At 39.9% G+C, this 72089-nt stretch overlaps 2 non-coding genes and 1 pseudogene across 2 annotated transcripts; all 3 read right to left on the bottom strand.

The window, feature by feature from the left end:
* Positions 1-9397: 9397 nt before the first annotated feature.
* LOC145590276 (small nucleolar RNA R71) lies at positions 9398-9502 on the bottom strand. The gene has a single exon (XR_014101912.1). It is a non-coding gene; the product is annotated as a small nucleolar RNA R71 (small nucleolar RNA).
* Positions 9503-38533: 29031 nt separating this feature from the next.
* Positions 38534-38638, bottom strand: LOC145590286 (small nucleolar RNA R71). The gene has a single exon (XR_014101921.1). It is a non-coding gene; the product is annotated as a small nucleolar RNA R71 (small nucleolar RNA).
* A 17366-nt stretch (positions 38639-56004) lies between these two features.
* Positions 56005-56103, bottom strand: LOC145590326 (small nucleolar RNA R71; annotated as a pseudogene).
* Between the last annotated feature and the right edge of the window lie 15986 nt (positions 56104-72089).

The raw sequence follows: 72089 nt of genomic DNA, 5'->3' as shown, positions 1-72089 counted from the left end.
CTCTGAGCAAAAGAGCTTGAATAGGATGCTCACGCGTATCTGAGCAAAAGAGCTTGAATAGGATGCTCACGCGTCCCTGAGCAAAAGAGCTTTGATAGGAGGGATGTTCACTCGTCTCTGAACAAAAGAGCTTGAAAAGAAATGTCCACGCATCTCTGAACAAAGAGCTTGAAAAGAAATGTCCACGCATCTCTGAACAAAGAGCTTGAAAAGAAATTTCCACGCGTCTCCGAACAAAAGAGTTTGAAAAGAAATGTCCACGCGTCTCTACACAAAGAGCTTTGATAGGATGCCCACGCGTCTCTGAGCAAAAGAGCTTGAAAAGAAATGTCCACGCGTCTCTGAACAAAAGAGCTTTGAATGATATGCCCACGCGTCTCTGAGCAAAAGAGCTTTTGAATAATATGCCCACGCGTCTCTGAACAAAGAGCTTTGATACTTGAATGTTTGTTGCGATCGTTCGGTTGGCTGCGAACAGGAGCTTTGCTGAATGGTTGTATCCTGTAAAAATCAAAAGATTTCCAAAAGACTTTGCTGGTGTTTTTCTTAGGGTTGACCTAAGGTGATTGACTGACTTGAGGTTGACTCAATGTGTTTTAACACGTGTGTGACTCTTGTGCGACTTAATGTGTTTTGACACATGTGTTAGACTCAATTCGAGGTGACATGACTCAACGTACATGATTCGTGTGTGCATTATAATGTTAATGTGTGATTCGAAAAATGCAAAAAAGCAAAAATTTTCCGTCATTTTTTATGGAGGGTACCGACTTTCTCCCGAAAAAGAAAGACGCGAAAAATAATCGAAGTGAAGTTTTTTGAAGGTGCATGTTGATTGAGCTTAATCCGTTAATGTTGTCTCTCACAGTACAAGGATTGTAACATCTTAGACTATCCTAGTTGACTTGATAATGAAAGTATTTAGGTAGCTTGAGCGCGGAGGCTAAGTACTTCATACTTTGTGATGCAATGATGATTGATCTTGATTTTGACATGACAAGGCGTGCTTCAGCGTTGTGTTAAGATTTCATGACAAAGGGTTCCTAAGGGAAGTATATTTGGTCATGTATCTGTGATGTGTGTGAAAGTAGCACTAAAGTTAGGTTGCAAAGGCTAAGTGTTTGGAAAAAGTATTTTGAGAAGAGTCAAATGATGATGACTCTTAGGCTAGGTAAGCTAATAATGTAGGGATCAAGCCCCCAAGTCTAGCTCTAAATGAATAGGGATGAGCATAGGAGATCCCTTAATATGATTAATTATGCTGTGAGTGTGTGAATGTGAAAATGAATGCATGTTTATTACGGCCGCACCCCAATGTGAGGTTGCCTACGTATCCGTTAGGAATCAGGTCGAACGTAGCTCTAGCCGAACCTCGCACAAGTGTGTGTATACCTCAAAGAGGTCTTTTGAGGGTTGTAACGTGGTTAGGCTAAAGGTTAAAAGAAGAAGGGGATAGAGGCTCAAGACCCTAGATAAGCCCCCAAGGTGTGCAACCTTGCTTTTGAATCTTTGTTTTTGTATGCTTGAGGTTTCTCACTTTTGAGCTCTTTTCTTTTATATTTTTTGCTCTCTTTTTTTTTTTGCTTTATCATTTTTTTTTTCAAATGGGTAAGTGTGGGCAATCCTGATCATGCGGTCTATCATTCATTTGGCATTCATGTTTCTCAGGCACGGTACCGAGCACTCGATAAGAGACGCAATCTGAGACGTGTTCATATCAAAGACATTTTTCATATCAAAGACATTGGAACACTTGCCCTTTCGCCACTTGTATTGTTTTTGCTATTTTAATTTTTTGATTCACTCAAGCTTTTGAATTTGCATAAGTTACACACCATCTCGTCCCAAGGTTAAGTAGATGTGGGTTGAAGAATGGAAGGTCTATCAGTAGACGAGGCTCAAAGTGGCTTGTCAAGAAAGGATTTATATTTTTTAAAGGGTGAAAGGTGATATGATGTGGCTACAAGGGGTGCCTCAAATCATTGGTATACCTTATGCTTAGTTCGACATGGTTTTTTTTTTTTTTTTTTTTTTTTTTTTTTTTTTTTTTTTTTTAATGCAATGCAATACGATGATCATATCTAATGAAATAAATGCTCATTTTATTAAAAGGGGAAGAAATAATGATCCTAAAAAATAAATATAAGGAGAATAAAATGGTGCCTACGCTAGACTTATTGGGGAAAGGAATAAAAAAGAAATAGAAAAAGAGATCACGAAATCTTGTCGTTGAAGCTCGCCTCTTGTCTTGTGCCTTATCATCACTCGGTCTTCTTGCCGACTGGAGGTATAGGAAGCTTATTATTGTCGATCAAATATTGTATTGCTTCCTTTAGCTTCCAACAGCTCTCGGTAGTATGACCCCTACCTTGATGGTACTTGCAGCGTACATTTGGGTTCTAACTAGGCAATCTCTTCTCAAGTGGGGGATCTTGAATGGGTCCAATAGGAGTAATGAGTTTCTTTGCATGGAGTCGATCGAAAGCATCATCGTAGCTAATTCCAATAGGGGTGAAATCCTTTCTTAGTTGCTTTCTAAATCCTTGATTATCCATGGCTAAGATTTCATTAAGGTCGAAAGTACCCACACTATTGCTAGAGTAGGTGTTTTCGGAAGAATAAGGATAATCGTTCTTCTTTCCTTTACAGCCACTGTTGTTATCGTTACTAATCCTGGCCTTCTTGTTGCGCGGAGGAACATGAAGGAGACTTGAATCAATGAGGTCTTGAACACGATCTTTGAGAGCGAGACATACTTCGGTGGTGTGACCACAACCTCTATGGTATCGGCAATAAGATTTTGGGTCCCATTTGGGATACCGTTTTTTAGGCGGAGGGTCTTGAATGGGACCAATGGGGCAAATGAGACCTTGATCGCGGAGACAGTCAAAAGCTTCATTGTAAGTCATTCCTATTGGTGTGTATTCTTCAATGGTCCGTTTTGCCCGTGGCTTAGGAGCATTGAGTTCTTCATTAAATCCTTGGTGAGAATTTTGTTCAACAACCATCATCCGATTTGCTAATCCTTCTACCACATTCAAGAGCATGACAATGACATCTTGCAGTTTTCGAACATCTTCTTTTAGACTTGACGAGTCTTCCCTGATGTTATCTAAGAAAATACTTTCATCCTCCTCAATCACGGCCACTTCATTAAGAGAGGTTATAAAATCTGTCTCGATCATGGGCTTACTTACAGGTGTGATAAGGAGTGAAGGATCAAAGGATGTTTGATCTTCTGCGATGGCTAGAATCTCGGAAGTTTTATTGTCATCGATCAGATCTTGAATAGCTTCTTTGAGTTTCCAACACTCCTCAGTGTCGTGACCCTTTCCTTGGTGATATTTGTAGTGCTTATTAGGATCCCACTTGGGTGGCCTGGCCTCTAGAACTGGATCTTTGATAGGCCCTATGGGCATAACTAGTCCTTTGTGGTGTAATTTTTCGAAAGCTGTTTCATAACTCATACCAAGTGGAGTGAACACTCTTTTCGACCTTTGGATTCGTGGTTTAGAGGTGATCGTAGCATGTACTTCATTAATGGGAGAGGAAGAAGAAGGATGGTCGTTCTTCTTTCCTCTCGCACTATTATCTTTCAGAAGGTCCTCATCAATGTCAATGCCTATATTATACACAGCCTTGAAAGTATTCAAGTTGTGTTGATATTTTAAGTGCTTTGGATATTTTTCTTGAAGATTCTTGATGAACATCCTCACAGATTCTTTCTCGGTAGGATCCTTAACCATATTAGCAGAAGTTTCCCTCCATTTGTTGAAGAAAGGAGTGAACCCTTCGTTTTCTTTTTGTTTTAACATCTCAAGTTGTCTGTGGTCTGTTTCGTCTTGAATGTTGCACTTATATCTATCTATGAAAGCGTTTACAATAGTTTCTAAAGATAGAGAAAACACAGAATGAAAAGCTTTCTTATCTATTCCCTTAATATTCATTACAGTTTCAAAGGCTCTTAAATGAAAATAAGGGTTATTCATTGCCTTGAATTTTGGGATGTCGTTGGCATTGAACTTCTGCGGAAGAAGATCCTTGTCCACCGAGACCCCATGTGAGCTAATGCCCTGGAATCTATAGTCATTGGATAATCTGCTCAAACTTTCCTGGATGAGCTCCACTTGCTGTTGTCTCACAGGGTCATTGATTTGAAGAGTCAGATTCTTCAACATTTCAGCCATGTTAGCCACTTGTCCCTAAAGTTCGTTGACTTCTTCTTGACTTGCCATTATCTTCTTAGCTTTTCTTTTTCGACCGATTGGCTTATCAAAAAGTTGAACTTGAAAAAAAGGTGTTGTTTTTGATTAATCTTCCTTCTCTCCTTGGCCAAGTACTGTGGAAAGGGAAATTAAGGGATATTCGTTGTTAATTATTTGACTAAACTCTATTCAACATGCAATAGATGGAAGAAGGTAGGAAGAATGAATATTGTGACATGGGGAAAGCATGTAGAGAATGGAAAGATGATGTAGATGGAGAGATATAAAAAAATTAGGAATAGAATGTACCCCCAACTCAAATGACGGAAAAAGCCGAATCTTGCATGAACCTAAGACATGGTCATGGTGACTATATAAAGTGTGTGCTAACACTAGTGAGTGTATGTGACATGTTAAGGCTCTCGTGTAAGACCATGCGACTAGACTATGTGACTAAACTGAATTAAGGACTTAACAAAGGTATTTTTATTAATGAAATAATCGAATTGATTAGCAAACTGTTTAATTAGACTCGTCATGATGACTCGAGTACGAATCTAGACTGTCGCCGGAACAACAGAACTGTCGCCACAATTTGAAGCTTGTCGCCAAACGACAAATTTGTCGCCAGGCGACAAACAGTAAACTGCGGCGCCACAGCCCAAACTTCTGCGCCATTGCTGGAACATTAATCTGGGACTGTTTCCAGTAAGTTTACTCTAAGGGGACATGCCTACAGTCGTACTAAGTCAGATTGATTACTTTATTAGTCTTTAATTAGTCAAATTAATTAATTAATTAGTTAGACTAAGTCCTTTTTAGTCATTAATTAGTTTATTTAGACTTAAACACAAGTCAAACAAACGGTTAGCACATATAGGGTATGCCCGAGCAAAGAATGCACAAGTAATTCAAATAGTCACAATATGATGCAATGAGTTTGCAACCTAACCATGGCTCTAGTTCTCTAAAGTTCAAGGATATTGGTTAGTCAAAGAGGGTCCATGGTTATGAGTCAGGATGCATCGCGCGGAAGCCTTACCTTTGGAAGGGTTGGCGTGTATGGATGGGACCCCGCAAGTTAAAAATGTGCTTCCACGGCTTGGTGGATTCGTAAACTCGGATGTACCCGTCGTTGCTAGGAGCGTTCGATTGGGTAGATGGAGCGTGAACCCCCAGATGGTTATGTCCATATGTAGAACACATATGGGTTTCAGAAAAGAGAGAAAAACTCAATCAGGAAGTAGAATCGAGCCAACAGTGCTAGAAATGGTCAAAACAAGAAGGCAGAGTTCTGGCTCGGTATTGGAAGAACTTAGCGCCAGACTACAGGGACTGTCGCCAAGCAACATAACTATCACCAGGCGACAGAAGCACTTTACAGGCGACAAGCCCTATTTTCTAGACGCTAGTTCCTACATGCCTCAGTAGGTATCTACGTTCTTAGAATTTTCCAGATTTCGCTGTATTATTTCGATTCTAGTTGTGAAAGATATTTGCTAAGTTTCCTACGTGTAAAAATCCTAATTTTTTTTACTCATTTCGGATGGTCTATCCAATGAGGACCTTTTTTATGCATATGACAATAATGCTAATCAAAATTACGCACATGAAATACTTAGAACTTTTTGAGTCTCATCCACTCATTCTAAATCATTGCTGAAATAAATTTAAGGAATTAAAATAGAAATCCACCCCAGTGGAGTCGCCAAAAACTGTAGGGAATATTTCAAGCATTAACCCTTAGCCTGAACCCCACTGTGATCATACACTTAAGCATGGTGGCGTCCAAAGGGAAAGAAGAGAGAGCAAAAGAGTCGTCAACAAGTATTAGGAACTTGTAAACCGTTCACAAGTTGAAGATTACACCCCTTAACGATCCATGAGATCGTCAACTCCAAAAGGTCTTGAACCAAATAGGGTTCGGGGATGAAGGTACAAATCCAACCTAAAAGAGATTGAACCTGCCCTAATAATAGGCCTCTACTTTATTCTTCTCGTATTCATGTGCGCTTTATGACTAACATGCAACCAATAGGTTAACCCTAAACCTGATTATCTATGTTGGTTGAATTTAATATACAAGGAAACTATTATTGGCGATCACTTGAATTATAATCATATTAACCTTAACAAGTTTATTAATTATCTTATTAAGCGTGATTACAAGTACAAATTCCCTTTAAACATGCATAAAAGGTGTCATCAAGCAATAACAATGAATAAGCATCAAGCAACATGATAATAATACAAATAATAATCATAAAAATAATTATGTCAAAGCATAATAATAGCAAGATCCTAGGCATGATACTAACAAGATTAATAACAAATCCTAGCATGTCACTAAGCAATAAAAATCAAAGCTTTAGCCCTAGCATGATACTAACATGATATTAATATGATATTAGAAAGCATAGGAAGCACCCTAAACATGATACTAGAAAGCAATAATAACATCCTAAGCATGATGCTAGGAATTAATAAATAATAAACATGCTTTCAACAAGAATAGAGCAGTAAGATTACATACTTTGATGCCTCCTACCTCTTTCTAATAACAAAATACACGCGTTAGTAACTGCAAGGAAAATAATAAAATCAAACAGTCAAATTAAATAATTGAAATAGAGATTAGGAACCAAACCCTCATAAATTATAACCTTTCACGTCTAGGGCAAGGCAACTCCAAACTTGGCTAGGTGTTTCTAGATCTCGTGTATGCGGGATTGTGTTTGTGAAAAGCTAGAGAGAGAGAGAGCCTAGAGAGAATTATTGTAGATGATAGATTGTGGATTGTAGATAATTGTAGATGATTGATGATTCTAGATGATTGAAAAAAGGGGAGATATGACCTCTATTTATAGGAAAAAACAGAGTCGAAGAATAAGAAAAGAATCCGAAAGATAGCTTGGGAGGCCTGATGAGTGGTATTTATACCACTCTTTTATCCTTTTCTTTAAGGATTTTTCCCTTCATTTGGCACTTGTTTGAGCCTTTTTCAAGCACTTTGTTTTAGTTTGCTTTGCCTTGTTCCTTTTTGTGTTTTCCCCTCCTTTTCCTTTGTTTTTGGCCTTGCTTTGTCGCTTTCCCTCTTCTCTATACTTATGTTTGTGTATGAGTGTTTGAGTAGGTTGAATAGAGTGCTCGTGTGATTGAAATAGCGGAAGAGAGGAGCATGGATTTGGAGAAGAGTCCGGAGCTTTCAAGAGGAGCGGCCGCTCACCAGAGAGGAGCGCCCGCTCCATTTTCTCATCAAATCCCCTGTTTTCCAGACTTATGGAGCGCCCGCTCCACCAGAGAGGAGCGCCCGCTCCACACCTGGAGCGCCCGCTCCTGTCTGGGAGAGCGCCCGCTCCAGTAAGGCGGCTGTTTTGATTAATACCCTCTAGAGCGTCCGCTCACCCTCGATAGAGCGGCCGCTCTCTTGGGTATTTCCGTGCATTTTAATCTTTCTTTAGAGTAATGTGAGGGGCATATAAAGACCCCTAGTTTTTGTAATGAGGATTATGTACATTTTAACCCTAATCTTAGAGAGAGAAAGTGTAGTATTACTCAAGTTATCTTCATGTATGCAACTTTGGTTCAAGTTTAATTTCAATCAATCAAGCAACTTTGCAAGTTTTAATCTTTCTACTATTGCCTATCTAGTAATCTCTATTCCTTTCTCTTAGCTTTGTTTATTTGCACTTTACTTATTTATTTCTATCTATTTTGTGGATTGATATCTTTTGGTATTTTCATTGTTTTTGATCATGTTTGCTTCCATGTCTATTTTGTTTTCATTTAGTTTTATCATCATGTTTAATCTCCCTTCTCTAGGCTAATTTCTTAGCTAGGGGAAGGGGGTGGAAAATATGAGTTGAGTGTTGGGTGAATGATGATGGTTGGATTGAATACATGCCTTAAATTGATGAAAGATATGATTTTTAATGGCTTGAGATTATTGTTGCGCTTTATTTGATTGCCTTCTAGTTTAAATGCATGAAAATTATTTGAACTAGATTAAGATCACCTCTATTTTGATGATTGCATGAAAATTAGTTGTTAAAATAGTGTTTTATGAATTGTGCCTCTTTATTATCTTGATTTTGCTAGTGTCTAATAGGATGCATGAGAATGATTCTATTAGCACAGGGCTCTTTCATTGATTTGCCTAGACTATTGCATGAGAATGAATTGTTTAGGTAGGATCTTGTGTTCTTTGGCATGTTCTTCATGATAACTATCATTATTCACCTCTTTCTAATCATGTTTGACACCCTCGTACCCCTAGCGTCATTCTCTCTTGATTTTTAATCTTCTTTATATTTGCTTGTTTGTAGTCTTAGTACCTTTTTATCCAAAAACCAACAAAATTATCCTTTCCTTGACTCTTGCATAGTGAATTTGATATTTAGCTTGCATGCTTCCCTTGGGTTCGACCCTATACTTACCCCTATATTTGTATTAGGGTAGTTTAGGTTTTTAGTAGTTAATTTGATTTGGGTTGGTAGTCCCAATGATCTACTAAATCCCGATCAAATTTTGGCGCCGTTGCCGGGGAAGCGGCTTGTTTGGTGTCTAATTTGCTTTTGTTAGAGTAATTTTAATTGCTTTCTTTTTGTTTTGTTTTGTTCTATCATACTTGTCATTGCTAATTGTTTGCTTAGCTTTGGTGAATGCTTAGAAGATCTCAAGGACAACCTACCCATCAAATTGACCAAGAAATCAACCGAACTTTAAGACAAATCCGTAGGCTTTTTGAAGAAGAAGGGAGAGGACTTGGTGCTATAATTGATAGTGGGAGTGATTTTTACTCTTCTAGTTCGCAAAGTGAATCAATGGCGGGACAAGAAGATGATGTTTTGTTTCGTGAGTTTGGTAATCCGGAGGATTATGAGCTCACGGGAGGGATTTTGTTACCCGTCACGGAGACTAACTTCACAATTCATCCCCAATATACAATAATGGTTCAATCGGAGCAATTTTCGGGTTCTACAAGTGAAGACCCCATAGATTCCTTGAGCTATGTGCCATGATTCAAACCAACCAAGTTTCTCAAGAGTACATCCGGATGCATTTATTTCGACAATCTCTTTCGGGTAGAGCAAAGAAATGGTTGAAGCAAGTGAAGCCTAACTCACTCACATCTTGGAGGGAGGTAGTTAAGGCATTCTTGAAGAGGTTCATTTCCGAGGAGAAGACCGCCGAGATGAGAAGGAAGATTGCATCATTTGAACAAGAAGCGGATGAGAGTCTTAATGAAGCTTGGGAGAGGTTCAAAGAGTTGGTTCAAGCATGTCCTCACCATGAATACAATCAAAGTTTGCTCATGAGGTTTTTCTACGATGGTTTGGAGCCCATGTCTAGAGCCAACTTGGATGCGGGGGCGGGTGGTCAACTAATCAAGATCCCTCAAAATCAAGTGGAAGCAACAATCGAGGAGGTAGCAAAGAACTACTCTTGGGGAGGTAGAAGAAGGAATGCACCGAAGAAAGGAGGGATGTGTGAATTGGAGAAGGTCGATCAATTGCAACATCAAATTGAGCAACTCACAAAAGGGCTTTCAAAGTTGAACACAAGTGTTAATGCAAGCTCAAGTGGTGGAGCAAGCTCTTCTCAAGTCAACTCTTTCTCATGTCAAAATTGTGGAGGAACGAACCATGATACATCTTATTGCGGAGGTTTGAGCCCCGAGCATGTGGCGGCATACAACACAAGACAAGACGGTTTTAGAGGAGCTGGTGGTGGAGTATCTTGGAGACAACCACCACCCGGGTTTGCATCTCAACCTCAACAATGGGGCCAACAAGCTCAACCTTCTTACAATTCCAACCCCCAATACCAAAATCCACCTCCATCTCAAAACCAAAACCCAAGAGGAAGCTACCCTAGGAACAACCAATACAACAATCAAAACCAATACAACAATCAAACCCAAGGGCCCCAAAGAAATCAAGAACAAGCACCTCAAGCGGAGCCAACACCCACACAACTCCTTCAAGCCATGCATGCACAAATGCAAACTTTTGGGCAACAAATGCAAGAAATAAGGGCACACAACAAGATGGTCGATTCACAACTAGCTCAATTGGCCGAGAGGGCTCCTGTCAATTCACCATCAACTCTACCCGGACAACCACAACCTAACCCTTCTCATAACCAAAAACCCGATACATGCAAGGCAATCACTTTGAGGTTGGGAACTTCCTATGATGGTCCAAATGAGGGGGATAGTGAGGGAAAGAAGGGAGGAGAAGAGAGTGTGAATGAAGATAGGAGAGGTGAGGAAGAAGAAGGTGAAGAAGTCGAAGGAAGTTCGGAGAAGAAGAAGCTCAACAACGAGAAGACAACTTCAATTCCTAGTGAGACTAGGAATCTTAATGGACTGGTTCCTTTTCCAAGTAGGCTTGCGGAGAGGAAGTTGAATGACAAGTTTGCAAAATTTCTAAGCGTGATGAAGAACTTGCACATCAATCTCCCTTTTCTTGAACTAGTGACACAAATGCCATCTTACTCCAAATTTTTCATGGACATCCTCACCAACAAAAGGAAGCTCAATGATGAGCTTATCACCCTTCCACACCAAGTGAGTGCTCTTGTTCAACATAAAATTCCCAAGAAGGAGAAAGATCCGGGGAGTTTCACTTTGCCGGTAAGAATTGGAAACATGGAAGCTAGAGGTGCCTTGGACGATCTTGGAGCAAGTGTTAGTCTAATCCCCTTATCCATTGCTCAAAAACTTAATATTGAGATGATCCCTACAAGGAAGACCATTCAACTAGCCGACCTCTCGGTGAAGTTACCTTGTGGAGAACTTGAGGATGTTCCAATTCAAGTGGGACACATCTATGTGCCTTGTGACTTTGTAATGATGGACATGGAGGAAGATGTGGATACACCTTTGATCTTAGGTCGGGAAGCTCTTAAGACTTTTGGGGCGGTCATCAATTGCAAAAACAACACCATCACATGTGAAGTGGCCGATGAGAAGATAGTTTTTGAGTTCTCAAAGTTGCTAAAGACCCCTATGGTTGAAAAGTGCTACCGTGTTGATGTTGTGAATGAGGAGTTGGACCGTTTGGGAAGGGTTATAATGAAGCCTCAAGATCCAATTGTGGAAGCTCTAACATGCAATGAAGAGTTCCACAGCCAAAGAATTTTTCATGGCAATGGAGGAATCCTCAAAGGAGGAAGTTGATGAACAAGGCAAGATCGAACTTGAATCAATGGAGGAAAAATCAGAGGAGAGTTCCAAGCCTCCTCCGAAGGTAGAACTCAAGCCCCTCCCTCTTTCTTTGAAATATGCTTATCTTGATGAGGAGGAAAAATACCCTATTATTGTCAATGCTACCCTTGATGAACTTAATTTGAAAAAATTGCTTGATGTTTTGAGAAAATACAAGGATGTGATAGGGTATAGCATTGATGATATCAAGGGAATTAGTCCTTCTCTTTGCATGCATCGTATTCATCTTGAGGATGATCATTCCACCTCCATTGAACCTCAAAGAAGGTTGAACCCCAACCTCCAAGAGGTTGTCAAGAAAGAAATTTTGAAACTACGTGAGGCGGGCATCATCTATGCTATCTCCGATAGCAAGTGGGTGAGCCCGGTTCATGTGGTTCCCAAAAAGGGTGGAATGACCATTGTCAAGAATGAAAAGGGAGAGGAAATCTCCACCCGGACGGTGACCGGGTGGAGAATGTGTATTGATTATAGGAGATTGAACAAAAACACCAAGAAAGATCATTTTCCTCTCCCTTTCATGGACCAAATGCTCGAAAGGCTTTCTCACCATGCTTTCTTTTGCTTCTTGGATGGATATTCCGGATTTTTCCAAATCCCTATCCATCCAAGCGATCAAGAGAAAACTACTTTCACATGTCCATATGGGACATTTGCATACCGAAGAATGCCATTCAGATTATGCAATGCTCCCTCTACTTTTCAACGATGCATGACTTCTATTTTCTCCGAAATGCTTGAAAAAGAAATTGAGGTTTTCATGGATGATTTTAGTGTTGGTGGCTCGTCTTTTGACACTTGTCTTTTTAACCTTGAAAGAGTTTTGCAAAGGTGTCAAGAGACGAGTTTGGTGTTGAATTGGGAAAAGTGCCATTTTATGGTCGAGGAGGGCATTGTCCTCGGTCATAAAGTTTCAAAAAATGGCATTGAGGTTGATCCGGCCAAAGTTTCGGTGATTGAGAGATTGCCCCCTCCTACTTCCGTCACGGGAGTACGTGCTTTTCTTGGGCATGCCGGTTTCTACCGGAGGTTTATAAAAGATTTCTCCTCAATCGCCAAACCTTTGACTGAATTACTCAAGAAAGATGTTGCTTTTAGCTTTGATGAGGCTTGCCTTAAGGCATTTCGTAAGCCCAAGGAAGCCCTCATCTCTTTTCCTATTGTGCAAGCTCCGGATTGGAGCTTGCCTTTTGAGCTAATGTGCGATGCGAGTGATCTTGCAGTAGGTGCCGTCCTTGGTCAAAAGAAGGAAGGAAGATCATGTGTCATCTACTATGCAAGTAGAACTCTTGATGAAGCTCAAAAGAACTATACAACAACGGAGAAGGAGATGCTAGCCGTGGTCTTTGCGTTTGACAAGTTCCGGTCCTACCTCATATGTTCCAAAGTCATCGTGTACACGGACCACATTGCGGTCCGATACCTCATGACTAAAAAGGAAGCGAAGCCTCGCTTGATCCGGTGGGTTCTCTCTCTTCAAGATTTTCACATGGAAATGAGAGATAAAAAGGGAGCGGAGATTTATGTAGCGGATCATTTGTCAAGGCTTCCATTTGAAAACAAGGAGGTTGTTCCGATCAATGATGAGATAGGGATCGAAGCTCTAATGGCTATGGTAGCGTCTTTTACACCTCGGTATGCCGATATTGCCAACTACCTTGCTTGTGGAGTTGTGCCTCCGGAATTCTCTTCTCAACAAAGGAAAAAGTTCTTCAAAGAAGTGAGGAGATATTTTTGGAATGATCCCTACCTTTTTAAGCAATGTGGTGACGGTCTATTTAGAAAATGTGTCCCCGACCATGAAATTGAGGGGGTCCTTGAGCATTGTCACTCACTACCATGTGGGGGACATGGTGGTGTTGACAAGACGGTAGCAAAAATTTCCCAATCTCTACTTTGGTGGCCTTCTATGCACAAGGATACTCACAAATTCATCATGCAATGTGACCGATGCCAAAGAAGTGGTGGCATCACTAAGAGGGACGAGATGCCTCAACAAGGAATTCTAGAGGTGGAGCCTTTCGATGTGTGGGGAGTGGATTTTATGGGTCCGTTCGTTTCTTCATGTGGGAAACTTTACATCTTGGTAGCGGTTGACTATGTGACGAAGTGGATAGAAGCTATACCCTCTCCTACCAATGACCACAAAGTTGTTCTCAAGCTTCTCAAGAAGATAATTTTTCCTAGGTTTGGGGTACCAAGGGTTCTAATCAGTGACGGAGGGTCTCATTTCGCCAAAAAGCAATTGGATGCTCTCCTCAAGTAATATGGTGTTCATCACAAGGTTGGGTTACCCTACCATCCTCAAACGCAAGGGCAAGTGGAAGTGTCAAATCGAGAAATCAAGAATGTCCTTGAGAGGATGGTAAACAAATCAAGGAAAGATTGGTCCCTAAAGCTTGACGATACTCTTTGGGGTCTTCGAACGGCATACAAGACTCCCATTGGTACAACCCCCTATAGGTTGGTGTATGGGAAGGCTTGCCACTTGCCGGTCGAGCTAGAATACAAAGCTTGGTGGGCCATCAAAGAGCTAAACATGGATTTGTCGTTGGCGGGTGAAAAGAGGTTGTTGAAGCTCAACGAGCTCGAGGAGCTTAGAGATGATGCCTATGAAAACTCAAGAGTCTACAAGGAGAAGACAAAAAAGTGGCACGACCAACATATCCGGAACAAGAGCTTCAAAGTTGGGGACAAAGTCTTACTCTTCAACTTAAGGCTTCGCTTGTTCCCGGGCAAGCTCAAATCCAAGTGGTCGGGGCCTTTCGTTGTATCAAAGACCACTCCCTATGGTTCTTTTGAGTTGGATGTCGACGGAAACAAATTCATGGTGAACGGCTCTCGTTTGAAGCACTATTTTTGCAAGGAAGAAGTCGGTGTGATTGAGTGTCTAAGGCTTGACCCTTTGGGTCCTAAGCCTCTCATCTGAATGGATTTTCATCATGGTCAAGCTAATGACCTTATAAACAAGCGCTTCCGGGAGGCAACCCGAGTTTGTCGTTATTTTCTTTAGTTTTGTGATTTGTTGATTTGGATTAATTTGGATTTTTGGTTACTTGGATTGTTGTTGTTTGATCTTGTAGGGGAGGAATGGAGTGGGAAACCCGGCTAAGTGAAGAAAAAGAGCTCATATTCCAAAGGTTTGGAGGGCAAAACCAGTTAAATGGTGCGCCCGCTCCTCCCCCTGTGGAGCGCCCGCACCATTTTTGCAATTATGAGGTAAGTTTCAGGCTATGGGAGCGCCCACTCCAAACATATGGAGCGCCCGCTCCAAGATGTGGAGCGTCCGCACCATTACCACACTTGAATTAGCACAAAGTTCAGACTTATGGAGCGTCCGCTCCATTCTATGGGAGCGTCCGCTCCACCCAGAGTGGAGCGCCCGCTCCTCTTCAGGGAGCGCCTGCTCCTATCGTGTTTTCGGAAAAAAAAAAATCGAGCTTATGGCTCGATTTTCCCCCTTTCCTCTTCATTTTCCCCTAATTTCTCACTCTCCCTCAAACCCTAAGAAATCCTCTTCACTCATTCCTCACATTTTCTCACTCAAAATCACCCTCACACACAATCAAATTCACACATTTCACTCCAAATTTCACCTCCCAACTCTTCATCTTTTGGTGACGAGATCGGCGAAATTCATTCGTTTTGGGTCTTTGTTCTTTGAGTTTCTTTGAAGAAATTTGGTATGAATTTCTTACTCTAGTTCACTTAATTGTTGATTTTGTAAGTATCATTAGCCATTTTGTTTCTTAATTTGTGTATTGAAGACTCGAATTTGGTTAAATTTCATGACTACTTGTTCATTCATGTACTACTAGTTTATGGTGATTGAATGGGTTGAAATTGAGTAGTATGTGTTTGGAATTGTCATGTTTGGGCTATAATGTTGTTTGGATGAAGTTTGTAGTTGATTTCGTTTGCAAATTTTCATACTTGTATCATGGGTTAATTTTCGCTCATGCTAGCATAATACTTGTTCATGATGTTTAATTCAAGCTAAACTACAACTATTCATGCTAGTATTGTTTGATTTGATATGATATTGGTATTTGTATGGTTTTTGCCAAGATGAATTGTTTTATTGAGGATTTTGTTATTTGGATGACTACTCCTAATTCAACATGCTAAATTAAGCATTTAGATAGTGCTAATGCTTCCATCACCTTGTTTTGAATGTACAAATGTTTCGAAGTGATGATTGAACCCCCTCATATGTCCTAATTTTTCCTAATCTTTGTTCATTGAGTGGTTTCCATTTCACTATTTAATGCCTTTTTTTTTTGGCTAGTTGTCTTGATTGTGGGTGATTTATATTCATGAGATGAGTGTTTGAAGTTGGATTCTTGGTTGTTTGTAGGTACCTATCCTTTCCAAGTCCTTGTTGTTGCAAGCTCCTAACATCAATCATGGCTCGCCGATTAAGAGATTTGTTGCCAGGGTCTTCCTCCCGAAAATCACAAAAGGGGTCATCCTCTCAAGCCGCATCTAGCTCCGCGGCAGTGCCTAATGCACCCCCTCAACCCTATAAGGTGAAGTTTGCTTCACCTTATCAAGAAAAATGTTATAATGAGCTCTCCAAGCGGGTCGTTCGGTCCACTCGTTTCTATGACAAAGAATGTTGTCAGGCCTTGGGCATCGACGCCGATGTCCGAGACATGGCCGAGTCCTTTGGGTGGCAAACCTTCCTCAATATCAAGGTTCCATCAAAATTCACCCACAACCCGGAGGCCGAGCCCAAGGCACCATTCACCTACCGGGAGCTCACCCTCGAATTCCTCTCTTCATTCAACCTTCAATCCATCAAGAGGCGAGGGGTGAAAGAACTTGAGCTCAACTTCCGTATGTTCAACAACCCACGGAAGGTGACAATGAGCGAGCTCAACCGGATGTTCGGGTGGGATCCCGAGAGCCCAGTGCACAGAGCTTATGATAATGAGAGGTTATGGCAAGGCTACGACGAGCAAGAGTGGTGGGGCACCATCACCCAAGGCAACACCAAATTCAAATCAAGATCTGCAAAAGCGTCGGAAATCATCCATCCGGCCCTCTAGTACTTTCATAGGCTAATGGTGTATGCCTTATTTTCCCGCCAAGAGCTCGGGAAAATCAACCAAGAAGAGCTCGTTCTACTGTGGTTGGCCACCGACGGGTACATCAACTACGACCATGGGATGAATTTCGGGGGCCTCCTCACAGACCGCTTCCATGAGATGCAAATTGGTGTCTCCCTCACTGGTGATATTCAGTTGGGGGGATAATTACATGGATAGCCTACAAGTTAGGCTATAGAGCGGAGCTAGCCAAGCTTACCCCAGTCGATGAGCAGCCCTACCTGAACCTAGGGGCCCTCAAGACGGCTGGGATGATTCGCGAGGTACCTACTCGCGTGGGAGGAGATGAGCAGGTTTGGATGGTCCACGATTCTTCTTGGTGCCTCCTCCCGAATGACTACATCACCAACCCGCCAGAAGATGAAAATCAATGGCGCGTTCCCCGAGCTAACCTTGCGGAGGGTAGCTTGTCATTGAGGGAGAGAGCTCCCCGGGCCCCAAGGCAAAGGCGGCAACAAGAGCAGCATTTTGACCAACAAGAACAACAACAATTCCAAGAACAACAACAATTTCAACAACAACAACAAGGTTTTCAGCAACATTTCGAGCATCAATCCTTCCACTATGGGGAAGGGTCTCAACAAGTGAACGTCCCCCCCTTTAGTGGGGGAGGTATGGCTTCTTCTTCTTCTTCCTCATTTAACATCGAGTCCGCTTTTCAAAATTTATCCATGCAAGTAAACCGGTTGACGGAAGTCGCCGATGGGCACTCGGTTTACAATGCCAACATTTATGATTGGCATGTAAACCAAGGACATTTTGACCCACCGGTGAACTACCCGTATTTTCCGCCCAACAGGGGCCGGTTCCTTGTCACGAGGAACCGCATGCTGACGGGACTCCCCGTCGACCGGTTTGGCTCTATTGGTCCGGGCCTTCATCTCAAGGGGCCCCCCGTGTGAACTACCCCACCTCTGAGGGGTACGATTACAAGGCACCGGGGGGATGTGATTACCGTGGGGATCCAAACTACCCCATGTTTACATCCGAGCCTCTTGAGATGCCCCTTCCCTTTGACCCTCTTCCAGACTATCAACAAGAGTTGTACCGGAACCGTGGTTTTCCGCCGGGCTACACCGATGGATGGGATCCCCATGGCCTTCCTATCGACGTCGACTATGAGTGGCGTCCATATGGAGAGGGCTCTAGTTCTCACATGGAGGACTAGGGCCCTCGGGCCGAGTTTAGCCCTTCCTCCCACCTATTTCCCATTTTTTATCAAACCGAGGACGGTTTTTCGTTCAAGTGTGGGGGGTGCTTATTCATTGTTTCATTTAAGGGCTTTGTTCTACGGGGCATATTCATGGCCAATAGGTGTCTTTTGCATGCCTTTTTTTCTCGATGTTGGTTGATGCTCACCTTCTATGTTCTCTAAAAAATTTTTTTGATGATTTGATGATAACCATGTGTTGTTTTTGCTCCCAATTTCAAAAATCCAAATTCCCCTTTAATCCAAACCTTTTCTTCTTTTCTTTGTTCTTTTTCTTTAGTAGTTTCTTTTCTCTATTTTGCTTTCTTTTCATTTCATTTTATATATTTCTCTTGCTACTAACCGAATATTTTCCGAGTTGTGTTGGATTTTGACATTTTGTAGGGCTTATTGGCGCATTCCCCAAATTTTTCCAAGCAATGGAGCTTCATTGATAGTAGACTTGCGTTTTCTAAGCGTATTTGGGTGACAAATTCCCCTTCTCAACTCTTTGAATATTTGATTGGTTGCATAGTTTAGTTTAGAGTGAATGGTTCGAGGTTGTTTGATTTGGTTCTAGGGAACCTGGGATCGTTGATGTTGTATTCAACGATCATTGTATGTCGATTGGGGTTTATGTGATCTACATGCCTCTCTTATGAACCCTTTTGATTTCTTCCTTTTTCCTTTGTGTGTTGCTTTTCTTTTTTTCTTTATGTGACATTCATAATCATGACAAGAGAAAATTTTTTGAAAATTCAGAATTTGCTCGTTCATTTGGAAATGTGGACCTATATGCTTTTGTTAAGACATATTTTTGAAAGCTTACCTTCCTAGTTGAAGAGGGTCTTCACGGTTTGAGAGTGCTTAGGGTTGAACTAGACACATTTTAAGCTAAGGTAGCCCGGTTTAGAACTCTTGAGGACGTTTGAACCCCTAGTTCACGGGAAAGTGGTAAGATGGTGTTGCTCTCCGTAGTGAATAAGATTCCCTTGGTTGGTAATTGCTTATTTTCATATCCCATGTGAGCGTTTATTGTTCAAGCCTCCATTACTTTTGTTGAGCGGCATTTTGGATCCTTAACTATGCGTGTCTTAATCCTTGTGTTTGTATCTAGCTCCCAAGACCGTGATCATATAACTCTAGAGGAGGAAGAGGGCATCTCTTCTTATTTTTCTTTGTTTCCTTGTGTTTTGTTACAAATTTGGTTTTTATTTTACATATACCTTCTTGCTCGCCATGTTGAGCCTTATTTCCCCTTTCTTGGTTAAACCACATTACAAACCTAGCGGCCTATGTTCTACCGACCCTTGTAGTTAGTGAAGCATCGGCTTGTGAGGTTCGAGTTTGAGAGTCTTGATTTTAAGCAAGGAAGTTGTGCAATTTGGTTCGAATGAGGTCTTGAAAGTCTATTCATGAAAAAGTGTGCAAAAGGTTTGGCAAGGAAGTTGTAATTTATGAAAACCAAACACCATTCAAAAAAAAAAAAAAAAAAATGAAGAGGAAAGAAAGAAAGGAAAAAGAGAAGGACAAATTGAGTTGAATGAAAAAAAAGGGTAGTATTGTCATGTAATTCGTATTGAAGGTTGTGATTTGAAATTTAGGTTAGATTCCTATGTTGTTATTGAGAGATGGCCACTCTTATGCTTCACTTAGGAGTTTCCACCAAAGTTTTCAAATTAACTCCCTACCTTAACCTTTAGCCATGACATTACAACCTTAACTAAGACCCTTGGACTTTAGAGGGGCGTGGTCAAGGAAACGGTGGAGGGAGATGGATTTCAACCCTATGGAGAGAGTATGCATAGTTGAGATGTCGGGATAGCCTCATTGTTCCACGTAGAATTATTTTTTTTTCCGGTTCCCTCGCGGAATCATGAGGAGCCAACTAGGGGATGAATTGAAGCTAGCGGAGAGAACGTGGACCGTCTTGGATGGGGCTAGGGCGGAGGATGAAATCATTAGTTCTCTATGCTTAGCTTAGGTTTGTCTCTTTCAACCTTGAGCATCTTAAAGCGTGTTTTCCCTTTTGAATTGAGAAAGGTAGGTATTCTTTGATCAATGTCATTATATTTGAGTCCGAATTGAGCATTTCTCACCGTGGTACTTGATTGATTTTCATAAACCTTGTCATGTTATGTTTGTTGTGTTTGCTCGTTGTTTTAATTCTTCTTGCTTGAGGACAAGCAAGAGGCAAGTGTGGGGGATTTTGATGAGTGGTATTTATACCACTCTTTTATCCTTTTCTTTAAGGATTTTTCCCTTCATTTGGCACTTGTTTGAGCCTTTTTCAAGCACTTTGTTTTAGTTTGCTTTGCCTTGTTCCTTTTTGTGTTTTCCCCTCCTTTTCCTTTGTTTTTGGCCTTGCTTTGTCGCTTTCCCTCTTCTCTATACTTATGTTTGTGTATGAGTGTTTGAGTAGGTTGAATGGAGTGCTCGTGTGATCCTGCTCGAGGCTTAGTCAACCTCTTTGAGTGCATTGGAATAGCGGAAGAGAGGAGCATGGATTTGGAGAAGAGTCCGGAGCTTTCAAGAGGCGCGGCCGCTCACCAGAGAAGAGCGCCCGCTCCATTTTCTCATCAGATCCCCTGTTTTCCAGACTTATGGAGCGCCCGCTCCACCAGAGAGGAACGCCCGCTCCACACCTGGAGCGCCCGCTCCTGTCTGGGAGAGCGCCCGCTCCAGTAAGGCGGCTGTTTTGATTAATACCCTCTAGAGCGTCCGCTCACCCTCGATGGAGCGGCCGCTCTCTTGGGTATTTTCGTGCATTTTAATCTTTCTTTAGAGTAATGTGAGGGGCATATAAAGACCCCTAGTTTTTGTAATGAGGATTATGTACATTTTAACCCTAATCTTAGAGAGAGAAAGTGTAGTATTACTCAAGTTATCTTCATGTATGCAACTTTGGTTCAAGTTTCATTTCAATCAATCAAGCAACTTTGCAAGTTTTAATCTTTCTACTATTGCCTATCTAGTAATCTCTATTCCTTTCTCCTAGCTTTGTTTATTTGCACTTTAGTTGTTTATTTCTATCTATTTTGTGGATTGATATCTTTTGGTATTTTCATTGTTTTTATTCATGTTTGCTTCCATGTCTATTTTGTTTTCATTTAGTTTTATCATCATGTTTAATCTCCCTTCTCTAGGCTAATTTCTTAGCTAGGGGAAGGGGGTGGAAAATATGAGTTGAATGTTGGGTGAATGATGATGGTTGTATTGAATACATGCCTTAAATTGATGAAATATATGATTTTTAATGGCTTGAGATTATTGTTGCATTTTATTTGATTGCCTTCTAGTTTGATGAAAATGATTTGAACTAGATTAAGATCACCTCTATTTTGATGATTGCATGAAAATTAGTTGTTAAAATAGTGTTTTATGAATTGTGCCTCTTTATTCTCTTGATTTTGCTAGTGTCTAATAGGATGCATGAGAATGATTCTATTAGCATAGGGCTCTTTCATTGATTTGCCTAGACTATTGCATGAGAATGAATTGTTTAGGTAGGATCTTGTGTTCTTTGGCATGTTCTTCATGATAACTATCATTATTCACCTCTTTCTAATCATGTTTGACACCCTCGTACCCCTAGCGTCGTTCTCTCTTGATTTTTAATCTTCTTTATATTTGCTTGTTTGTAGTCTTAGTACGTTTTTATCCAAAAACCAACAAAATTATCCTTTCCTTGACTCTTGCATAGTGAATTTGATATTTAGCTTGCATGCTTCCCTTGGGTTCGACCCTATACTTACCCCTATATTTGTATTAGGGTAGTTTAGGTTATAAGTAGTTAATTTGATTTGGGTTGGTAGTCCCAACGACCTACTAAATCCCGATCAAGGCCCTACACCCGGGGAAGGAGTACGGTATCTAGGCCATGGCTTATTAGTATTCCGATGAGGTTATCAACGCCAAGGATGAGGGAAAGTCGGATCCTGGGTCATTTGACACCTGAGCCAACAGGGAGGTCAATGAAGAGCTAGCTCAAGCGGCAGGTAGTGGAGAGAAAGAGCAAGGACCAAAAGAAGCTTAGGTGAACTCTACTCTACTGCTGGCTGAACAGACAGGAGAGGGGGAATCGGCTGCGCGTCTAGTTTAAACTTATTGTCTTCTATTCGGCTTTGAGCGGTCTGCATTTCCGACCTGTGTGCCGTGTATTCGAATGTAATGAATCAACAATTTAATTGTTTTTTTTTTACCCGGATGGTTATTCGGTCAACATTTCCTCCGGGCTACTACGGCTGGGTTTTATTTATGAAAGTACCGACTGAGTCGGTTTTGATTCAATTTGCTTCAATTTTTTGCATTTTTCGGTTTTTGCGTATGTATGTGAATTTTCCTAACTTATTAAATGCATGTGGCAATCGGTTGTACATGCCCCTGAGCGGCTGTGTGGTTTGTTTGAAAACTTGATTGATTGACTGAGGAAATTTTGATACCTTAAAGAGTATGAGATGTTCCTAAGTCAATCAATCATAGTAGTCATTGCCCCAAACAAAGCACACAGAAGTCCAACAAGTGGATCAGCCGGTTTTGTACCGTCTAGGGTATTTGTAATCTTATTGTATTCTCTGTCCGTTTGCCCCATTGGGAGGAGTTGTACAATTTCGAAAAATAATCTAAGTTAGAACTTTGGCTGGTCACCGGCTGATGTCTTTAGACATCCAGCGCTTATATACTTAGTCGTTGTTTAGATTACCCAGGTTAGACGACTATGAGTTAACCAATTAGGTCGTTCAGTCTTTGCCGTCTGATGCGTTTGTGGAGCAATCTGCCACCCAAATGGGAGATGTCCTCTGCTACGATTCCACCCGGATGGGCGTCGTCGGACGCCTTACTCATATTGGAGCAAACGGATTTATAAATTCAAATTTTATCCGGCCATTGGCTTCATGTCTTTGCCAGACATTTATTTAGCCACTAAGTTTTTGTACTTAGTTTATTTCTTCTAGTAGTTAAAAGTACGCCGTTTGTACATTGTACAGACGGTATTTCAAACATTTCAGATGTAAATAAAGCAACATGTAAAACAATTTGAAAATAAAAAGCAACTTTTTCATTAATAGGCTTTTCATTTACAAAAATTTACAACTCTCAGAAGTAGTACTTTTTTAAGTTATCTACATTCCAAGTTCTAGGCAACCGCCTACCATCTGGGGTTTCCTGGTGGTAGGCGTCGTTTATTACTTCTTCATAAATCAGGTAGGGGCCTTTCAAATTAGGAGTTAATTTTCTCTGCTCATTGGCCCTACTAGTTGCCTCCATTTTCCGTAACACAAAGTCACCCTCTTTCACGGACAATTTATGTACTCTCTTATTGTAGGCACGACTCATCCTCAGACAGTAAATCTCATGATGCAAGGCGGCATAGCTCCTGCGTTCCGAGAGTGAGTCCAATGCTAGTCGCGTGGCCTCCTAGTTTACCACTTTATCATATAGCATGACTCGAAGAGTCGGCTCATAATGTTCGATGGGCAAGACGATTTTAGCACCGTAAACCATGAGAAATGGGGTTTCACTAGTTGCCCCCTTTTTAGTTATTAGGATAGCCCGTAAGACATGAATTAATTCTTCAGCCCATAAACCACCGGCTCTTTCTATTTTATTTTTAATGTCGTATGAGATGAGTTTGTTGAAGGCTTCAACTTGGCCGTTTGCTTGGGGTTGGCCCACTGATGCAAAACAATGTGAGATCCCTTGATCTCCCAGCCAAGTTTTGAGCTGAGGCGTTTCAAATTGAGGGTCATTGTCAAAAACCATAGATATGGGTACCCCGAATCAGATGATGATGTTCTTCCAAATGAAAGAGATGACATCCTTAGTCTTGATATTTTTTACCGCCTCTGACTCAACCCACTTAGTGAAATAATCCACATCCACCAGAATGTACCGCTTTTTGCCTGGCGCAAGTGTATACGGACCTAAGATGTCCATGCCCTATTAAGCAAACGGGACAAAGCTATGGATTGCTATCAGGTCAGTGGCCGGCTGATGGATGAGCTTGCCAAATCTTTGACACTTGCCACATTTTTTAACCATCTCCATGGTGTTTGACTAGAGTGTGGGAAAGATATAACCATGTTGTCTGGCCCTAACAGCCAATGATCTGCTGCCTATGTGAGAGGCGTAGTATCCCACGTGTAACTCTTTGAGGACTTCCTCCCCTTTTTCTGGGGTAACACACTTCAATAGAGGCTTTAAGAAACCTGCTTTAAAGAGTTCTTCGTTTCTCATCTCGAAGTTTTCAGCCTGCTTTCTCATGACAGCTGCTTCCTGTGGTGAATTAGGTAGCGTGCTGTCCTGCAGAAATGCCCGGATGCCATCCATCCAGGTAAAGCTTCGGTCAAGTACTCCTAGAAGACTGACCGAGGCGTATCATAGGAGGTGGAGGATGCTAATTTTGACAGTGCATCAACTTGATTCTTTTCAGACCTGGGCACTTGACTCAAATGGAATTCTTCAAGTGTCCTAGCCTTAGCTTTGATTGCCTGAAGGTATTTGATCATAGCCGGATGGGTGGCTTCATAGTCACCATGGTATTGGCTTACGACCAACTGTGAATCAGAGTAGGCGTCAATTTTTGTCGCCCCTACCGCCTTACACATGCGGATACTGGCTAGCAGGACTTTATATTCTGGCTCGTTGTTTGAGTCTTGGAACTTGAACTGTAGTGCACACTCATATTTGTCCCCCTCAGGAGACTGACAGATTATGCTTGCACTACAACCGTTCATGGTAGAGCTTCCGGCTACATACTCTTTCCAAACTTGATCAGCATTGTCCGGTGTAACCGGCCTTGTCATTTCGACAATGAAGTCGGCAAACGCCTGACCCTTCACTGCCTTTCTCCGTTCGAAAGTGATTTCAAGACTTTGCATTTCAATAGCCCATTTGAGAATCTTATCGGATGACTCCAAGGTTGTCATTCGCCGCTTAAGAGGTTGGTCTGTGTAGACCACAACCGGATGTGCCAGGAAGTAAGGTTTCAACTTCTTGACAACCATGTAAATAGTAAGGCCAAAATTTTCAACCATGGGGTACTGTAGTTCATCATTTCGGAGTACATGGCTAATAAAATAGACCAGGAGCTGTATGTCGTCTCTCTCAGCAAGGAGAACGGCACTGAGGGCATGATTTGAGATGGCTAAGTACATGTAAAGCGTATCTTTAGGCAGAGGGCTAACAAGCCTTAACAAAGAGTGTAAATGTTCTTTCAATTTCTAAATGGTCGCCTTAGCATTATCCCCCCATTAAAACCTTGTCTTCTTTCTGATCGCTTGGAAGAAATAGAGGCACTTGTCACCTGACCGGCTGAGGAATCTTCCCAAAGTTGCCAAATAACAGGTTTGTTTCTGAACTTCCCTTACAGTACGGGGTGACTTCATATCTATCGCTTCCTGTAACTTCTTCGGATTGGCCTCTATCTCCCTTTGATCAATTAAAAATCCGAGAAACTTCCAAACTCAACACCAAAGACACACATTCTTGGGATTTAGCAGGACCTTTTGCCGCCTGAGTGTGGTGAAGTTTTCTCAAAGGTCAGCAATATTATCCGTCTGTAGCTTGGATTTGATTATCATGTCATCAATGTACGCCTCTACATTCCTCCCAATCTGATTAATGAAGACAGTATTAATCATTCGTTGGAAAGTAGCAGGGGCATTCTTCAAGCCAAATGACATCACAATATAGTAGAATAACCCTTGATCAGTGACGAAGGCCGTCTTCACTTGATCTTTTTCCAACAGGGGAATCTGATGAAAACCCGAGTAGGCATCCATAAAACTCATCGAGGCATGCCCGGCTGTAGAGTCGACTAGGCTGTCGATCTTTGGAAGCGGGTAACTGTCCTTTGGACACGCCTTGTTCAAGTCAGTATAATCTACACACATACGCCAGGTACCATTCGGCTTCTTTACAAGCACAACATTTGCAACCCAATTAGGGAAGTTACATGGTCGAATGAAGCCAGCGTCTAACAGCTTTTTGACCTCGGCAGCTGTCGCCTGACTTCTCTTCTCGTCGTGTTTTTTTTTTCTTTTGCCATATGGGCTTCTTTTTTTGATCCATGGCGAGTTTGTGGATTGCGAGATCCAGGCTGATGCCCGACATCTCTTCCACTTCAAAGTCAAAAATGCCTTTGAATTCCTTCAGCAAAAAGGTGCAAGTCTACACCTAACTTTTCAAAAGCAGTCGTCCCCACCTTAACAGTTCGCTCTGGACGGCTGTCATCCAGAGGAATATCAATGTGATCGCCAGCTGGCTGGGGACGGAGTTTATATGACCGTTCCCCGGTCAGTGATTACTATTTCTTCTCTTTCATCACTTCCACCAGCTGATCAGCTTTTCTATTCTTTTCGGCTGCTGGAGGGGATGGGTAAGAGTCCTTGACATTGTCAAGGTCTATTAGCTCTATCAAATGACCGGCAGCTACAGCCATTGGTTTGACGTATGAGATATAGCACTCCCTTGTCGTCTTTTAATCCCTGTTTAGGGAGCCAACAGAGCCATCATCCCATTCATAATTTAGTAACATCAATGGTGGGATAATAACGGCCTTGCTCGTTCAGAGTGGGACGGCCTATAATATTGTTATAGGTTGTCAGCTCCTCAACCACCAAAAACCGGACAATCATATGCCGCCCTTTTCCCTTCTCCCCAACCGGATGGGTGTAGGGAATATTTCAAGCCATTATCCCCAAGCGTGAACCCCACTGTGATCATACACTTAAGCATGGTGGCGTCCAAAGGGAAGGAAGCTAGAGCAAAAGAGTCGCCAACAAGTTTTGGGAACTTGTAAACCGTTCACAAGGTGAAGATTACACCCCTTAACGATCCATGAGATCGTCAACTCCAAAAGGTCTTGAACCAAATAGGGTTCGGGGATGAAGGTACAAATCCAACCTAAAAGAGATTGAACCTGCCCTAATAATAGGCCTCTACTTTATTCTTCTCATATTCATGTGCGCTTTCTGACTAACATGCAAACAATAGATTAACCCTAAACCTGTTTATCTATGTTGGTTGAACTTAATGCACAAATAAAACTATTATTGCTGATCACTTGAATTATAATCATATTAACCCTAAACAAGATTATTAATTATCTTATTAAGAGTGATTACAAGTACAAATTCCCTTTAAACATGCATAAAAGGCGTGATCAAGCAATATTAATAATAATATATCAAGCAGCATAATAACAATCATCACAATAATCATAATCATCACAATCATAATAATTATCATAATTATGTTAAAGCTAAAGCATAATAATAGCAAGATCCTAGGCATGATACTAACAAGATTAATAACAAATCCTAGCATGTCACTAAGCAATAAAAATCAAAGCTTTAGCCCTAACATGGTACTAACATGATATTAGAAAAGAAAATAGGAAGCATCCTAAACATGATACTAGAAAGCAATAAAGACATCATAACATGATACTAGGAATTAAACAAATTTAAACATGCTTTCTATAAGAATAGAGCAACAAGATTACATACTTTGATGCCTCGTATCTCTTACTAATGACAAAATACACGCGTTAGTAACTTCAAGGAAAATATAAAATCAAAAAATTAAAGCAACTAATTGAAATAGAGATTTGGTACCAAACCCTCAGAAATTACAACCTTTCACGTCTAGGGCGAAGGCAACTTCGAACTTGGCTAGGTGTTTCTAGATCTCGTGAATGCGAAATTTTGTAAAAGCTAGAGAGATGAGAGCATAGAGAGAATAGATGATTGATGAATTGATTGTTCATGATTCTAGATGAATAGAAACAGAGGTTTAGGACCATATTTATAAGAAAACAGTCCGAAAATAGGTAGAATTTGATAAAGAATAAAACTCCACTCTGTCGCTGCAAAACCGACCTTGTCGCCAGGCGACAGGGTCTGTCGCGTGGCGATAAGGTCTGTCGCGTGGTGACAGGCCTGTTGTCTGGCGACAACCTGGATTTCTACGCGCTTTCAACACGGAGTCCATATATGAATCAAAATCGATTTGTAAAGTCCGTATGAAAACTGAAATCTTATTTTTCATAAAATAATATTTTATTCAAAATAAAACTTTATCAAAATATAATTATTAATTCTAATCTTATTAGGATTAAAGAGAACCTTCTAAAGAATTCTAGAAGACTATAATTAATTCTAATAACTTTAGGAATTAATATAGGGCCCTCCCCTAGATCATTGGGCCACATGTGAAGATCAACCCGGGCCCAGTTTAGTGTTTTGGTCATAACTTCCTCATTATTCATCGAAATTGGGCTTATAATATATCGTTGGAAAGCTCTTTGCGAGCCCCATCCAACTACACTATTGTTGGACCCTTGTCGTGGACCAAACTAAACTGGATTGGCTATTTTCATAAAATAGAGTTATTTTCAAAAATAGAAAGAAAGAATTTAATAAAAACCACCCTTAACACTTGACCTTTCACACTTTCACCTCGTTCGATAATCATTCGACGCAAAAGGTACTCATCAATGGGTTTGGTTTTGGGGAGACACATTTGGGTGTCTACAGAGTACAGAAGCCCCCACTTTGACTGAGTTTGGAGAAACGCAAGTTTCAAAAACGAAAGTCAAAGTAGCAATAGGGACGGAGAATGATTCAGAACGTTTTGCGATCCTAAATCATTCTTGTAACGCCGATACCTGCAAACTAGCGTTAGTTAAACAAATAAGAGAGTTAAGAAACGCGTATCTTGCACCGTCGAGTACACGTCTCTAGGAGTAACCAATTTGTTGCATTTGTTGAAGACCACTCTGCTTGTAGCTGCCTCCTATTGTTGAAGATGACTCTGCTTGTAGTCGTTCTCTGCCGCTTACGACAATCTTCCACATCCTAGGGAACACGATCGAAGATAACTCTGCTTGTAGCCATCTTTAGTTTTTTGTGACCATCTTCAACATCTTAGGGAACACGATCAAAGATAACTCTGCTTGTAGCCATCTTCAGTTTTTGCGATAATTCTCCAAAGACCAATGCCTGTTGATCCTTTAAAGTTCGCTTGAACTTTGCTTCCGCTTCTGCTTCCTTGTGAACCATTACGTCGGTGCCTTTGCTGCTTATGAACCATTATGTCGGTGCCTTTGAGCCAATGTTTAGGCGTTTTAAGCTAAGTGAGATGATCTTTTTATCAGGTCGATCACTTAATTTAATCATGATCGAGTCGATCATTTAAATCATGTCAAGTTGCTTAGAGGGGCTAACAGGCGTACCAAGGAACCCGAAATTGCTGCACGAGGTTCACATAACCATATTATGGAGCCCGGTATTCTGGCGCCGCTCCAACGCTAGCCAGAACTGCTTGTCGCCGCTTTTTTCGCTTGTCGCCAGGCGACAGGGTTTGTCGCTAGGCGACAAACTTGTCGTTTGGCGACAGAGTCGGGTTTTTAAAATACCCTCCCTTTCTTCTTCATTTTCCGTCGCTGCTGTTATGTTTTTCGCATTTGCTTAAAACTTCAATCTTCTTGTTCTCGCTCAATTCTCAACCGAATTCGCTCAAACTTGTTGCAAATCAAAGCTTATTTCATCGATTTTCCCGATCCATGTAAGTTTTATTCAAACTCAACTCGGTTTTCACTAAATTATGCGTTCTTTGTTCACGAATTTTCCGGAAATTCGAACATGTTTTTGCTTAATTCGCTTCTTATGCTGAATTTTATCCCTTGAAATTGCTTGATTATGTTTATGCATTGCCTTGGGAGTGTTTTGAGACTTGTTTGACTCAATTTTGTGAAGAAATGAGCGATTCACCATTATTGGACCTCTTGAGGTCGTGAAGAACAATGTGATCCGTTCTTGATGTTTGTACTAGTTCCTCTTGTACAATTTGTCACAATATTTGTCATAGCATTGCAAGAAATTGTTTGATTACTTGAAAATGCTAATTATGCTCATGTTGAAATTGTGCTCTGTTTTTGTACTACGTACTCCATTTTTTTTGCAAACATAGTATCATGCGGCTAGGCAAACCTTAGATACCATAGAGCCTCATTCTTTATTATTTGCATAATATAGCATGGTTAGGCAACACGGCTCTGGTTCTCAGTCGAGGGATTTACGCCAGGAGGATGAGCCCGTCGGCAAGGGTGAGGACCTCTTTACTAGACTTGGACCCCTTCCAGAGTAGGATGAGCACACTTTTTTCTTTTCTCCTGAGCACCATATTTCCAAGCGGGTGCGATGCAGGCTCATCAGCGGGAGGATTCGCAGTCATGGTTCTGGTAACAACATCATCGGTACGCTATATAAAGTGTATTTCAGTAGAGACGAGGTGTTGCGACAGCTCTGGGAGTCCTGTGGGTTGACTCCCCTCTTTCGGGCTACTCAGGCCATGTACTCCTATGATGGGGGTAACCTCGTTGTCCGAGTTTTGGTGGAGTTCTTTTAGGACACCACCAACACCTTTCACTTTCCCTGGGGTGAGAGGACTATCACACCTGCCGACTTTAGTCTCATCACAGGTTTGGAGTTTCGTTCTTCTCCACTACCATTTGATAGTGATATTATTGTCTACTTACCAATGGTTTCGGAGTTATTGGGTCCGATTGCTGTTCGGGCCCGTGCCGAGGCTCAGCCGGGACAGCTTAGTTCCCCCTGCATCCGCCGTTCTACCCTAGTAGCGGCTTTTGAGGATGATGCGACCACTCGCGAGCAACAGGTGCACATCTTTGTTCTCATTTTGCTGTCAGGGACCTTTTCTCCTGACAAGGGTAGTCGAGTACTTCTCTACTACCTAAGACCTGTTCGCAACCTTTCTCTGGTCGGGACGTATGACTGGGCCTGCTTGGCCTATGCCGACTTTCTTCTGGGCCTGCGACGTTCCTGTCGTCATAGGTCCTTGTTTGGAGAGGTTGCACTTTCCAGTTTCTGGAGGGTCGTAGAGGTATATTTCCATCCTTTTGAAATTAGCTCTAGACTTGTGCAAGCATTTGCTGACTTTTCCTTATCTATGTAGATTTGTTTCTACGAGTACTTCCCCTCGCTTGCACTGGTGAGACCTTCACTTCGCGAACTTCCCGTTGGCGCTGGTTGGGGAGGTCGTACTGGCCAGGTCGAGACTGCACGCATTCGAGATCTGATCCTCTCGGTAGGTTCTCGTGAACATTTGTTTTTTGATATTACTTTTTTGAGTGCATTGATCTCACATAACTATTTCGTAGGAGCCTGACGTGGTATACCGACCATGGGCTGATTTGGTTATACTTGCACTGGCCATGCAGTCAGGGGACGTATGACGCTACAGTGTATCTTGGAGAGAGGGTAGCTATTCAGCACTCCTCGGATGTTTTCGTCGTCCTCGCTTGCCCGCCTCAACATATGTTTCACGAGGCGTTGATGCATGACTGCGCGAGTCGATCGTCTCCTTGTACTCCCTGGCGGTCTCATGTTCATTTAGGGCAGAGTTACGAGGATGACTTGCTGCCTTTGCTAGCGCCAGCCCCTTTTTTGTCTGAGGAGGCAGCGGTGTGCTTTAGCTTTTCTTTCCCTTTACGTAGTACCCAAGTGAATTCTGATATTTTGAATTTTATTTTATCAGGATGGGCCTAGGGAGTTCGTCCCTCCGAGGATGTCTATCTATTTCCAGGGCACGTTCGGACCAATCGAGGAGATGATTACTCCAGCCCCCAAGGATCAGCATTTTGTGGAGCGTTCCATTCCTCGTCACCAGACTCGGGTGAGCTTATCTATTTTCTTGCTTTTGTATTTGTTCTGTATTATTACTGACTTTATTCCTTTGACAGTTTTCTCGCGAGGTGGTGACAGCTATGGCGAGTGTATAGACGCCTTTCTTAGCCAGCTCGTGAGGTTACGAGACCGAGCTACCGGTCGGAGGAACGACGTTGAGGAGGTATCTCTCTTGTCTTTTTTTGTATCACCTTTCATTATATTCTTTCCTTAGTGTCTGACTTGATTTACCTTTGCAGGGACAGCCTATTCCTTCACCCCGCACTCGGTCAAGACCCGAGGCTAGGAGAGAGCCGAGTAGATCTAGCTCAAGGTGTCGCCGCACTTCCGATAGCGACCGAGGTGGCCGGTCTGAGGCTGCTCCGACCGAGGGCTCGGCTTCTTCACCTGAAGATGTCTTTGCTGGGCCGACGGGCCAAGGAGGTGCGACATCGGCTCCTTCGATGGGTGGTGGGACGTACGAGGTCGGCTCGTCGTCGTAGCAGCCCTTGCAGCCTCAGCCGTTGTCGATGGGTGAGCCTGGGTGGACTGGCCCTGAGCTAGGGTTTCCGCCGATTGACGGGTCAGGAGATGGTGAGGAGCATACTCCCCGGACTACAACGTTCTTCGATATGATGGGCGTACCTCATCATTTACGGCCTCCGGCGCCATAGTTTTTACCTGTACTTATTTTTGACTTCATAGGACTTTGTCTTTCGTATTATATGACTCATATTGTATATACAAACCTTTTATATTAAGCCTGTTTTATCTATGACTTAATTTTTACGCAAAAGTTTCCGTCATTTTTATTATCAATGGAGGGTATCCGACTTTCTCCCCCTAAAGAAAAAATGAAAAATAAAATGATGTCGACTAAAAATAAGCCTAAGCTCAATTTAATCAAAAAGAAAAAAGGCAATATGGAATGGATTTGTATGAGAGTATTGAATAGCAGGGTGTAATGTGCAAAATCAAAGTCGAATCGAAGTCAGAAAAACGCGGGTTGCATAGCGCGTAATTGTCGCTTGCTCAGACGCGTTGTCGCCACGCGTATCCTTTTGTCGCCAAGCGACAGACGTTGTCGTCAGTCGACAAACTTGTCGTGTGGCGACAGAATTGGTTTTCCAAATCCTTACAGAATTCGAAATCTGCCAAAAAATTGTTTCTAAGTAGCCCCCAAATCTTTCTATTTCAGTATAATTCGAACAGATTAACTCAAAAAATTAATCATGGCTTTAATTAAAAAGAGTTTTTGTGATTTCACTCGTGAGTGGTGTCGTTCTTTTACTGCTAAGGAGAGAAAAGAACTCGACTTTTTTCATATAGGCGATATTTATGGCATAAAGGGGGTAGATCTTTATATAGACTTCATTCATACCGCCTTAGAATATTGGGATCCTAATACTCATTGTTTTAGATTAGGCTATGATGAAATTTGCCCTTTACTAGAAGAATTTGGTGCCATTCTAGGCTTTCCTCCATTAAATCTTGTGGTAATGCCTTCGGTGAGTGAGTATTATTACAAAGATTATGAGCGTTTCATTGACCTTAGGGGTAAAGATCTAAAAAACATAATGCATGGTAATAATGTTGATTTAAAAGAATTTGCACGTTTTTATTTTGATAGACCACGCTCCGAATCTTTTCATGTCTATAAAAGAAGAGCTTTCCTCTTTTGCATGCTTAGACAATATTTTCTTACTAATGGTAAAAATAATGATGGTCAAGTAATTATAATGTCTGTGCTAGAACAAATCGAATCTGGGAGAAATCCAGTGCCATTAATCGTTGGGGAGACTATGCTTAGTCTTGATGGATTGAAAAAGAATCCAGAAGCGCCTCTTCGAGGCTCTTCAATTTTATTACAGGTAGAAAATAATATTCTTAATTACAGAAATTAAAAATATATTTTTGTATAGCAATACTGATTATGTGCATTGGTTTTTACAGATGTGGCTCATGGAGAAACTAGAATTGATTAGTCCTCCTGATAATATTGACTAGAATTTATGTTTGAAAGTTTGGTTTTATTTTTTCACATAATTGCAAAATAATTGCATTAAGTGTGAAATCTTTGTTCTTTGAGGCTTCTAAGTACTAAAGATTCAATCTTTAATTATGCTTAATGATTTAAACTTTGAGTTACGAAATTCCATGATTTTTTGTTGAACTTTGTTGATTTAATCATTTTAAGTTGATTGAAATCATAAAGTTTGAAACTTGTGATAGAAATTTGTTTTATCTTCATATTGGAAGATATAATTTTTCAAGGATTCACAAGTATTAAAGTTGGAATTTTTATTGAACTTGTGTTCATGTTTCCAACTCCCTTTTATTTTTTCAAAATATCATGATTAATTTAAATTAATTAAATTAATAGTGAGTAATTGCCCTTATTATTTTATTGCACCAAGTTAAACCAATTTTATTAAAGAATGGTTCTTGAAAATAATTTTGGTTGTGTGCACTTTTTGTGAAATTTTAATTAAATTTGGACTTGTTTAATTTTTCATTTTTGCTCATTAAATTAGTTCTAAAATTAATTTAGAATTAATGGCAAAGTCACGCAAAAAATCGGGTTGGAAACCCAAAGCTAAGGCACGCAAGCCGAGACAAGTGCCTCACTTGGCTAGCTGAGCTGCATAGCAGCCCATATGTGGCTGCCAAGTGAGCTGGCTGAGGCTTGGTGTGGCTATGCGTGTGTCGTGGGCTAGTGCATGCTTGATGCTTGGTGCTTTGGTGTGAAGGGGCAAGTAGCCGTCGACATGTGCCTAGCACCAGGTAACCCGTAGCAAACGCTACTAGGCTCGACCTAGCTAGTGCTACGTGGGGTGGTGGAGGCACATGCGCCAAGCCGCATAGTCCGGGGTTGCCAAACAACCTTGGTTTCCATATGGCACGCATGTAGTGCGTGAGCCACTTGAGTGCGGTTGGCTTCGTGTTTGCTTATTTTGTCGTTTTAATTATTTTAATAATTTTGGAGGCTAAGCCTCGGTTTTTGAGCGGCATTCGCAAAATTCTATTTTGGCAAATAATTGGGTTTTACCGGCTTAATTAATTGGATTAATTAAGTTGGATGCGGAATTTAGTGGGAGCTTCAAATATTAATTGCGCTTATTTACATAATCGGTTAAAACAACTTTGACTAGTTTTAATTAGGCGTGTTAATCGGATTAACCACCTAGATTAGTAACTAGTTATCGCGTGTTTATGCATTGTTACTTGTTTTATCGTTGTAAAATGCATGGGCCATTCACAAATAGTGAATGGATGAATGGAATGTATATTCTCTCATAGGTTTTATAAAATGGCAACTAGTGGGGCTCGATTAGGATAGAAAATACGGACTGCGATTCGTGATGTATTTTTGTAAATCTAAATACGGTCTGCGTACCGTTGAGTATTTTTGTACCTTAATATTTAGATTAGTCCTAATTGTAGAAACTAGTAATTGCATATTATTTGGTCAAGTCTTGAAGACAGAGGTTCTTGGAAGACAAAGCCATGGAGTTGCAAAAGAAGACCTTTTGAAGACTCGGAGAATTTAAGGGGTCATGCTAGTTGCCAATATGCATCTAAATGTTTATTCTTTACATATTTATGATCATTTATATATGAATTATATGTTAGATGCATGTTTAGGATTTTGAATGTTGTGATGATTAATTAAGTTCACTTAAATCAACCAACATAGAAACCCTAGGTCCCTAAAATATTGAGTGAAATTGCCATTCCAAAATAACACTTATCGACCTATTGAGAGTAGTGATGGGCTACGCCAAAGCGAGGTATTACTTTTATTCCCTAGGATACGTAAGGTATGTGGATGGGTTTGCTAAAGCAAAACATCACATACAAGTTGGTTTTGGTTGTACTCAATGATATGAGTGATGGAGTCCTAACATGTCGTGGCAAAGTGAATAAATTGTTGAGAGAGCATTGGATGCAACGATTTATTCAACCAAGAGTGGCTTGGAGCCATTAGCGAAGCGTTGCTTACCTTAGGAGATTGAGTGTTAAGACAAGCCAAAGAATGCTTAACCACTCTTTGTTTCTTTGGATCTTGGAATCGACTTATTCTCGCCAAATGGGGAAAAATTTAATGCGTGGATAAGACGTTTAATAAGATTGAAAATTTGCATGAATACCTCTTAATTTTCAAACTTATTATGTTATTTACTTGATAAATGGTTATAATTTGCAATTATATTTGTAGAATTCCAAATCAAACTATATTGTTTGCCATGAATTGTAAAGGAAATCTTTGAGAATGGTTCTCAAAGAAAGGTAAAGCATTTCTAAAATACAATTCTCATGAATGATTTTTATAACAAAGTCCGAAAGGATGGTTGGACATCATGTATTCAAAATACTAGGTAGTTTTGATAAAACATGAAGTATTGAGTTGGAAACTCAAAATTGTCAATGCTTGACAACCAACATATCTTTTCACTTTATACGATGGTGAGTACGACTCATTGATGTATTAATTCAAGTACGAATTAAAGTAAAAGATGGAACTTTGTTATACGGTGCATTAGATGCTTAATTATGCCTAACAAAGTATAAAAGTCAAAGACTCTTAAAGAAGTGATTATGAAATATTATGAGATAAAGAATGATAAGAATTATAAGAATCAAGGAACAAAAAAAGGAATAAGATTCCCTTTTTGCTAAAGAGTTCATGTTATTCTAATTAACTTAGAAAATTATTATCTTCACAAGTATCAGATACTGCTTGAGTGTTCCCCTTTAGAAGTGACCTCAAACTATTGAAGATAAGCTAAGTTATCGACTTACAAGCTCGGAATGAAGCAAGTGGTGCTACATCAGTTCATCAGTTGTAAGGTCATATGCTTTGTTTAAAGACCTTTTTAGCTAAGGCTGGAACAAATAAATGGTTACTGTGTTCTATAATTAGCAAACAATCCGTTTACACACGGAAAGACTCACATTCAAGCATTGAGCAATAGTTGCGAAATTTATTTGAATGGCATGGTTATCCAAGCCACGAGTCAAGAATGCTTGATTATAAACAAAAATTTTCTTAACATGATAAACTGGCAAAAGCTCAAAGTTATAGGCATGATTTGCGTTCCAAACATCTTTAGCAATGTTACATCGACAAGAACGTACTCAAGGCTCTATTAGATAGGCTCTTGATAGTTGATCGATTCGGAATCGTTCTAAGACAAGCAAGTCTTACTTGTTGAAACCGACAAAGTAAAAAGCTATTGTTCTTGGAATAGACAATTGACTCCGAAAGCTAAAGAGGAATCAATTACTTCAATGTTTCACGAGGAATTTGAAAGAATGTGACTATATTCATCAAATGTGAACAAACTTGACCTTGAATAATTCAAGAGTTCAATGAAGTACAAAATAGACTTGGCAAGATATCAAAACATCTAGATTAGATCGAGCGATGTTTAATTGAGCCAAGCGTGACCATCTCAAAGTTATGAATGGAAATTTTCATAAATAACTCCACAAAGAACATAGTGTGTGTTCACGGAGACCTCGATGCAATTTAAAATGACTCGAACAATGATGGATCACATCCTTTCCTATAAAGTTCTTAAGATTTGCACAAAGGACTAATGTTACTCTAAACAAAATGTCGGAGCTAAGAAAGGATGACACCATATTAAGTTATGGATAGAATTAACTTCTAAACGTCTTTTCAAGTATATGTCTAAAACTCTTAGCCACAGTGGGAGTTCATTGGCTCAGTGGGAGCTAAGTGACTAAGTGGGAGCTCACCGGCTTAGGAAGAGCTAGGTGGTTGAGCGGGAGCTTAAGGGCTCATTAAGGCTAAGATAGCTCAAGATTTTTTATATCTTGAGATTATTAGTAGCACATTGTTTGATGTTTCCTAATTTAGATGCATGAGATTGATTTGAATTAGATTAAGATCACCTTTACTTTAATGGTTGCATGAAAATGAATTGTTTAAGTAGATTTTTATGTATTGTGCACTCTTAATCTCTTGCCTTGATTAGTGTCTAATTGAATGCATGAAAGTGATCTCAATTAGGCCAAGACCTAATTCATTGATGTGCTTAGACAATTGCATGAAAGTGAGTTGTTTAAGTAGAATTTAGTATTCTATGGCATGTTCTTCATGATAATTATCGTTGTCCATCTTTGTTTGATCGTGTTTGACACCCCCGTACCCCTAGCGTTGTTTACCTTTGGTTTAATCCTTTTTATCTTTCTTTCTTTATTGTTTTAGTGTCCTTAATCAAAGCAACCAACAAAAATATTCTCCCATTTACTCTTGCATTAGTAAATTTGATGTTAAACTAGTGTGCTTCCTTTTGGGTTCAATCCTTACTTTCCACTTACTAGTTTAGTGAAGGTCTAAGTTTATAAATATTTAATTTTATTAGGGTAGTAGATTCAACGACCTATTCAACCTCCGATCAAATTTTGGCGTCGTTGTCGGGGAAACGGCTAGTTTTGCACTTTTATTGTGTTATTATTGGATTCAATGCTTTTGCTTTTGTTCGTTTATTCTCTTGCTAGTCATTGCTAATTGTTTGTTTAGCTTTGGTGGATGCTTAGGAGGTCTCAAGTTCCACCCACACATAACATTAACCACGAGATCGATCGAACTTTGAGACAAGTCCGTAGGCTTTATCAAGAAGAGGGAAGAGGTCTTGGTGCTATTGTTGATAGTGGGAGTGACTCTTGTTCTCCAAGTTCACAAAGTGAGGCAATGGCGGGACAAGAGGATGAAGTTTTGTTTCGTGAGTTTGGAAATCCGGAGGATTATGAGCTCACGGGAGGGATTTTGCTTCCCGTCACGGAAACCAACTTTACCACTCACCCCCAATACACAAGAATGGTACAAGCGGAACAATTTTCGGGTTCTTCAAGTGAAGATCCCATACAGCACCTTGATAGATTCCTAGAGCTATGTGCCATGATTCAAACCAATCAAGTTTCTCAAGAGTACATCCGAATGCATCTATTTCGACAATCTCTTTCGGGTAGAGCAAAGAAGTGTCTCAAGCAAGTGAGGACAAATTCTCTCACAACATGGAGAGAGATAGTCAAGGCATTCTTAAAGAGGTTCATTTCCGAGGAAAAGACCGCCGAGATGAGGAGGAAGATTGCATCGTTTGAACAAGAAACGGATGAGAGTCTTAGTGAAGCTTTGGAAAGGTTCAAGGAGTTGGTACAATCATGTCCTCATCATGAATACAATCAAAGCTTCCTCATGCGATTCTTCTATGATGGATTAGAACCTATGTCTAGAGCTAACTTGGATGCGGGGGCGGGTAGACAATTGATTAAGATCCCCCAAAACCAAGTCGAAGCAACAATCAAAGAAGTAGTGGAGAACTACTCTTGGGGTGGTAGAAGGAGGAGGTACTAAACGACCTATTTCCCTTAGGTATCACCAACTTAAATAAATTCATCCAAGTGCAAAAAACCAAAATTATTCCCAAGAACTATTCTTTAATAAAATAGGTTCAACTTTGTGCAATAAAATGAATAAGGTTATTCTTACTATTAATTTAATTAATTTAAATTAATCATGAGATTTGACAAAAATAAAGGGGAGTTGAAATTATGAACACAAAATTCAAATAAAGATTCCAACTTTAACTTGTGAATCCTTGAGAATTATATCTTCCAATATGAAGATAAATGAAATTTCTATCACAAGATTGAAACTTTATTATTCCAGTCAACTCAATAAATGATTAAAACAAAAGGTTCAACAAAAATTCATGGAATTTAGTAACTCAAAGTTCCAATCACTTAAAACAATTAAAGATTGGATCTTTAGTACTTAGAAGCCTCAAATAATAAACTTTTCACACTTAACGCAATGCATTTGCAATTATATGAAAATTTAACCAATCTTTCAAGCACTAATTACTACAAAGTAACCATGCTTAAAGAGGTTAAAAAATGCAGAAACATTAAGGAAATAACCAAATTCATAATCACCATAAATATGCCATTAAGATTCAAAGTTATAAGATTTAAAAATTTTCGTCAAAAACAAAAAACCCTCAATAAAAGGCAAATGTGGTCGGATTTTGGCCTTTTCACAATCCTTAAAGGAATGAAAACTTTTTAGATCGCTGTTTCCACCCAAAATTCACTATTTTTAGGCGAAAATATGGGTTCGGGGCCAAAAATCATATTAAAATGGGATTAAAATTAATAAAACCGAGCTACTAGTTTTTAATATGGGTTAGCCAAGTCCGACCAAAAAGACTACCCGAGTAATTAATGAGCTTATAGTTTTTCTTTCGAGTGGAGATGCCTAATTGAGCTCTTACTCAACAGAGTTTTTCCAATTCCCAAGTGGGATATTTATAGGGAAACTCTAGTGAGAAATCCACTCTCCCATCAATATGGGAGAGTTAGTAAAATCAATTTTCTCTTTTTATTTTTAAATAAAAAACAAAAGAAAATAGCCAACAACTAATTAATCAACAAGTGTGATTCTAAGAGGAGGGGTTAGGTGAGAACCACAAGGGAAGGGATCCAGTACTTGATCTCCAAGGCTCCCAAGAGAACCGGCCAACACTCCCACCATGGCCCAACCAACGCGCGCCAGCTGGTGCTGCCAGCCTTGGGAGCCAAGGCTGACCAGTTGGCTTCCTGGCCCCTTGGCTGGGCACGCCAGCTGCTCGCACAGCCCATCAGCAAGCGCCAGCACGCCACGTATTGCTGCGAGCTGCTGTGCATTGCTGACAGCCTTCCCCGCACTAGCCAGCAAGCACAGCTAGCAGTGCTAGCATGCTAGCACGCTGCTAGCTCGCTACTGCTTGCTTGCGCATGCTAGCGATGGTGCGCTAGCATGCCGCACCACCTAGCCAGCCATGTTAGGCTTGGCTTGGTGCGCATGCTAGCCACCTTTGCTATACCAAATGCCCCTAGCACTCGGTTTGCTCGGGGCATTCCGATGTTAAGGGTATTGTGGTAAATTGTTCATCAATTAGTGATTTTACCGTCTCGTCTTTTATTAATTTTCGACTCGATTTGCCACGCTCCTAGCTCGATTTCCAACATGTAAATATTTATTACTAAAGCAACTCATTAATTCCTTTCGAATTAATTCGTCGTGTCGGATCGTTAGTTGCTTGGGTGTGACTCGAAGGGTTTTGTCAAGATTAAGCTGTAATATTAATTATACATTAATATTACTGATCGGAAGCGGCCTCCACCTAGGCATTCCGATCACTTGAACTTACAGAATAAATAGTTTTCCAATAGCTCTGAACCCTCTATCGGAATAACACACTTGTTCGAAGGACACCATTCCTTTCATAAGATTAGGGACAAATAAAGTAGGGAGCCGCTAACAAGTTTTTAAGGAACTTGTAAACCGTTCATGGATCATAAAAGGTAACCACGATAGTGACAACGAAAAGCAACAACGATTGACCCATGAAGGTTACACCCCATTCATAATCCATGAGATTACTAACTCCATATGGTTCAGAACCACGAAAGAAGGATTGGGGATAATGGTACGAAGTGAGTCATGGAGTCACATTCGCCCGTATTGGCCTCTACTCGATTTTTATTGTGAAAAGTTTTCCTATGATCTCAAAGGCTGTAACAAAATATTCAATTTGCTCCAAACTATAATTTTGCTAAATTGGTTGAATATTTATGCACACATAATTCTAAAATATTTGTGATCACTTAATTATATAACAAGATTAAAAAGGAAACAAAAATCGGTTGTCCAAATTATCTTATTAGTCGTGATTTTCAATTACATATTTTCTTTAAACATGCAATATGGTGATCAGTAATAATAAACATTAATATTGGAAGCAATTTAACCATAATATCTTTAGTCAAATCAAATAATAATAAACCTAATCATGATACTAGCAATATTAAAATAAAATAAGTAATAAAATTAATTAATTACTCACATTTTGCGCACTCCTTTAAATTGCTACATCATGAATAAATTGTTAGTATTTTCAATAAAAATATAAATCAAATTGAAACAATTAAATTAAAAAGTAGAGTTGATTTGGTCAAAACCCTCAGTTAATTCTACCTTTCACGCCTTGATTTAAGGACGGAACCTCTAGTGTTGTATGGACTCCTTGGAGTGCTTAAGGAAGGAATTATGTAGTTAGGAATATAGGTTTAAGGCTTAGAGTATGAGAGAGAGAGAAGAGAATGATTTTTGGTGTAGAAGAGAGAAAGAGAGAATGATTTCGTGGTGCCCCGAAACTGAGGAAATCAGGTTTGTATTTATAGAGGAGACGAGCGAGGAGATGCACAAAAACCTAGAAGAGATAAGAGGTGCAAAAAAACCCTAATTGGGCACCGTGACACAGTACGGGGCATCGTGTCATGGCATTGTCCACCGTGGCGTGGCACAGAGCGTCGTGTCAAGGTGCACAATTCAGCCTAAAAAACGTCCAGATTCATAAAGCACGTAAAGAAAACATGGGGAAGACACGTGAAAGCACCATTTCACGGTATGTGTACCGTGACATGGCACTAGTTCACCGTGTCGCGGTGTACAGTTTGCCTAAAAATGCGTCCAGGTTCATAAGCGCATGAGAAAAAACGCAGAATAGACACGGGAAAGTATCGTGTCATGGTATGTGTACTGCGACACGGTGCAGAATATCTTGTCACGGAACTAGGCACCGTGACACGTCAGCAATTGCCACGACGCGGCAATTTAGTTGTTGCGCGGTAATTCAAGTTTTTTACGCAATTTTAAAATTCTGATTTCTTTTGATCCGTAACTCGGAATAAGGCATATAATATATCATTGGAAATCTTATCAAGTCTAATTTCCAAACCTGTTATAATCAAGTCAAAATCATTTGTAGATTTTATGATATGGCCGTTTTAGTGAAAGGGTGTCGATTTTGGACCGAGTTTAGTATTTTGCTCATATCTTCTTCGTTTTAAACCGGAATTGGGCTTATGTTATATAGTTGGAAAGCTTATTTCAAGGTCTATCCAACCAAATAATAATTGGATCAAAATTATAGGGTGACTAAATTAGTTTCTCTCGATTTTTTGATGTGGACACGAAAAGTGGAAAGTAAGTTATGCTTTCTTAGTTTTATATTTTTAATTATTGGTTTATCGTTTATGGACTAACTTTGTTATGTTTATTTTTAAGTTGGTATTTAAAGGGCCATGTTTGAATTGGTTCCAACTTGTGAATGATTTAATTTACTTTCGTTTTGAGGTTGTGAACTTAAGTTTTTTTTTTAAAGTTGGATTTTATTTTTAGCCTTCCACTATGTGACTTTAAAAAATAACCTTAGCCGTTATCACGGTGGTGGTAATATTTTGGTTATTTCCTAAAAAGGTTTTTATTTAAAGTAAAAAAAGTATTTTAAAAGAAGGAAATTTCTAGGGTATTACAATATTGCATGCTAAAGGCTAAACTCTATAGCAGAGAGGCTTAAAAAAGCTAAAGCAGGTCCGTCAACATCAAAAGGATCTCCAATAGTTTCTCAAAATTTCAGAAACTTTTCGAAGACCCTAGGATTTAAAGATGTCTAGATGAAGTTGTTAGGATCTTTGATGATTTGGAGGATGTTTCAAATGTTTTCTATTCTACTTGGGAAAAGCAAAACAAAAAAGGAAAACCCTGAAAAAAATGTTGATGGTGAAAAGAATGATGAAAAGAATGTTGTTGACCCAGAACCTATTCATATTAATGATGACACTCTTAAACCTGCCAAAAATTAAGTATAGATCAATGAAGAGATCAACAAAGGGCAGTGCAGAAGCAAATAAGGGAAAGGATGCTATTGAGGTTGTAGCCTTAGTCCTTAGTAGCATTCAAGAGGACATAGCTATCGAAGGAGTTGATACTTTTGTGTAACAGTCAACTGTGCCTAAGGAAACAAACATAGTGTTTACAAACATTTAGGAGGAGTTAGCTTCAAAGATAAGGAGTTCGGTACAAAATAGACAAAAAGGAGATTTTGTTTGTAAGTGGATGAAAAATAACAAATCAAAAATGAAAGAAATGCAAGAAATATGGCAATCAGTGGCTGATTATAGTTTCGTGCAAAAAAATTCATTGAAAAAGCAAGTGTTTTTTGTGTTCTACTTTTATAAGTCTTAAATCTACTTTATTTAGTATTTCATTTACTTATTTAATTTTTTATTTTGTGTACAGTGAAATGTTGGTGAAATTTAAAGACTAGCTTATGATCACAAGAGATGATACAATATGTTTAGCTCCATCCCCCCTCCCCTACAATAATAAAGTAAAATGTTGTTAGAAATTGGGCATACACTAGTAGAAAGACTCAAATGGGCACCGGTTCAAAACCCCTCTAAGCGACTGATTTTAAACCGTTGAGTATTTGAGGGATGCCAATTCATCCAACAAATGCAACCGGTTCAAAACCAGTGGGAAAACCTGTTATTGGCATCAGTTAACCGGTATCATAAATAATTTTTGGCACCGGTTAACCAGTGGCAAAAGTATTCCCGAGTTATTTTTTATTTTTTTGGTATTAAAACTTATTGGTACCGGTTAACCGGTGCCATTTCATTTAATTTTTTTTCCTTGTTTTTCTTGCAATAATAATTGTTCTAGTTATGGATCCCAGGGTTCTGCTGGGTGAGCTGGGTCCCGTTGACAACCTACACAAGGCAACACACGTGAACTACCCTCGGGGATGGCTCGAGGACCCCCCTCTGATGCCTAAGTTAGAGAGTGTTTTGAGAGAGAAAGTGTACTTAGAGAGATGTAGAGAGTGTAATAACTTGTATGTCTCACCTCATTTCCGTTGTACTTTGCCCTCTATTTATAGGTGTACGATCTCCTTTGTGGAGAGTTTGGCCTGGTCAGTTTTGCGGGCTGACTCTGTAGGGCTGGTGAGCCCCTCTTAGTTGTTCTCTCAGCAATGAGTGCGCACCCTGGGAGCTGGGCGAGAGTTCAGCGGGAGCTATCCTATACAATAATAATAAAAGAACTTGTTTTTCTTGCAATAATAACCTGTTTTTCCAACCATTATAATTGATATTAACAAAAATAATTATAATTATAATTATTATTATTATTATAATTATCATTAATAATTATCAATAATAATTAAAATTAATATTAATTATAATTGTATAGGATAGCTCCTGCTGAGCTACCACCGGGCTCCCAGACTAGCCTCTAGAGTGTGCACTCACCGCTGGAAGAATAGTCGAATGGGCTCCTTAGCCCTACAGAGTCAGCCCGCAGGCTGACCAAGTATGACTCGCCACAAAGGAGATCATACACCTATAAATAGAGGACAAAGTACAACGGAAAAGAGGTTAGACACACAAGTTATTACACTCTCTATAACTCTCTAAGTACACTTTCTCTCTCTAAGCACATTCTAAGTTAAGCATCAGATGGGGGTTCCTCGAGCCACCCCCGAGGGCAATTAACGTGTGCTGCCTTGCGCAGGTCATTGACGGGACCCAGCTCGGGCCAGCAGAACCCTTGGATCTACACTTGGAACAATTGGCGTTATAAGGAGGGATAAGATCATCTAAGTTCAGGTTCACCAGCTGAGCAAGGGACAAGTTGACAGACCGCCATGGCCGAAGAGGAAGCTGCACAAACACCAGTCTCTACGACCAACGAAGCAAACCAAACACCACAAAAAACATCATCAATAACTCTCGATCCAAAAGGATCAACTGAAAAACCCAAGTCTAATATCTCCCAGAAATCTAATCCCACCGGATCGACGTCTGCTGCAACCAAAGCGGCAGCTAAGCTAATAGATCCGCTAGGGTCTAGTTCTTCTTTTAAGTTCGGAATTCCATTGACAGGCGCGAAAAATGAACCCATCATTTCGACACCAGTAACCTAGAAACCGCAGCCCGTCAATATGCCAACCATTCTGCAAAACGTCTCTAAGTGCAGTGAAGAGCAGTTGGCAGCCATGACAGCTATCCTTACCAACTTCGGTAAAAGGACAGGCTCCCCACCAGTAGCTACAGCAATAGAGTCAGCCATAAAGAAGGCGACACCCATAACTCTCACCCCGAAGCAGACAAAGTTGGTCCAGCTAATGAAGAAGGTGATGGAACTAGAAGCTCGAAACCTAAGAAAAGGGCAGCCCGGAGGCTCAAGTCGCTCGCTGCAGGTCACCAGCCTCTAAGAAAGGACCAAGTCTGGACAGGGAGAAACGAGCACGAATCCAGGTTATTCCAGATGATTCCCCATTTTGTAGGGAGATTTCGGAGGAGCCAATGGAGAAAATAAAGATGCCCAGCTGTATGTACAATGGAAACACAACACCTAAGACTCATGTTTCAGCGTTTGAGAATTACATGGTGCTGTACACCATGACAGAGTCAGTCTGGGTTAAGGAATTTCCACCGACCTTAGAAGGGCTGGCGACTAAGTGGTACGGAGCCATCTCAAAAGGATCTGTTTACTCCTATAATCAGTTAAAGAGAATGTTCATGGAGCACTTTGTCACCCTGGTGGATCGTACAAAAATGACCACCGAGATGATGTCACTAGTGCAAGGAAAAGATGAACCCCTAAGAGAGTTCATTACTATATTCAACAAAGAAGCAACAACCACCCCAAATATGAGCCAGGAGGTAGCGCTGCGAGCAACGCAGAGCAGCCCGCTGCCGGGCTCACCGTTTAGAGCGTATATGGGACGAAAGAGTCTTAAAACACTGGCGAAGTGCTGGGAAAAGCGCATGAGTTCATAAAAGCAGATGAGACCTATAGGGAAATGCTAAACAGAAAAGCACCAAGTGACCCAGTTAAGCGGGCTAACGTCACCTGGGAAGAAAATGCAGCCAGGGTGGATCAGCTTATCAGAGCTTAACAAGGTCGCAGGGATGTAGACAGGGCGGTGGAAGTAAGAAGATCTGACCTGAAACGAGGAGGCAGACGTGGAAGGTTTGATCAGTATACCCCGCTCACTCATTTGAGGTCTCACATCTTCAGCGTGAACAAGGCTGATGATAAGTGGTTGAGACCACCAAGAATGGTGAATAGAAACCTTGATCCTAACATGTGGTGTGACTTCCACAAGGACCATGGGCATACCACTGATGAATGTACACACTTGAAAGACAACATAGAGGACTTAGTTCGGAGAGGATACCTGAACCAGTTCAAGTAACATTCTGACTCCTCTAGGAGAAGAGAAGACGACAGGTTTGGCCATGACCGTAGAGGAGGTTATAGAGGCCCGGCTGAGGGCAGAGATTGAGACAACAAACCAGAGGGCAGGGTATATGTAATTAATGGTGGACTAGTGCATGGGGGAACTATGAACAGAGCAAGGGCTGACTTGCGAGCAATGAACCACCAGATAAATTACAATGAGAAGCGCAGATGGTCGCCACTTCCCCCGCAGCCACGAGCTACATTTGATGAGTATGACCAGAAAGGCATAATTTACCCTCATGATGACCCTCTAGTAGTGACAATGAGAATTGCAAACTAGGAGGTAGACAAAGTACTAATAGATGGTGGCATCTCAGCCAACATCATATACATTAGTGCATTCAAAGAGCTAAAGCGGGATAGAAAAGACCTAAAAAGGGTGAGCTATGAAGTCACTGGGTTCAATGGGTCTAGACTGATTCCGGAGGGCATAATTGAGCTCTTAGTTCGAGTTGGAGAGAGGTCAAGGCGACGAGATGTTCGAGATGATTTCTTGCTAACAGACTCTCTATCACCGTACAATGTGATCGTGCGAAGACCGCTCATTCACGAAATAGGCGGAGTAGTATCTACCTATCATCTTGCCATGGCACACACAACCAATGATGGGCGATCTCCAAAGCTAAGGGGAAGCCAAAAGACAGCCCAACACTGATATATCACAGCCCTGAAGCAACCGGCTAGGACAAGGCAACAGCCAGGCTCAGAGCTAAGGTCCAGTGAGCATGCTGAAAGGAAATCAAGAAAAAGGAAGCGAGAAGAGTATCACAAAGAAAAGGATAAGCAGAAGTTAGTAATGGAAAACTTCAAGCCGGCAAAAGAAGAGGCAGCTAGGCCGCTGCCCAGCTGGGAGCATATAACTGTTGAGCTTACAGAGGGCGATGACTTTTGTTCAGTAAAAATTGGAAAAGATATTGACCCTAGAGTGGGAGTCCACCTCATAGAGCTGCTAAGAGCAAATAAGGATATTTTTCCACATTTTCAGCAGATGAGATGCCAGGATTTGACCCCACAGTTATGGTTCACAGGCTGAATGTAAAAGAGGTTATCAAGCCAGTTAGGCAGAAAAAGAGAATCTTCTTCACGGAGAAAAATCAGGCAATCCAGGAAGAGAAGGACAAGCTCCTAGAGAATGGATTCATTGAGCCTTGTAGTTATCCAGAGTGGTTGGCCAACGTGGTCATGGTAAAGAAAGCGAATGGCCAGTGGAGGATGTGCGTTTATTTCATAGATCTCAACAAAGCATGTCCAAAAGACTACTACCCGTTGCTACCCGTTGTCTAGATCGGGAACGAGAGGACAAGGCCCATGATGGGCCTCATCCTCTAGTATGGCCGGCCACATGGAGTGGATTGAAGTGTTTTGGGCTTCCTAACCCTAGTCTAATTATAATGGGATTATGAATAGACTAGGTGCCTAGGGTTTGCAAGTTTTATGCAATTATCTGATCAGTGTGATCAATCCTTAATTAGCAAACACGAGACCAACCCCTCTCATACTCCTCTTTATTTTACGGCTCTCTCCTCCTCCCTTGGCGCCAGTGTGGTGGTTCGTGGTGGTGGTAGATCGTGGTGGTCGGTAAGTCCAATAAAGGTGGTGATCGCGGTTTTCCTCAATCACACGACCAATCTAGTATTGGTGGACGGCTCGTTCGAAGCTCGTGGACTAAGTAGAGAAGCAATGCTTGGGGCTCTATTTTCTCCCTGATTTGTCAATCAAATTGCTACGTGGAATTCACGCTTCAAAGCTATGATTATGTGTCTTGTGTGTTATGCATGTGTTCTTGGGATTAGGTACTTTTATGAATATGATTCATGATTTTCCGCTGTGTAGTACCTATAAACTCCTATAGTGGTATCAGTTAGCCTCTTGCATGAACGCGCTTGATCATATTAATACGATTAATTTGAAGTCCATGTTAATTTTATAACCAATTAAGAGGGAGAAATTAATTTAATTATAGTTCAATTATTATATTTAATGTGATTAAACTTTTGGAATTGATTAAATGTGATTTAATTATGCTCCAAATAGCCATTAAGAGGACCGAATTAAGCCCTAGAGTTTTCGAAATTTTCGAACCCTAGAACCCTAGTTTCGAATTTTCGAAATACCCTAACCCTAATTCAAATTATTTCGAAAATTCATAGACCTAAAATATGATTTTGTGCTTGATTTTTGATTTAATTTGATTTTTTTTATGATTCATAATTTTAATCGGATTGATTTATGCATAAAAATGTTTTGTGTATGTTCATTGATTTAATTTTAAGAGTTAGAATTAAACTGGGATTAATTTTATGATGAACCCTAATTTTAATATTGAATGATGATTTAATTTTAATTTTGGACTGATTTGATTTAATTTTTATAAAATTTATTTAAATTAAATTGAAAAAAAAAAAACTGTTTTAAGGCCGGCAGCCGCGGTTGGGTGGCGCAGCCACGGCGGCTGCCGACCTGGTGTTGGTCCAAGAGGGAGGGGAAGGGGAGGGCGGCGGTCCTGGTGACTGGGGCAACAACTGTGCAAGCGTTGCACGCTGCTGCCATGGTTGCCACTGCTATGGGTGCTGCTGCCTTGCGGCAGTGGCTAGCTCCGGCTAGCCAACCACGGTGGTCAGCAGCCGTACAATACGGCTTTTTCAAAAAAAAAATATTAAAATTATTTTATTTTTAAAAATATTTCAAGATAAATATGATTTATTTTGGGATAAAATAAAATATTTTGAAAATATGATCTTTTATTTTGGATAAAATCTTTTATTTTAGGATAAAATCAAATCTTGCAAAAGTTGTTATATTTGATATTATCCATATTTAAAGTTGTTAAATTAGTAATTATCCATGATTAAAGTGGTTAATTTTGGATAAGATTGATTAGGATATTCTGAGCATATTCCAAAAGGGTAATAATTGATTTAAATAATGTGATTATTCCATAATTATATTAGGATAATTGATTTTAAAATTATTAGATTGGCTAATAATTAGGATAGAATCTCCTAAAGTTGCTAGGATAATCATGGAAGATTAAATATGATTTATCTTTCTAGATTAAAATAAGATTTGATTCTATATCATGCCTAAATTAAAATATATGATATTTTATGATTGGTCATGAATAATATATGATATTATCTAATTATGATTTAAAATATATGATATTTTAGGAAATGCGTTTCCTTAATTATGAACCATTCGATGTTGTAGTTTAGACAAGCATGTTGAGTGATTTATTATATGGCACTTTTATAATATATGATATTATGTTGCTATATATAGACTAGTATGGCCCATAGATTCTAAAATACGATCTGCGCATCGTGATATATTTTTGTAATCTAAATACGGTCTTCGTACCGTTAAGTATTTTTGTAACTTTAATTTAAAGCAAATAGATTAGTTATTTAAATAGTGTTAGTCCATAGAAGCTCATGAAGTGAAGGCCCAAAGGAGCAAGGTGGATGGAGATCCAAAATGATTCAAGTGGGAGCTTTTCATTTCTAGTTTTCTTAGGACTAAGGGGCCATATTGTGTCATGTTTTATTGCATTAGTAGATTATGCATGTTAGATTTTATTTATGTTGATTGATGATGCGCTAGAGTTCGCTAAATAATCACAACATAAATGAATCTAGGTCCCAGTAATATTGAGATTGCTTTTCCAATTAGATACCCAACAATCCTTCGATCGTGAGTGATGGGTCGGCCTCAGCAGAGTGTCACTTGTTATCTTGGGTAATTTGGGGTAGATCACGTTCTACATAATTAATTGGTTATGCTCAACAAGGTTACCTAAAGCGTTTAGAACCTTGAAGCAAAGGGTAATAATTAAGCATGTGATGGTTAATTATTCAACCAAGAGTTACAAGAGTTGTAATCAGTAAAGAGTTTACTCACCTTAAAAATGTAATGCTTGATGGTAGGGCCTCAGTCCGGTCAACCATTACACAAATAAAGGATCTTGGAATCACTTAAAATTCAATTACGATCAATTAATGTTGAATAAAGTGCTTTAAAGTTACCAATTTAATCGTTTATGGTACTTTAATGTTGAATTAAACATAATTATTAAACTTTGCCTTATTTTGACATAGATGGGTAGCCGTAATCACAATGACAACAATATTTACAATCTTCGACCATTCCTTGAGAAGGATAGGTTGACAGGAGAAAACTTTTCCACTTGGGAAAGAATGCTAAGACTCGTTCTGAAATCTGAAGATAGAGAGGATGTCATTTACACCCCATTGCCAGGACCTCTGCCAGAAACTGCAACTACGGCAGAAGTCAAGAGGCACAAGGAAGCTCATGATAGAGCTGTGCCTATCACTTGCTTGATGATTGCTACCATGGAACCTACTCTTCAATAGAGTTTTGAGGATCAGGATGCGTACACAATCATGCAAGAACTCAAAGCTTTGTTTAAGAAACAAGCTAGAGTCGAAAGGTACGAGCTCTATAGGGAGATTCTGGATTGTAGGATGGAGAAGCGTGCCACAGTTCATGATCATGTTTTCAAAATGATCGGCCTTATTCAAAGTATGGAGAAACTAGGGCACCCATACAGTGATCAGATGGCAACATACATCATTCTCCACTCACTTCCAGAAAGTTTTAACCGGTTTATTATGAACTTTAACATGACTGCGACTTCGAAGACTATGAATCAATTGCACGCAATGCTGGTTAGTGCTGAAAAGCAAATCCCTAAGGAACCTAAGAAAGAAGTTCTTATGATTCAAAAGGGAAAGGGGTTCAAGAAAAAGGGGTAAAAGGCTTGTGCCAAGAGCAAGGGTAAGCAAGTTGCCAAGGCTCCTGAGAAGCCTAAGGCGAATCCAAAACCCAAAGCTGCAAGTGAAAGTGAATGCTTTTACTGCAAGAAGAAGGGGCATTGGAAACACAATTGCCAGAAATACCTTGACTTCCTCAAGAAGAATGGAGCATCAACCTCAGGTATGATGTTATAAACATTTTAACTTTCACTTAGGTATATGATACCAATTTGCAGTGCTTAACATTATTAATGTTGTGCAGAAGCTGCAAAGAAGTGAGACTAGCATGGAAATGGAGCTTGAAGGTGCACTAGAAATGTTCGAGTGGCCAGAGATAGCTTCATAGTTTTAATATTTATCATGATTTTAGAACAACTTCCAATTTTTGATGAGACAATTTTCAGTGTTAGTTTGAATACTGATTTGTTTTTACTTTGCCTGGAAAAGTGTTGATCCATGACCAAGGTAATAAATTGTTTTCATTTTGCTAGATACAAGTTAAATTTGTTTTATGACATTGATATAAGTAGATCACAAAAGAAAAATTAGATGATTTAAAGTAGACTTACTTATAACAAAGTAAGATTAGGTCACATAAACCATTTTGCACATCCAAAGTTATATTAGGTGGACTCTTATTCTTATATGATTATGAATCACTTGAGAATTAGAAGTCATGCTTGATAAGGTGAAATGACCAAGTTGCCTTTTAGTTGAAAGGGTAAAGGAGCTAATGACCTTTTGGAACACAAACATATGATGTGTGTGGACCATAAGTTCGAGAATCAGCAAAGAGATTTAACTATTTCATTGCTTTTACTAACGATTTAAGTAAATATATCGATAATTACTTAATGAAGTAAAGCATGGAATCATTGAAATGTTCAAAATTCCAAAATGAAATGTAAAATCAGTTTGAGATAAGCAATTTAACACCACAATATGATTGTTGTGATAAATATTTAACTCAAAAAGTAAATGATCATCTAAAAGGGAATTGTTGAATTAGTTCACAATCCAGAAACATTACATTTAAAGTGTATGTTGAAAGAAGGAATCAAACTTTGCTTGCCATGGTTCGATCCTAGATTAGCTTTAATGATTTATAAATATCGTTTTGAGGATATGCATTTACAACAACAATTGCGAATATACTAAACATAAAACTTAACCAAAGCAATAGAAAAGATGTCATAAGAGTTATGTTTTGGAAATGTTCTAAAAAAGTTATCTTTTCTAAACAGGATTAAGGGTTATGAAATCAATGTAAAATGTTTACAAAGATGACATAATGCATCCTAAATCAAACAAATAGTTCTTCATGAGTTTTCTCATGGAAACTAAGAGGTATTATTCCTACAATCGCGCAGAAATAAAGTGTTTGTTGCTCGCGATAATGTCTTTATAGAAAGAAATCTCTTCCTACAAAGCCAAGAGGGAGTACATTTAGATCTCGATGAGATTCGAGACGAGGAACAAATGGATGTGGATAACACTACATCAGAGATGAAGGCATATGAAATCAGCTAATTTGATAAACCATGTGTCGAAGCAAGCTAATTCCACTAGCAAGGCTTCTATCGTCCCACTTGAATGAAAGGCTTCAAAGAGTTGAAGAGAATAATTCTATTGTTGCTCATACCTGTTGTAGGTTACTTGGGATCAAAACAAACAGTTTGTTGAAATCTTGAGAAAAGGTGGATTCTAAAATTTTCCTATTAGAATGGTTAGAACCCATGCCCTATAAGCAAGCTTTGGATAAATGCCAACTCAAGAAATGGCTTAAAGCCAAGAAATCCAGTATGGACTCCATGTCTGTAAAGATGTATTAGTCCATGATAGTCTTACAAATAGGGTCAAACCTATTAGATGCGTAAGCCTATTCGGATTATTCTAGTTATGGATATCAAAATCACCTTCTAGAAATATTCTTGATAAAGGATATGTATATGATACAACCTAAGAATTTTGAAATCCAGAAATCTTAGAAAGTTTTGCAAACATCAGAAATTCATTTATTGATTGAAGTAAGCATCAGAGAGTTAAAACATTCGTTTCAATTAGGCAATCAAACAGTTTGATTTCCTTGAAGAACGAAAAGGAATCTTGTAGAGACAAGATGTTTAGTGGGAGAAATTGGTCTTCTTGGTCATGTAGTTCATATGAAATGACATATCAATGCTTGAGTCAGTCAAGCAGTGGTTAGAAAGTTGTTTCTATAAGATAGACCTAGGAGATGTTGAGTACATATTGGGGATCGAGATCCACAAAATGAATCTTGAAGAATGATTGGAATGAATCGAGAGACTTATGTTGATAAGGATCTTGATGATGTGTGACATTTTTGGCACTCATTTGGTTCCTTTTTGGATGATTTTTATTTCATTTTATATCTCTTTTCTTTAGTTTTCCTTAGTTTTATTCTTGTTTTCTTCATTTTATGCTTTTTGTAGTTAGTTTCTCTTTTTCATGTCTTTTTCTAGTTTACTTGTTATTTTTCTCTTTTACTTGCTTTTTATCTTTTGCTTGTAGGTGGTAATTGATTGTCCAAGAATTCCCGGGCTTCCTTTCTATAGTTTTCCATTGATTTTCATGCCTAAAGCTTGTGCAAGAAGTTTCAAGTCAATGAGAGGTTCAAGGAGCATGCTTCAAAGTCTTGTTTATGCCTTCCTCATGGCTCATTTCCTTCAAGAAATTCAGGGAAGTTGCTGCCTACCTTGTCCTCCATCATCATCATCTAGGATGCGTGCACCTCGTGAGCAAGGGCAAGGAAGAAAGGAGGAAGCTGCAGCTATGTGCGGGCGCACTCAAGGAGTGTGCGGCCGCACATCTGTCGTGTGCGGCCGCACATCAGGTTTGTGCGGGCGCACATTCCTGGGTACACTCCTTCGAGCGCCCGCACTTACGAGGGTCTATTTTTGGGCGTCATTGCCGACCTCTCCTTTGTATATATAGTTGTTTCTACCTATTTTTGGGGGGGGGGGGTAAGTTTTAGATTAGATTGATTTTGATAGTTAGTTTTTGGGGGAGAATTTTAGAGAGAGAAACTCAAGAACTAGAGAGAGAAACTCATGATTTTTGGTGATTGCTCAAGGATTCCTCATTGTGTTTGATCTTTGGATCAAAGTTTTGTAAGGATTTTCTTCTTGATTTCAATACAAGTTTGATTTTAGTTGATTTCATTAGTTTTTCATATTGTTGATGATTGATTTGGTTATTGATTGAATTTTGATTGATTTTGATTGATTGTTGGTTTAATCTTTGAATTCAAGCATGTTGATAATGAATTTGATGAATGTTGTAGTTTTGATCTCCATTTCTATGGCTAGTGAGTAGTTTTCTAGCTAGGGAGATGGTGAAGCATGTATGAATGATGGAATAGTGTAATTTGGGGATAATTGATGGAGTTGAGGATATGATTAAATTTGGTTGATATTTCATGTGCATGTGTGTGATTAATTGAGGTTTGGCCATCTTTGATTAATACACTAGATTGCATTGTAAGCTTGCTATGATACGGACCATTGATTAGTGAACTTGCAATTTCACGATTGAGGTGCTTTGTGACGTTCCCTAGTTAGTGTTTAGCGTAGTTGACGCTAGTTAGACCTCTAGGTGAACCACCTTAGTATGCTCTTTTGGATACATGATGATTTTCCTTCATATCGCTTGACTTAGTCGGTTTGACCTCCCAAATTACCGTTTCCATTATGATTGCATGTGGATCCATTGCCCTAGTGTCTTAGATTGATTTAATACAAGTTTGCATACCTAGTTAGCTATACTTCTACCTCAAACCCCTTTTTGATTCCGAAATAGCTTGATCTAGACTTCGTGCACTTGATATCCATTCCCTTGGGTTCGACCTTGACTTGCCACTACGCTAAATAGGGGTTAGTTAAGCTACAAATTTTGTTTGATAGGGTGGGGTGGTAGACCAACGACCTACCGTTCTCCGTCCCATCAAAATGGCGCCGTTGCCGGGGAATGGTGCTTGAGTGTATGTTGTTTTTGAGTCTATTTCATTTTGATAAAATACAAAAAAGATTTTGTTTCTCTAGGCTACACTTGTAGCCGTGCTACTAACATTTTTGTGTGAGTTTTGCATGCATAGAACCCGTGATCGTCCCCTTGTTCCCCTTGATCCGGAAATTGAGAGGACTCTTTCAAGAAGAAGAGTGGATAATAGATCCTTGGCTTATAGCTCTTCAAGTGAAGAAGAAATTCAAGAAGAACAAGGAATGGGTGAAAATCCTAGAATAGCGTTGAAGGAGCTTGGAGTGCCCGGGGCATATAGGTTTGAGAGTGGAATAGCTCCACCTACTACCCCGGCAAATGACTTTGAAATCCGGCCGGCAATGATCACCTTGATTGAGAGAAGGCAATATAGTGGGGCTAAGAATGAGAGCCCATTGAACCATTTGAAAGAATTTGAAAAATATTGCAACACTATCAAAGTCAATGGGGTCTCTCAAGAATTCATCTGCCTCAAGTTGTTCCCTTTCTCTCTATTAGGAAGATCTTTGGAGTGGCTAGACAAGGAGGTGAAGCCCAACTCCTTGAGAACTTGGGATGATGTTACAAAGGCTTTCTTGTCCCGTTTCTATCCCCAAAAGAAGACGGCGGAGGCAAGAGCCTTGATTCAAGGGTTCAAGCAAAGGCCGAATGAAAGCCTTTATGAAGCATGGGAGAGATTCAAAGAGTATCAAAGGGAGTGCCCTCACCACGGAATCCCCACATACCAAGTGATCCAAATCTTCTATGGCGGTTTAAGTCCCCAAGGCAAGTCATGCCTTGATGGAGGGGCCGGGGGCCCTATCATGAACAAAACCGAAGAAGAAGTTGTGGACATCATTGAGGACGTGGTGACATATTATAGGGATTGGCAAGATGGGGAGAGAGACTCTTCAAGCAAGCAATCTTCATTGTATTCGGTGGACCATCTCAATGCAATCAACAACCTTTCCTCCCAAATGACAAACTTAGGAAAGGAGGTCACCGCAATCAAAGCTAAGTTGGAGAGCACTTCTACCTCTTCTCAAGCTTCTAATTTTCCCTCCCAATTTAAGGGGAGAGGTACTCCTTCTAACTCTCAACCCCCTCCCTCTTCACATAATATGCCTTTGGGTTGCTTGTTTTGTGATGCATGTGGATCGTATGATCATGACTCTAGTGTTTGTCCTAATGAATGTGTTGATGAATTTGACAACAATGAGTGTGAACATGTTAATTTTGTGTCAAATAACAATGTTCAAAGGTTTGATAATCAAAAAGGCCAATGGAATAGGAATTACCAAAACCAAGGCAATTTTGACAACTATAATGATAATGGTGGTTATAGGAACCAAGGGAATCAAGGTTCTCGTGGTAACCATAACCAAGGTTATAGTAGCCAAAATCAAAGCCAAAACTATGGTAATCAAAATCATAATTATGGTAATCAAAACCAAGGTTATGTAAATCATAACCAAGGTAATGGAAACCATAATCATGGTGGTGGTAACCATAATCAAGGTTATGGTTTAAATCAAAATAGGAGTAATTGGAACAATCAAGGAAGGGGAAATTTTCAAAAGAATGCTCAAAGAGGTCCCCCACCCGGTTTTGTTCCAAAGACTCAAAATGAAAATTCCTATTCACAACCTTCTTCTCCTAAGACAACCTTGGAAGAGTTGATTGATAATCAAACCAAGATCATTAACACCTATATGGCAGTTAGTGATAAGAAATTCAATGAGATGATGACTCACAATAAGATGCTTGAGACTCAAATTACTCAATTAGCAAGAACTATTAAGGATTTTGCAAGTCCTTCATCTTTGCCTTCCCAAGGTGTTGAACCAAAGAAACCCGTGTACTCTATTGCTACAAGTGGTGGAAATGATTTTGATGAGGGAGTTTCTTGTTCAAAAGAGGGAAGAGATGAGAGTGGTGCTAAGGAGAATGAAGTGGAAAGGGTTGAGTCTAAGGAAATCTATTGTGAGGTTGACAAAAGAGAAGAGTATGTTGGTGAAAAGATGAATGAGATAGAGAGATTTCCCGATCTACCATATCCCCAAAAATATTTGAGATTCAAAATGGATGAGCAATTTGGGAAGTTCCTTGAAGCTTTTAAGGATGTTCATGATTCTACACCCTCAACCGAACGAATTCCCGACATGCCTAAGTACTCCAAGTTTGTTAAGGAGATCTTAAAAGAGAGAGAGGATTTTGATGAGGGTAGTTCGGTGGAAGGAGGGAAGTGCTTTAGTGCTCTTATCCATGGTGAACTCCCAAGGAAGATGGAGGATCCGGGGAATTTTTCAATCCCTTGTCAAATTAAGGAAATGGTTTTTGAAAATGCTTTGTGTGACCTTGGTGCTAGTGTTAGCATTATGCCTTTCTCGGTTTTCAAGCGGCTTGATCTTGGTGAGCTTCAACCATCCAAGATAACACTTCAATTGGCCGACCGTTCTATTAAGTTTCCTAAGGGAAGAATTGATGATGTCCCCTTAAGGATTGGAGAGTTTGTTTTTCCAGTGGATTTTGTTGTTCTAGAGATTGAGGAGGATGAACATATTCCAATCATCTTAGGGAGACCTTTCTTAGCTACCTCAGGAGCTTTAATAGATGTCAAAGGAGGTCAAATTACTTTGAGGTGTGGGAAATTAGAAGAGAGTTTTAAGTTAAAACCAATGCATGAGTCTTTATCTTGTGTCCAAGATATTGCATGTGCTAGTCTTTCTCGTTCCATTGATGGTATGTGCATGATTGATTCTTCTACTAACAATGTTTTTGAGATTGTTGATGATGTTTGTGCAAGTATTAATGATGTTAGTGAAGAAGAATTTGTGATTCAAAAGCCAAAGGATGAGAAAGACATTGGTTTTCCAAATTGGTTCAAGCTTAATTCTCATGAGGAAGAGAACGCTTCCATAACTAAGGATGTTGAAGTCAAGCCGAAGAAAAAGGCCCGTGACTCAAAGAAGGCAAGAAAAAGGAAGAAGTTGAGAAGTGAAAAAGAAGAATTTGAAAAGAACTTTGTGAGAGTTTCATCAAGCAACAATGAGAAGTTGCCAAAGGTTGAAGAAGAATTTGCTCTATCAACCACCTTGAAGAGGGTGGTGTTCTTTGATCCTCCATGATTAGGAGGAAGGGTCGAGCTTAGGACCTTAAGCAAGCGCTTCCGGGAGGCAACCCGGAGTTTCTAACTTTTCTCTTTGATTTTTGAATTTTCTCATTTTTGTTTCTTTTATTACTTTGTCTTTTCTTTTACTTTTCCCCTTATTTGGATCTTTAGGGTGTCCGTTTGCGGGATTTGAATTCAACAAATATGCATGATGGATGGAAGGTGTTCATGGCACAATTCATATTTTGTTCGATTCTAGTCGAAATTTGAGGTAAAAGGGTAAGAATTTTTAGAGAGGTGAGATAGGAAATTCATATTTTGAATAATGGAGGAAATTGATACTTAGTGAATTTTTGTGGTGTGTACATGAATTTTCAACTTTGAGGACTTTGAAAATGATTTTAGCTACTGCCTATGTTGTTACTCATCACCATCATAATTCATGTGCGCACCCAAATAGGCAGTAAGTATCAAATTTTTGGAAAAAAAAGAAGGAAGGAGCACGCACAGGGATGTGCGATCGCAAACGAGGCATGTGCGGGCGCACAGCCTGCGTGTGCGGGCGCACATCAGCGCTGTGCGGCCGCACAGATGCTGAACGTGCTATTATCTTCTTCTTCCTCCTTCTTTCCCTTCATTTCCTTCATTCCTCATCTCAAACCTCACGAACACCTCCTTCAAACCCTCCTCCTTGTGCGCATCTCCTACCCTCTCATTCATCATCTAAAATCACTCAAATCCTCACCAAAATCACTCCATTTTCACTCAAAATCACTCACAAATCTTTCTACACTACAAATTCTCACAATTTGACCCAAATTTCACTCACTCTCTCTCCTACTCTTGGTGACCGAAAATTGGGGGTTTTGTGTGGAGTTCAAATTGCTTGCTCAAAATTGGTTTATCTTGCTTCTTTTATGGTATAATCACTAATCCTTGCTTTAATTTTGCCAATTATATCATAAATTTGCATGAATTACAAATTTGTATGAGCATGAATAGTGTAGTATTGATTTTGTGAATTTTGATGCTTGTTCTTGATTTTGGTTGTGATTTGGTGATATTTGTTGATTGATTTTGCATGACATTGTGTTGTTTGTTGATTTTGTAGCAATTTTCATCAATTTTGGTTGAATTCTTGTGAGTTGAAATTTTGGAAAGTTGGTAGTAAGTGGTGATTTCGGTATTGGCTTTGTGTTTGCTCTTGGATTGATTGAAAAGGAATTTTTCTTGGTTCATTGATATTGTTGATTGGTTTGGAATTGGTTTGATTGAAGGGAATTGTGAAATTGGAGTTTGGTGATATTGGTAGTAAGTGGTGAATTTGGGTGTGGTGCTCTTGGTTCTTTGGTTTGCTACTTGATTGTTTGTTGGTGATCTTCTATACTTCTCACAATGTCTAAATACCTCAAGAAACTCACCAAAAAGCGAAAAACCGATGTTAGCATCGAGGAACCTCCCCGCCCAAGTACCTCCACTAGGCCTAGTACATCTTTCTAGGCCTAGTACTTCCAACCCATCTTCCACTCAAACACGACCTCCTACCTCTCTTCCAAAGAAGAAAAATTTCACCGATAAACAAAAAGCCTTTTATCAAAATCTGAAAGATGAAAGAACCCTCAAACAAACCCGCCATTACTTTCAATCCGATATGCTGAAGTTGGGGATAGATAATGATGTGCGGTCATTGCTTTTGAATTTGAGATTGGGGACTTTCATCGCCGACGCCTACCGCACCTACAAGGAGCCTACCTTGGAATTCTTGGCTACCTTGGAGCTTGTACCCATTGGAGGGGTATATAGGGTGCGGTTCCAATTGTTCAACAACATATTTGACCAATCTTTAGAAGAGTTCAACGCCGCTTTGGATTTTGATCCCCATGGGGATATTATTAACGTTGAACACTTCATCTTCCCGGACTATGATCAAGATTCTTGGTGGGAAGACATCTCCGGTGGTAGTGAGTTCATCGCCAACAAGGCCAAGATCTCGGACGTGTACCAACCTTGTCTTAGGGTTGTACACCGTTTATTGGGCTATGTCTTGTTCCCCAAGCAAGAGATGGGGAAATTGAGTAAATTGGAGCTCAAAGTCCTTTGGCTATCTACTCGCCCGGAGTTTTGTGGGCCGGTTGAACTTGGGCTACATCTTTGCCCAATATTGCTTGGACCTTCGCAAAAGGAGGACGGGAGAGATCCCTTGTGGGGGTATGGTAACTAGGCTTCTGACTCACCTTCGCCTCGATGATTATCTCCCATTTTGTAAGGAGATCGGGGATGCAGATTCCATCTACCTCGATATGTAACAATTTATCTCCAAGGGTTTTAGTGCAGGAAGATATGAGTGGCTAAGGGGCAACGAGCATTGGTGCTTCTTGCCTAACCCTAGCTAGACTTCTTTGGCTAGGATTGCCAACAATGTTTGGCATGTTCCAAGGTCCTTCCGGCATCCCAACTTTGATTCCGAGGAGGATGAAGAAGAAGAAGATGAGGAAGAACAACAAAATCAACAACAACAACAACATCAACAACAACAACATTTTTCTCCACAACAACAAGCTCCTCATGAGCAAGAACAAGAGCAAGGGCAACATGCTTTTGCCAATGAAGATTTGAAGGCTCTTAGTGAGCAAATGAGTGGATTAAAAGTCCACGTAGACGGCATGTATGATCAAGACTTTGGGGCCCTCTATGACCAAATAAGAGGTATTCAAGAGATGCAACAAGGTATGTTTATACAACAACAACAACTTTATGACGCGGAAGTTAACCGTGGGAACATTACTCCCCCGGTTAACTATCCGTATTTCCCGCCCCAACAAGGTCCTCTACCTTCGTTTGGGCATCCTTATTGGTCGGGGCCTCCTAACCCCAACACCGAGCGTCACTATTACCCGGACGAGCATGGTAACTATGATTACAAGGCTCCGGGTGGTAGTGACTATAGGGGGGATCCTAACTACCCCCATGTCCATCCCAACCACCCTTTTGAGCTCACTTTGCCCGATACCTACACCCCTCTTGCTCCTTGGCAACACGATCTTTTCAAGGGGCATTATGGGTGGCCCGAGGGGTACACCGGAGGATGGGAGCCTTATCCTCATCCCTTCGATGACCCCGAGCGCAACAGAGACCCCGATGGGGCCGGGCCAAGTGGGAGTGGTGGTGGTGATGGTAGTAGTTATTAGTTCCCTTTAGCTTCTCATGCTTTTTACCTCCATCCCTCATATTTTTGATACTTGCTTTGTTTTGATCGGGATGTTGAGATGTATTTTCTATCTAGCTTGGGGGAACTAGTAACTTACTCGGTGACCTTGTTGTTGTTGTGTACATATCTTAGTTGCTTGCATGTTTATTTTCATTCCTCTTTTTGGTTTCCTCATTTTCTTGATCTCTAGGCTACTTTTCTTGTAGCTAGCTTGTTTGCCCTATTTTTTTGGATGTTTGTTGTTTGTGGAGTTGTTTTGCTTGCCATGTTGTTGTTGATGATCCCTTATATCCAAACCCCTAAATCCAAATCCCTTAAATCCAACACTTGTAATTTAGAGTAGTTCTTTAGTTAGTCTAGATTTTATTTCCTTTATTCTTTATTTTCTTTGGTTGTTTAGCTTTTCTTTCCTTTAGTTGTATATACTTCTTGCTTTGTTTATTTTCTTTTTTGTTGTTTTCTTTTATTTATTTTGAAGTTACTAACCATTTTCTTTGTTCATAGTTTCTTTTATTTCTTTTTCTCACTTGATTCCTTGAAGAGCTTATGGATATGGAATGCTACGAGGTGGTTTCTTATTGCTTCGTTTATTTTTGCTATGCTTGGAATCCCGGTGAGACCTTTCTTATTTTTCTCTTTATTTTCCTTGGTTGCATAGAATAGAATTAGTTTAGGAGAAGTTGAATGGTTCGAGGATGGATGCTTGTTAACACGTAATGTGTTTGGGATCGGTGACTTTGTTTTCTATCGATCACTTGTTTGTCGATTGGGATTTTTATGTGTTTAACATGCTTTATAGTCCTTTGCATGCTTTTCTCCTATTTTTTCCTTTCCTATGTCTCCATTTCTTTTCTTTTACTCTCTTTTATTTTATCTTTTTTTTATCTTACTTTCTTTTATTTTTCTTCTTATTTTTGATGTGATTTTGAGGCATTGTTTTTCATTTCTTTTCTTTTGAGATGAACCTTGTACATTGGACTTGTCTTTTGCATGACTTTCTTCCTAGGTTGTAAAGGTATGCACGGTTTGAGATTATGTTCGGTTGACTCTAGGATAGTGTATGCTAGGGTAGTTGGTTTGAACTAGGAGGATCATGAAGCCGGATTCTACTTGTTTGTGGTATGTTGGAAGTTGCTTCTTATAGTTGATTTGACACCATTGGTGAGTTTTTGCCACAACCATGTGAGGTTACTTGTTTTTCTAGCCTTCACCATTCCTTGTATGAGCGGCGTGGATCCTTGACTATGCAAACCTAATCTAATAAAGCTCGATGTATGATTCTCAAACACGAGACCGAACTATCTAGGAAGGACAAAGGCACATTTTTCGGGGTGGTATCTTTCATTTTTACTATATTTTGTTATTTTCTTTTGTTTTGGGTTTACATTTGCCTTCTTGCAACCATTTGAGCCTTATCCTTTCTTTTCAAGCCACATCTTTAGTTATTTGACCTTTTGTTTCATTTTCTACCTTTCTTGATTTTTGTGAAGCAATATGATCATTTGAGATGAAGTTTGTGGTGGTTAAGTTGGAATTTTGGTTTTTATGAAAGCAAGATTGTGTTATGATTTCTTTGTGAATAATGGCAAATGAGTATGAGTAAAAGCCGTCCTTTATAATAAAAGGCATGGACAAATAAGTGCAAAAGTTATAAAAGCCGTCCGAATTTAGCAAAAGGCAAGGACTTTGCAATTACAATATAAAAACACAAAAAAAAAAAAAAAAAAGTAAAAATTCAAAAATATTTTGATGTATTCTTTTCTCTTTCTAAGCATTGAGGACAATGCTCCATTTTAGCTTGGGGGAGAAGCGTGTACGCTTTTTGTATATATTTTTGTGAGTATAGCTTCAAGTAAGCTTGGGGATGTTGTTTTTGTTTGGTAATTTCTTGATTGTGGTGTTAAGGATTGATCACCCTTTTGCTTCACTTTTAGGAAAATCACCAAATTTTAAAATTTTTGCCTACCTTCACCCTTTATGCCTTACGTTACAACCTTGGGGAAAGACCTTTCGACCTAGATAGTTGAGTCACTATTCGGGGGAGGGCATCATGGGTCATTGCCTAGGGAAAGGGGATGCATAGTCAAGATTGTCGAGTAGCCTTAAAATATTTCTTTTCCGGTTCCTTCGAGGAATCATTGGGACACTCACCGAGGGGAGATTTGAGACTAGTGGGAAGAACGCGGTAAGATTGTTTGGGATGAAAGTGAATTGTGATAACTAGTTCCTATGCCTAGCATACCCTATGTTTCAATCAACCTTGGATATCTTGAAACGTGCATACCTTAACTACTTGAGAAAGATTGTCATTCACATGCTTTATAGTCTTTATGTTGATTCATTTCGCAAAGATTCGTTTCTATTTCATTTTCTTTCTTTTAATTCTATGGTTTGCCTCATTGATGTTTGGTGGAGAGTTATGGGTCAAACTCTTAGGATACCCTTACGAGACCTCACTCGTCCTCATAGGCGACTTTGGGGTTTAAAGGGCTTGTTGTAGCTAAAAACAACCGTGATTCCTACGACAATGAGTTTTAGTGTATATTCTTATCTTGAGTCTTTCTTTTTCGTTTTTAATAAAATTTTCATTCTTTTTTTTTCTTGCTTTGTTTTGCTCGAGGACCAGCAAAAGTTTAGCTTGGGGGAATTTGATGTGTGACATTTTTGGCACTCATTTGGTTCCTTTTTGGATGATTTTTATTTCATTTTATCTCTCTTTTCTTTAGTTTTCCTTAGTTTTATTCTTGTTTTCTTCATTTTATGCTTTTTGTAGTTAGTTTCTCTTTTTCATGTCTTTTTCTAGTTTACTTGTTATTTTTCTCTTTTACTTGCTTTTTATCTTTTGCTTGTAGGTGGTAATTGATTGTCCAAGAATTCCCGGGCTTCCTTTCTATAGTTTTCCATTGATTTTCATGCCTAAAGCTTGTGCAAGAAGTTTCAAGTCAATGAGAGGTTCAAGGAGCATGCTTCAAAGTCTTGTTTATGCCTTCCTCATGGCTCATTTCCTTCAAGAAATTCAAGGAAGTTGCTGCCTACCTTGTCCTCCATCATCATCATCTAGGATGCGTGCACCTCGTGAGCAAGGGCAAGGAAGAAAGGAGGAATCTGCAGCTATGTGCGGGCGCACTCAAGGAGTGTGCGGCCGCACATCTGTCGTGTGCGGCCGCACATCAGGTTTGTGCGGGTGCACATTCCTGGGTACACTCCTTCGAGCGCCCGCACTTACGAGGGTCTATTTTTGGGCGTCATTGCCGACCTCTCCTTTGTATATATAGTTGTTTCTACCTATTTTTGGGGGGGTAAGTTTTAGATTAGATTGATTTTGATAGTTAGTTTTTGGGGGAGAATTTTAGAGAGAGAAACTCAAGAACTAGAGAGAGAAACTCATGATTTTTGGTGATTGCTCAAGGATTCCTCATTGTGTTTGATCTTTGGATCAAAGTTTTGTAAGGATTTTCTTCTTGATTTCAATACAAGTTTGATTTTAGTTGATTTCATTAGTTTTTCATATTGTTGATGATTGATTTGGTTATTGATTGAATTTTGATTGATTTTGATTGATTGTTGGTTTAATCTTTGAATTCAAGCATGTTGATAATGAATTTGATGAATGTTGTAGTTTTGATCTCCATTTCTATGGCTAGTGAGTAGTTTTCTAGCTAGGGAGATGGTGAAGCATGTATGAATGATGGAATAGTGTAATTTGGGGATAATTGATGGAGTTGATGATATGATTAAATTTGGTTGATATTTCATGTGCATGTGTGTGATTAATTGAGGTTTGCCCATCTTTGATTAATACACTAGATTGCATTGTAAGCTTGCTATGATACGGACCATTGATTAGTGAACTTGCAATTTCACGATTGAGGTGCTTTGTGACGTTCCCTAGTTAGTGTTTAGCGTAGTTGACGCTAGTTAGACCTCTAGGTGAACCACCTTAGTATGCTCTTTTGGATACATGATGATTTTCCTTCATATCGCTTGACTTAGTCGGTTTGACCTCCCAAATTACCGTTTCCATTATGATTGCATGTGGATCCATTGCCCTAGTGTCTTAGATTGATTTAATACAAGTTTGCATACCTAGTTAGCTATACTTCTACCTCAAACCCCTTTTTGATTCCGAAATAGCTTGATCTAGACTTCGTGCACTTGATATCCATTCCCTTGGGTTCGACCTTGACTTGCCACTACGCTAAATAGGGGTTAGTTAAGCTACAAATTTTGTTTGATAGGGTGGGGTGGTAGACCAACGACCTACCGTTCTCCGTCCCATCACTTGACAAGTTCATGAAGCAAGACTCTAAGAGAGGATGTCTTCCCATGTTTCATGGTATTGCGCTCAGTAAAACTCGGTGCCTTCAAAAGCTAATAGAGTTGAGTTGTATGGATAATGTACCTTATGCTTTTGCAAAAGGGTCCATTATATGTACCATGATATGTACAAAGCAAGATGTTACATATGACTTGTGCATGTGTAGCAAGTTTGCAAGTAAATTCAGAACAAGCATACTGAAAGTTGCAAAGAGCAAATCCTTGAGTACTTCAGAAGGACTAAAGGAATTTTTCTAGCTAATGGTGTTAAAAGTGAATAAGTTCTCAAAAGGTTATACGGATACAAGTTTCGAAACAGGCAAGATGACTTTAGATAGTGATCTAGATACATTTTGTGAAGAAAGGACAGTAAGCTTGAAAGAGTTCAAAGCAGAATACTGTTGCATACTCATTGTCAGAATATGTGTATTTAGCTACAGTAAGAGTAGTTAAGGAGGAAGTTTGGATCAAATTGTCCTGTGACTAGAAGGACACCTTTGCCAAAACAAGGAGTTAGGGTCACATCACAAAAACAAACAAATAGATATGAGATATCACCTCATTTATGAGATCGATGACAAGCAGAATGTTGTGATCAACGAAGTTTTATTATGAGTGAGAAATCACTAAACCCCTTCCATAGACTAAGATATGAGGGTCATATTAAAGACTTGGATTGAAGCAAGTTATGTAATTCAAGTTGTATATGTTTTGAGAAAACATGTTACATAAGGAATGAATCAATTTGCAGAATTGTGTTTAAAATAGAAATTTTATTTCTCTTATTTAATTATGGTTTTGGAAATTAAATAAAATGTCCAAAATAATTATGGATTGATGGGCTCATCAGGTTAATTTATTTAAATAACCTGGTGAATGAAACCCCACAGGTGAACAAAATTCATATATTATTTAAGTCCCTAGTTTGAAATCATTAAAGTGGACATAAATGATTTCAATAAATGGACCAGCATGTAAGATTGATTGGATAGCGCAGTTTCATGGGCTATAGGGGCACAGAGATGCTCGGTCAATCACTTGGATATGCATTAATGATACATGATCGAACTATTGACCTACTTTGAAGTTCAAGTATAGAGCTTCCGGATATATTAGTGGATTCCTTTGATATGAGTGGAACATTGATTTCATTCAATGATCGATTCAACTGTGGTACACTCAAACGTCTGCCCGTAACTTGAGATTATAAAGTGTATTTCCCGGTTATTTCAAAAGTTGAGTGGGAGCCTTGTTGACACAAGATTGGATTGAGTCTACCTATTAAATTAGGGAATGTGTCATGGCCGATTGAAGAGGGAGAATTCAGAAAATACGTGGCCGCGTTCAAATGCATTACTTAGTAATCATTTGGTTTTGTAATTCTAACTCAGATTTTAAGAAACGAGTTGTAGATTAATATGATCTCGACATGTGATGCAATCATATTATCAAATCGACACATATTGACTTAAGGAATTTGAATATTGCACACTTGTCTCAGACAAGTGGGAGATTGAAGGATTTATGTCTTCATCGTGTGCAATTACTAGATATATAAATGGATCAAATTATGGAGATAATTAAGTTCGGACATTTGGTTCATCGTTTTATCATAGCTATAGGTACTAATGATCTTTGGGCTAGTAAAATAGCCCAAAGCCCAATTGGACGAATTTTATAAGGTCACACAAAGGGTCTAGATCGGGTATGAGAGGACAAGGCCCATGATGGGCCTCATCCTCTAGTATGGCCGGCCACATGGAGTGGATTGAAGGGTTTTGGGCTTCCTAACCCTAGTCTAATTATAATGGGATTATAAATAGACTAGGTGCCTAGGGTTTGCAAGTTGTATGCAATTATCTGATCAGTGTGATCAAACCCTAATTAGCAAACACAAAACCAACCCCTTTCATACTCCTCTCTATCTCACAGCTCTCTCCTCCTCCCTTGGCGCTAGTGTGGTGGTTCGTGGTGGTGGTAGATCGTGGTGGTCGGTTAGTCCAATAAAGGTGGTGATCGCGGTTTTCCTCAATCACTCGACTAATCTAGTATTGGTGGACGACTCGTTCGAAGCTCGTGGACTAAGTAGAGGAGCAATGCTTGGGGCTCTATTTTCTCCCTGATTTGTCAATCAAATTGCTACGTGGAATTCACGCTTCAAAGCTATGATTATGTGTCTTGTCTGTTATGCATGTGTTCTTGGGATTAGGTACTTTTATGAATATGATTCATGATTTTCCGCTACGTAGTACCTATAAACTCCTACAAATCTTTCCAAGATTTTGGGTACCAAAGGCGGTAATAAGCGGCAACGGTTCTCATTTTATTCACCATGCCTTTCAAAAGTTGTTGAGGAAGCATGGAGTCCATCAAAGATTCGGCCTCCCATATCATCCCCAGTCGAGCGGTCAAGTGGAAGTCTTTAATCGTCAAATCAAGCTCATCCTTGAAAAGACGGTTGCGAGAAATCGAAAGGATTGGTCGGATAAGTTGGATGATGCTCTTTGGGCCTATCAAACGGCTTTCAAGACCCCCATAGGTACCACTCCATACCACCTAGTCTATGGCAAGTCATGCCATCTCTCGGTTGAAATTGAACACCGTGCTTTGTGGGCAATCAAGAAGATAAATTTTGACTTGGCAAGTGCAGGGGAGAAAAGGTGGTTAGATCTTCATGAGCTAGAGGAGCTTCGGCTTGATGCCTATGATTGTGTTAGTGTGTACAAAGCTCGTTCCAAGGAAACACATGACAAGCTTATTGAGAAGAAAGACTTTTGTGTTGGCGATAAGGTTCTTCTCTACAATTCAAAAATGAAGTTATTTCCCGGAAAGCTCATGTCAAGATGGAGCGGTCCCTATTTGGTCAAGAATGTTTTTCCAAGTGGTGTTGTAGAGGTCTTAATGATGGATTCTTCTTCTCCGTTTAAGGTCAATGGCCATCGTCTCAAAAAGTATTTCGACGATGTTTTTGTTGGCCTTGTTCACTCATTGCTTTTCCGACTACCACCTTAATTGGTGGAGGACATCGAGCTATGACGTTAAACAAGCGCTACCGGGGAGGCAACCCGGTTTTCTAACCTTTTTCTTTTGATTTTACATTTTTTTCTACATTTATTTTATCCTTGAGAATTTTTCTTATTCCTCTTTATTTCTAATTGTTTTCTTGATTTTAGGTACCATGAGATTGGATCGAAGAAAATTTCCAACAATTTTTGTGTTATTTCAAGATTTCACGAGGTTTAGTTAAGTTTACGTGGAAAAGCTTGTTGGGGTCTTATGCTCTCATGTTTGCATTCTTATTGATTTTCTACTTTTTTTGACATGCGCTTTCAAATATCTCATTATGCAAACACAAGAGTATATTCATGGCCGAAATATTCCTGCTTGGTGCACGCGGACCATAGGTTGCACGCGCGCACCAAAAGGGTCAGAAAATTTTCACTAACTTTGAAAAAATTTAGCAGTTTTTGAACCATCCCCGTACCCCCTTGGTGCGCACGCACCCCATCCTTGCGCGCGTGCACCACAAGGGTCAGAGTTTTGGCTTGTTTTTGAACCAACCCAACCCCTACCTGGTGAGCACGCACCTTCTGGCTGCGCGCACGCACCAGGTAGGCAACGATTCTGGCCAATTTTCTAACCCAAGCCTCGCGCCAAACCCCCCTGTTGTCGCCTGCGCGCACGCACCGTCGCCAGCCACAAGGTGCGTTCAGCGCCCCCCTTTTAACCATAAAAGACGCACCACCCTTATTTCTCCATTCTCTCTCCCCGATTTCCCTTACTCCCTCACTCATTCTTCTATCTTCAAACCCTTCCAAACCTTTGCAAATTCACACAATTACTCATTTTTAAGATTAATTTCTTTACAAATTACATAAAAGCATAATCAAATCCCTTCCAAAACAAAAAAAATTCCAGAAATTTCGAACTTGAAATTCGAAAATTGGGCATAATTTTGAAATTTTGGTGTTTTGATTTAGTGTTTGAATCTTGTCTTTGGGTGTTCTATTTGTTCTTAAATCTTCATTTTGGGGAATTTGCAAGTAATTCAAGGCTTCATTGAGGTATAATTTCTTATTTTCTAGTCATCTTCTTCCTCATTGTTCAAGCTTAAAACCCTTGTTTTTTCTTTCATGGTAAAACTCCATTGTTAGTACTTTTAGCTTGTAATTTGTGTTGAATGATGTTATTGGATGTTAACTTGAAGCTTTTTCATGATGAATTTGTATACCTTGCTTGATTCCTTGATTCACCATTGTTGGTCATTTTATCTCTCATGGGTATTCTTTATGATGGTTTTATTGCTTTGATAATTCAATGTTTAAGATTATTTTGCTCAATTTGATTCATGATTTGGTCTCTTATGTTCAATTTTGCCTTTAAATCCATGCCTACTTGCTTCAAATTCATGACTCTATATTAATGGCATTGTTCATATGTAGCCATCTCTTGTTTCTATTTTGAAATAATTGCATTTGTGCTTGATTCTTGAGCAATTACATATGCTTATTATTGAAATATGACAAATGTAAAGATTTTCTCATGAGTTGTTTTCATCCTTGTAGATGGCTCTAATCCGTCACAAGAAGCGGCCAAGATCGAGTTCAAGCAAGCCTAGGCATGTTGTTCCACCTCCACCCGAGGTAGAAAAAACATACGACATTGAATTCTCTAAGGAACCACATTGGGATCGTTTTATGCGTCTATCCAAGAGAAAGCTAAGGCCAACAAGATTCTAGGATCAATCAACAACCAAGCTTCTCGGCATAGATGAGGACGTTCGGCTTCTTGAAAAGGGCCTTGATCTTTTAGAGTTCTTGGATTTGAGCACCCCTACTTATGCCAGGGTGACCTATGAATTTCTTTCTTCCCTTGAAGTAGTCCGAGAACCGGGTGATGATTCCTCAAGGATTTTGACTTTCCAACTTCTCAATCATGATCACTCATTGACGGATTCTCAACTATGTTCATACTTCAAGTTTCCATGGGCCGAGGACGTGGATCATTGTATCTATCCGGCGTAAAATGGCGAATGACCATGGATATAATGAGCAACGTTGGTGGAGAAGTATCTCGGAGGAAAGGAAGTATGAGCCTCAAAATTCCAAGACCGCTTCCATGATTCATCCGATTATACGGTATTTCAACCGTCTCCTCACTTACGCTCTTTGCTCCAAGTGAAAGGAATGGTGTCCTTCGAACAAGTGTATTATTCTGATAGCGGGTTCAGAATTATTAGAAGCTAATACATTCAGTAAGGTCAAGTGATCGGAATGCCTGGGTGGAGGCCGCTTCCGATCAGTAATATTAATATAATTAATATTACAGCTTAATCTTGACTGAACCCTTCGGGTCACACCTAAGAAATTATATGTGAACCAACTCGACGAATTAATTCGGAAGATATTAATTCGTCGCCTGAGTGTTAAATATTTAGACGTCGGTAATTCGAGCTTAGAGCGTCGAAACCGATCGTCGGAAGTCGAGTATAAAATAATAAAAGACGAGACGCGCAAAATAATAATAAATCGACCATAATCCCGAAAATACCCCTAGCATCGGTGTGCCCCGAGCATCTGAATGCTAGGGGCAAGACGAGCTAGCACACCGTGTTAGCAGCCCCGGCCAGCCACTACTAGGCACGGCAGCAGCCGCACCAAACCGCAGCAGCAGCCGCACAGCAGCAGCTGGTGCAGGCTGGGGTCGGGCAGGTGCGGGCTGGCTGCGGGCCTGGTGCGGGCTGGTACAGGCCGGGCTCGGGCTTGGCTCATGGCTTGGCTCGGGCCATAGGGCCATGAACAAGGGGAAGCTTGGAATATGGGAGTAAGTGGGAGAGGACATGTGGCACAAGGAGAGTATTGAGTGGGGAACAAGTATGGTCCCCTACTCTCCATGTGGTCCTCACTAACCCATTTCACATGGTAATGGCACTTGTAGATTTATTATTAGTTTGCAATTTTAATTTAATTTAGCTTTAAATTAATTTGTGGAATTTCATGATCCCACATTGATGGGATAGAAATTCCCACTCATACTTTCCTCTATAAATACCAAGCTTGGGATTTAGAGTAAAGTGCTTGAGTGG

The sequence above is a fragment of the Chenopodium album genome, chromosome 17 (genome assembly GCF_948465745.1).
Source record: "Chenopodium album chromosome 17, dcCheAlbu1.1, whole genome shotgun sequence".
NCBI classification, from domain to species: domain Eukaryota; kingdom Viridiplantae; phylum Streptophyta; class Magnoliopsida; order Caryophyllales; family Amaranthaceae; genus Chenopodium; species Chenopodium album.
The sequence above is the reverse complement of the archived record's forward strand: the minus strand, read 5'-3'. Positions and strand labels throughout refer to the sequence as shown.